Source organism: Oncorhynchus mykiss, chromosome 7 (assembly GCF_057628025.1).
Source record: "Oncorhynchus mykiss isolate SJ-2025 chromosome 7, ASM5762802v1, whole genome shotgun sequence".
Taxonomy (NCBI): domain Eukaryota; kingdom Metazoa; phylum Chordata; class Actinopteri; order Salmoniformes; family Salmonidae; genus Oncorhynchus; species Oncorhynchus mykiss.
This window is the reverse complement of record NC_143028.1, coordinates 29009435-29065839: the sequence shown is the minus strand read 5'-3', so window position 1 is coordinate 29065839 and position 56405 is coordinate 29009435. Positions and strand designations below refer to the sequence as shown.

The 56405-nt window shown below is 42.1% G+C and overlaps 2 protein-coding genes across 7 annotated transcripts; one reads left to right on the top strand and one right to left on the bottom strand.

The window, feature by feature from the left end:
* The first annotated feature begins 20589 nt into the window (after positions 1-20589).
* ywhaba (tyrosine 3-monooxygenase/tryptophan 5-monooxygenase activation protein, beta polypeptide a) lies at positions 20590-39151 on the top strand. The gene is given in 6 exon segments (NM_001124468.1): positions 20590-20648; positions 36843-37143; positions 37499-37622; positions 37956-38119; positions 38468-38563; positions 38696-39151. Coding segments are annotated over 5 exon segments (735 nt in total). The 5' UTR covers positions 20590-20648; positions 36843-36849; the 3' UTR covers positions 38753-39151.
* Positions 39152-48901: 9750 nt separating this feature from the next.
* Positions 48902-54579, bottom strand: LOC110527677 (mitochondrial import receptor subunit TOM34). 6 transcript variants are annotated; one of them, XM_021609115.3, is made up of 8 exons: positions 54479-54579; positions 53928-54067; positions 51845-51944; positions 51358-51510; positions 51067-51221; positions 50773-50920; positions 50470-50596; positions 48902-50382 (listed from the first exon to the last, which is right to left on the bottom strand). In XM_021609115.3, the coding sequence occupies exons 2-8, from the start codon at positions 54055-54057 to the stop codon at positions 50281-50283; spliced, it is 915 nt and encodes a 304-aa protein (XP_021464790.1). In that variant the 5' UTR covers positions 54058-54067; positions 54479-54579; the 3' UTR covers positions 48902-50280. The 6 variants fall into 6 exon arrangements, with proteins under 6 accessions (XP_021464790.1, XP_021464789.1, XP_090096786.1 ...); XM_021609114.2 differs by having other exon boundaries at positions 54322-54576; XM_090240660.1 differs by having other exon boundaries at positions 54466-54576.
* Positions 54580-56405: the final 1826 nt, after the last annotated feature.

Below are 56405 nucleotides of genomic sequence, written 5' to 3'. Positions count from 1 at the left end.
TCAATTAAGATGCTTTATTTTAGGGGTTTAGTGAAAGCGGGTCATTTTTTACTAGGACAAGGGGAGTATACAGAATGTTAAGACTACACAAGGGTTAACCCTAATGTTAGCGTTAGCCACCTAGCTAAAGGTAGCCACAACAAATTGGAATTCATAACATATCATATTTACATTTTGTACTAATTGTCATTTGTAGTATATCATACAAATTAGTGTAGAGGAGGGTATATGCATGTATTATAAGCTGTATACCAACCTTTTTCCTGTGGGAATTGCTTATACTCACTTCGTAATCCCCACTGATGCGTATCAAAGTAGTATAGTGGAGGTATACAACTTTTTAATTATGTAGTACAATAGAGAAATCACAACCGCAAAGTTTGAGTGGAATATAGTCTGCAAGCAGCAAGAGTGTGCAGCTCTCAATTAGTTTTAACATTGGTTTCAAATGATGATATCTAATAGTAAACGCCAACTAAGGCAACAATGGGTATGCAAATCAGGTAGTCAGAGTTTAGTCAGAAGTGTTGGCTAGTAGGTTTTTTGTGATGTGCAATTGTCATCATGTGTTGTTTGCATCAGCGGAGTAGACATGGTTGTATTTTTCGATTTTTTTTTTGTGAAAACTCATAAGAAGAACTCATAAAAACCATAGGAAAACACAGTGTGACTTTCCGTCGCTGGGCTGGCCATTTGGGAACTGTTGGACAAAATTAGAGTATACGCAGTTCTCCAGGCACCACTACACCACTACATCTGGCAAGACAGCAGTCACACACAGCATGATGTTAAAGGATAAGCAGTCCATAAACTCATAATAAGCCAGGAGGTCCCAATCATAGGAATTAAAAAACACAACTGCATTTCCCAATTGAAATGTACAAATATTACTTCCCATTGCCAAAAACATTTCACGTTTAGAACACAAAGTAACCGGTGACATAAAGTTTAGGTGCAGATATCAAACAAAGACAATCATAAATATTAAAATTCAAATTCCCAGTTTATGCTACAAAACCAACTTCATAAGAGGTTTTAAAAATAGGTTCTATATGTCTCAACGTTCTATGACATACACTTAAGCATTGTTGGCAGAATAGATGGATAAAGTTCAATGCATTATTATTATAATTCACCAATACATTTCTTGGTAGATATTGCTGTCAGGTTGTAAATCACAGCTGGCCTGGTACATTGTTTGCTGCCATTCGGGGTGCACTGTTTTAGTTTCAATGACTCAATATTTTTGGACAAAAATGGACGAATGTAACTAAGCCTGGGAATGTCAATACAATCAAACTAGGAAGGGCAATGATCACAAGTCAGTCATAATGTGGATAATAGGGAAGCAAATCTATTTATGTAACAAGCTAAAAACACAGAGCCTAACATTAGCTAGAAAGCTGCTAGGAGGATGTTATGTCATGCCATTGTAGAAGTGGGTGAGTGAGTGACTTTTTCCCCTCATATTGTTTTTAGGTGGCTATACACAGCTAGAGATGCTGGTGTCATTTGGTTAGCTAGCAAAAACTTGAATGATTGCAATACATTAGCATTTCTATTGCGTTCACAAATTCATTCTGATTACCTACTCCGATTTCAGAGCACTCTCGTCTGAGTGTGCCAGGGCGCAGAACAACTGATGAATTTACAAATGCACAACACCTGCTGAGTATGATCGGTGTCAGAAACGTAGGCAAAAAAAGAACGCTCTAGATAACATGTAAACACCCTAACCAGGTCTGCTAGGGGCAAGTCAAATGGTTGGAGTGAGGTGTTCTCTCATTTGTGTCTGGAAGTAGCTAGCAAGCTAGACAACTTTAGCCAGTTAGCTTGGATGCTTGGTTGGGACAAGCATGCCTTGGCAGTCAAGCTGCAGAAGGACGAGGACGCTACAATTAACCATCTTTTATCAATGCAATTTTGATGGCCAACTACCTGAAAACGTTTGAGAGAGTTTATCTAATGTTCCTTTGTTAGATTTTAGCTAATATTGCTCTGGATAGCATAAGTTGTTGATCTTGTTGTTGTTGATGATGTGAGAGTTGAGAAGCAAGTTCAGGGAGTGAGTGTTTTCATAAATAATATAAACAATGAACATGAAACACAAACAACGCACCGACATGAAAACACCTGAGGAAAGAACCAAGGAGAGTGACATATATACAGATATAGGGAAGATAATCAATGAGGGGATGGAGTCCAGGTGAGTTTTTATTATTATTATTTTTTATTTCACCTTTACTTAACCAGGTAGGCTAGTTGAGAACAAGTTCTCATCTACAACTGCGACCTGGCCAATATAAAGCTGTGATAAGGTGCGTCTCGGTGAGAGGTGTAGGAGTCAGGCGCAGGAGAGCAGGGATTTCTGAGAAGCGTTTTTAATATATGTATTATGTATTTATATATACATAGTCCACCAATACAAAATTGGCACAGATGAAAATCCAAAACTACACTCTCGAAGGAACAGAAACTCGTGCCAATACATGGAGGAACAACCACAGTTCCGGCACTACATACAAGTGCCTAAATAGTGAAGGCAATACAGAAACTCGTGCCAAACGCACGGAGGAACAAACTCAGTTCCGAAACTTAACTACACGTATGTAATAGTGAAAACAATAAACATCATAGATCATTAGCACGAATTAAGGCAGGTAACAGGTGCCCTATATACACACAGAAATAAACGCAATTGAAACCAGGTGTGAAAAGGAACACAGACAAAACAACCAGAAAAAAAAGGGATCGGTGGCGGCTAGTAAACCGACCCGTACAGGGAGAGGAGTTACCTTCGGTAGAAGTCGCGACAGTATGCGGTGGCGGTCGGCACGGGCCATCTGCCGCCCTTCGCCCGTTTAAGGTACCCGTGGGCGGCCTCCCAGGTTTCCCTTGAGCGTCTCACCCAATCGTCCACCACAGGAGCCTCGGTCTGGCTCTGATGCCATGGTACCAGGACCGGCTGATAGCCCATCACACATTGGAAGGGCGACAGGTTCGTAGAGGAGTGGCGGAGTGAGTTCTGGGCCATCTCTGCCCAGGGGATGTACTTCGCCCACTCCCCTGGCCGGTCCTGGCAATACAACCCCAGAAACCTACCCACATCCTAGTTCACTCTTTCCACCTGCACATTACTCTCGGGGTGAAACCCAAAGGTAAGGCTGACTGAGACCCCCAAACGTTCCATGAACTCCTTCCACACCCTGGACGTGAACTGGGGACCCCGATCAGAAACAATATCCTCAGGCACCCCATAGTGCCGGAAGACGTGAGTAAACAGGGCCTCCGCCGTCTGTAGGGCTGTAGGGAGACCGTGCAAAGGGAGGGGATGACAGGACTTAGAAAACCGATCCACAACGACCAGGATCGTGGTGTTGCCCTGTGATGGTGGCAGATCGGTCAAGAAGTCAACCGACAGGTGTGACCAAGGCTGCTGTGGAACGGGAAGGGGTTGTAACTTTCCTCTGGGCAGGTGCCTAGGAGCCTTGCACTGAGCGCACACTGAGCAGGAGGACACATAAACCCTCACGTCCTTGGCTAAAGTGGACCACCAGTACATCCCACTAAGACATCGCACCGTCCTACCGATCCCCGGGTGACCAGAGGAGGGGGACATGTAAGCCCACCAAATTAGCCTGTCTCTAACCTCCAGCGGAACATACACCCATCCCGCTGGACACTGTGGTGGAGTAGGCTCAACACGCGATGCTCGCTCAATGTCTGCGTCCACCTCCCACCTCACAGGTGCCACTAGACAAGAAGCCGGGAGGATGGGCGCAGGATCAATGGTCCGCTCCTCCGTATCATATAGTCGGGACAGTGCGTCTGCCTTAGTGTTCTGGGAGCCTGGTCTATAGGAGATGGCAAACCTAAATCGGGTGAAAAACATGGCCCACCTTGCCTGACAAGGGTTCAGTCTCCTCGCTGTCCGAATGTACTCTAGATTACGGTGGTCAGTCCAGATGAGAAAAGGGTGTTGGGCCCCCTCAAGCCAATGTCTCCACACCTTCAGGGCTGTGACAACAGCCAGCAGCTCACGATCCCCCACGTCATAGTTTCGCTCCGCCGGGCTGAGCTTCCGAGAAAAGAAAGCACAGGGGCGGAGCTTCGGTGGCGTACCCGAGCGCTGGGAGAGCACGGCTCCAACCCCAGCCTCGGATGCGTCCATCTCCACTATGAATGCCAAAGAGGGGTCCGGATAAGCCAGCACGGGAGCCGAGGTAAAAAGAGCCTTCAGATGACCAAAAGCCCTGTCCGCCTCAGCCGACCATCCCAGAGGCTCCGGCACCCCTTCAGCAGTGACGTAATGGGAGCAGCCACCTGCCCAAAACCCCGGATAAACCTCTGGTAGTAGTTGGCAAACCCTAAGAACCGCTGCACCTCCTTTACCGTGGTTGGAGTCGGCCAATTACGCACGGCTGCAATGCGGTCACCCTCCATCACCAACCCCGATGTGGAAATGCGATGCCCAAGGAAGGAGACGGCCTGTTGGAAGAACAAGCATTTCTCAGCCTTGACGTACAGGTCATGCTACAACAGTCGCCCAAGTACCTTGCGCACCAGAGACACATGCGCGGCGCGTGTAGCGGAATAGACCAGAATATCATCGATGTAAACCACCACACCCTGACCGTGCAGGTCCCTGAGAATCTCGTCTACAAAAGATTGGAAGACTGCTGGAGCATTCTTCAACCCGTACGGCATGACGAGGTACTCATAATGGCCGGATGTGGTACTAAACGCTGTCTTCCACTCATCTCCCTTCCGGATACGCACCAAGTTATATGCACTCCTGAGATCCAGTTTTGTGAAAATCCGTGCTCCGTGAAATGACTCAATCGCCATGGCATTGAGAGGTAGCGAGTAACTATACCCCACCGTGATGGAATTTAGACCTCTATAGTCAATGCACGGACGCAGACCTCCCTCCTTCTTCTTCATAAAAAAGAAACTCGAGGAGGCAGGTGAGATGGAGGACCGAATGAACCCCTGCCCCAGAGATTCAGATATGTATGTCTCCATAGCCACCGTCTCCTCCTGTGACAGGGGATACACGTGACTCCTGGGAAGTGCAGCACCTACCAGGAGATTTATCGCACAATCCCCTCGTCGATGAGGTGGTAATTGGGTCACCTTCGCCAAATCGGCATATTCTGAGGGAATGCGCACGGTGGAGACTTGGTCTGGACTCTCTACCGTTGTAGCACCGATGGAAACTCCTACACACCTGCCTCAGCACTCCTCCGACCACCCCTGGAGAGCCCTCTGTTGCCACGAAATCCTGGGGTTGTGACGGGCCAACCAGGGGATCCCCAACACCATCGGAAACGCAGGAGAATCAATGAGGAAGAGACTAATTCTCTCCTCATGACCCTCCTGCGTGACCATACCCAGTGGAGCCGTGGCCTCCCTGACTAGCCCTGACCCTAATGGTTGGCTATCTAAGGCGTGCACTGGGAAGGGTTTGTCAAGCTGAACAAGGGGAATCCCTAACCTGTGCGCTAAACCGCTGTCAATAAAATTCCCCGCCGCGCCTGAATCTACTAGCGCCTTATGCCGGGAAAGAGGGGAAAATTCAGGAAAAACAATCCATACATACATGTGACCAACAGCGGGCTCTGGGTGAGCCTGGTGCCGACTTACCTGAGGTGTCCGGGCAGTGCTCGGCCTGGCGTCTCGACTCCCTGGAGGACTCCCCCAGCACCGGTCAGCAGTGTGCCCTCTGTGACCACAGCTGGCACAGGAAAGGCCCCCTCCTCCGGTCGCCCTCGCTGCAGCACCTCCTAGCTCCATGGGTGTTGGAGTGGTGGAGCTGGGGGATGGAACTGACAGAGCCCGATCTGGACGTCCGCGGGTCGCCAGCAAGATGTCCAACCGAATGGACATGTCGATCAACTGGTCCAAGGAGAGGGTGGTGTCTCTACAGGCCAGCTCCCTACGGACGTCCTCACGCAAACTACACCTATTGTGATCGATCAAGGCCCTGTCGTTCCATCCCGCGCCAGCGGCCAAGGTCCGGAACTCTAGAGCAAAGTCCTGAGCACTCCTCTTCTCCTGCCTCAGATGGAACAGCCGTTCACCTGCCGCTCGACCCTCAGGTGGGTGATCGAACACGGCCCGAAAGCGGCGGGTGAACTCTGGGTAGTGGTCCCTCGCCGAGTCAGGATCGTTCCATACCGCGTTGGCCCACTCCAGGACTTTACCTGAGAGGCAGGAGACGAAGGCGTTCCATCTCTCACCCCCCGAAGGAGCCGGACGAACGGTCGCCAGGTATAGGTCCATCTGGAGTAAGAACCCCTGGCCGTCCCATCATACCTCTGGAGGGCGAGTCGAATCCCACTGTGCTCAGGCAATGAAGGAGAGGGTAGTGGTACTGGTTGGGGTGTGGCTGATAAAGGTGTGGGAAGGCCACCTCTCTCCCATCTCTCCATCGTTGCCATCACCTGATCCATGGCAGTCCCCAGCCGGTGTAACACTGCCGTGTGGTGTTGAACTCGCTCCTCCACGGACCCTGGGAGTGCAACTGCTCCTGCTGACTCCATAATTTATTGGTGCAGGATTCTGTGATAAGGTGCATCTCGGTGAGAGGTGTAGGAGTCAGGCGCAGGAGAGCAGGGATTTCTGAGTTGCGTTTTTTAATATATATATATATATATATATATTTATATATACGTAGTCCACCAATACAAAATTGGCACAGATGAAAATCCAAAACTACGCTCTCGAAGGAACAGGAACTCGTGCCAATACACGGAGGAACAACCACAGTTCCGAAACTTAACTACACTTAAGTAATAGCGAAAACAATAAACATCATAGATCATCGAATGCAAATACACACAAGCTTAATCCTGCACGAATTAAGACAGGCAACAGGTGCCCTATATACACACAGAAATAAACGCAATTGAAACCAGGTGTGAAAAGGAACACAGACAAAACAACCAGAAAAGGAAAAAGGGATCGGTGGCGGCTAGTAAACCGGCGACACCGAGCGCCGCCTGAACAGGGAGAGGAGTTACCTTCGGTTGAAGTTGTGACAAAAGCAAAGCAGTACGACACAAACAACAACACAGAGTTTCACATGGAATAAACAAGCGTACGTCAATAAAACAATAGAAAAAAAGAAAGTCTATATACAGTATATGCAAATGGCGTGAGGAGGTAAGGCAATAAATAGGCCATAGTAGCAAGTAATTACAATTTAGCAAATTAACACTGGAGTGATAGATGTGCAGATGATGATGTGGAAGTAGAAATACTGGTGTGCAAAAGAGCAGAATAGTAAATAAACACAATATGGGGACGAGATAGGTAGATTGGATGGGCTATTTACAGATGGGCTATGTACAGCTGCAGCGATCGGTGAGTGTCATGAGGCGCAGGTGCGCAAGACGATGGTGGCAGGTGTGCGGGATAATCAGCAGCCTGATGACCTAGAGGCCAGAGAGGGAGTATATGTGACAGAGAGGCTACCTTTTCGTGGTTGTTTGATCAACTAAAGTCGCTGTTGTAACTACTTGTAAACACACAGTCCAGTTCAAAGTGAATGATGGCAGGCCCGAATGTCAAATGGCTTGTTTGTATAAAGGTCTACTGTAGCTCTGATTGGCTATAGCGCACTTGTCTGTTTCGACTCCGGTCCTGGACAAGACAGATGGTTTTATTTGGTTTTATTTCTTGCAGTGTCTATTAATTGTCCAAACGCAGTCACTTTCCCACTCTATATTGCTATCGAATTTTCACAAATGCCTTAGTATACCTACTTCCAAAACAATCTAAGAATTTAGGAAAATTACCATATCTACTGCAAGTAGAATTGTTTCATATTCTTTCTGGGGGTGTATATGAACAGATTTGTTGCTAAAATGATTTCTGTTCCACTTTAAATGCAAGAAAAGCTTGCAATGTTTCATACACATACTGTAAGTTATTTTGCACTGCACGCTAACAACAGCAATGTAATGTAATAAAAAACAGTAGCCAATGGCTGACTTAGATAGCTAGATTTATCTCCCCAGAGACCAGCAAAAATAAATCCTGCTTGCATCTTTTTTTCTCTTCAGTGTTATTCCTTTTCTTTTCAACAAAAACTGAAGAGATTAAATCAGAACATCATTGAAAATAATAATATAATTATCATCAATTGTCTCTCCATCTCATTCTGTCTGTTATTCCATTGTATTATAATCATTATTTTATACATACTTAGTCTATCTGAAAGCATAGAAGGCCCATTGTTCCCCACTGTTTCACTAATCATTTGTAGAGTGGCTCTATTTTCCTTCAGCATGCAGTTTTTCACTATTCTGAATGTCTAAAAGCCATATGTTGTTCTGAAATATGAACACAGAAAAACTGGACATTTTGAACTCTTATTATGGTGGTGATTTGAAAAATTACTATCATGTTCTCATGTTCTTGAATTGGACTTTGAATTGAATTGGACCATTTTTCTGGTCTCGGTCTTGACTTGGTCCCCCCCCTCTCCCCAACCCCCCCCCCCCCCCCCCCCCCCCCCCCTCCCCAGGAATCAGTCCCGCTTTAGGTGGTCTCGAACACAACACTGAGAGGCAGATTGATTTACATTTACTATGTTACATCTACCCCTGATTCCAGGTTGCCTGATGTAGAGTAATTAGCACCATGCTCTCTCTCTCCCCCACTCTCTGTTTCTCATTTGAAACATGCACTGTATCAGCCTGACCTAGAAACAAGGGACGAGTTTCTTGCTGCATCAACAAGAGCTTGGGAAAATATTTATCTTGGTGCTTGGTGCTCCCAGCATTCAAACTCAGATACATGTAATATGTACATTAATTTCATGACGGTCTGCATGTGCAAGCTTTTCTTTGACAGAGTGAATCTCTACAGGCCTGTCACACCCACTACTGATAAACAATATGTCTGTGATTTCATATTCTGTATAATGTATGTCCTATGCTGAATTTAGTATATACTCTGTGTGAACAGGGCTGGATATTTCTTTGTGTATTAGAATAATAACCAACCAAACATGAGGAGAGTTTGCATTAATAGTGCAAGGGAATATAATCAGCACTATCAATTCAACATTTTCACCAGACAGTCTGACATTGCCTATGATGTGACTGAGACAAATTGTGCTGAAAATCACTGCAACCTTTCCTTGCGGGGACACAGTCATTTACAAAATAAAGTTGGTCTGTAAACAAAAAATAAAATCAAAAATGTTGTTGTGAAATGTAATTTGTTTGAACACCTGGAGTGAGTGATCTGAAAATGTTAAGATATTGCAAAACAAACATTGCACTAAACCCTTGACAATAGGGGACAGTGGGACTTGACACAGACAGAACACTTAATAGTTGATCTTGCTATGCCTCTGTTCTCCTATAATGTCATATTGCGAATCCAAGGACACAGATGTCCACTGACTGTTCAATTTACTGTAGGGATCTGGGAAAGGCTCATGGAGAAATTTTGCAGACAGCTGTTTTTCCCTCCCCAGGCTGAGTACCTGGAGAGAGAGAATCACATTTGCCAGGGAATTGCATGCTCCAGCACACTTGCCATAATGTGGTTCAGAGGCAGGGGCAGGCAATTGCCTTAGACCTTTCACAACATATTGTAAAGAGGGGGTGGAAGGGCCTGGCATTTTATTTAGGTAAGCAGTGACACTATTGCAGCAACATATTTGGTATTTATTAGGATCCCCATTAGATGCTGCAAAAGCATCAGCTGCCCTTCCTGGGATACACAGGAAGATGACATAGTAGATAGTACGGAGCATTATTAGTCAAGGACTGAAATACATACATTTAAAACGTCACACATAGCCTACATATCAGTACATACACACAATATCTAGGTCTAATACATAGTGCAGTGCAAATTACAATACAAGATATACAATATAAAATTGCTGTCTCTTCACAGTCCCCTTTGTGCAGTAAGGTGTTCTTTTATCTGTTTTAAACTGGTTTTATTGCTAGCTTGAGATACCTGGGGTGGCAGAATTCCATGTAGTCATGACTCTATTTTATACTATGCCTTTCCCAGGCTCTGTTCTGGACCTGGGAACTGTGAAGAGACCTCTGGTTGCATGTCTTATGTTGTACAGATGAGTGTCCGAACTGTGTGCCAACTGCTTGAACAGAAGGTTCGGTACCTTCAACACAAGGATTTGCAAAGGATTTGAAACCAAGATTTTTTTAAACATTTGAGCCACTAAAATTGGGGGGCTATGTATAAAAATGGTTGAAATGCCTACACGGTTCATACAATAATTTTGACAAAACCCTTAAATGAATGATGAAAGTCTACACTTAAAGCACATTTTGATTGTTTCCTTTCAAATCCATTGTGGTGGCTTACAGAGCCAAAATTATGCCAATTGTGTCACTGTCCAAATACTTATGGACCTGACCCTATACATGTTCAGCCCCCTTGACATTTTCCACATTTTGTTACATTACAGCCTTATTCAAAAATGTATTAAATCGTTTTTTTTCCTCATCCGTCTACACACAATAGCCCATAATAACAAAGCAAAAACAGATTTGTATTTATTTTTGCTCATATATAAAGAAACTAAAATATTAAATTTACATAACTATTCAGACTCAGTACTTTGTTGAAACACCTTTGGCAGCGATTATAAACCTGTTTTCTCTTTGTCATGATGGGTTATTTTGTGTAGATTGATGAGAAAACCTTTTTTTTAATAAGGCTGTAACAAAATGTTTGAAAAAAGTCAAGGGGTCTGAATAATTTCCGAATGCACTGTATATATACATATTTTTTTATTAAATGTTTTTATTTAGATATTTGTAAAGAAATTCATTAAAAATCCTACAATGTGATTTTCTGGATTTTTTTTCTCATTTTGTCTGTCATAGTTGAAGTGTACCTATGAAGAAAATTACAGGCCTCTCTCATCTTTTTAAGTGGGAGAACATGCACAATTGGTGGCTAACTAAATACTTTTTTGCCCCACTGTATTTTCAACTGTGCTATTTCACAAGAGTTCTGAACCTGTCTACATTTTACAGATAAAATATATTTTACATTAGTGGTCTCATTTTTTGTTTTACAAAAGTTCTGATCCTTTCTATTCTCATAGTTTCTAAATATTGTAAATCAAAGATAACATTTTATGCAAAGAGTATTATTATATTATTTATTGATTGACTATGACTTTTCAAATCACCCAGTAGTGCTATTTGCAGAGTTTGGTCCAGGTAAATGTTGCAATTCTTCATCCCATTCCTTAACCTGCAACCAAAAACAAGCTACATATGGACAATACCAGAACAAATGATCTAATAATTCTGTCTCTTCACAGCAAAATCTGCAGAGCTGGGATGGTTGTATCCCCCATATATATAACATTCTATTGGTTGCAAAAATTGTGTTTAATAATTTAAATTGAAAAACTCAAGTTGTGAATACAGGTATCGTTTTGTGTATCAGTCCATAAACCATGTGCCATGGAATCGGTACATCGAAAATCTCTCCAACTATTTTACAATCTATATGGCACAGCTGACAATTTTTGGGCTGTCAACTGGTTCAGTTTTTTATTTAACACAATTTTCTTTAACCAATTTTTTGTCTTTAATGCAAGTCCGAAAGACATGTTCTTTACTTTCTACCCCTTCCACTTGCCTCTTCCATTTTTGTGGTAATGCTGTAATTAGTTGCTTGTAATTTTTGGACAGAGCAGACATTTCCATATATTATTGTTAGCTGCATGTGTGACATACAGTGCCTTGCGAAAGTATTCGGCCCCCTTGAACTTTGCGACCTTTTGCCACATTTCAGGCTTCAAACATAAAGATATAAAACTGTATTTTTTTGTGAAGAATCAACAACAAGTGGGACACAATCATGAAGTGGAATGACATTTATTGGATATTTCAAACTTTTTTAACAAATCAAGAACTGAAAAATTGGGCGTGCAAAATTATTCAGCCCCTTTACTTTCAGTGCAGCAAACTCTCTCCAGAAGTTCAGTGAGGATCTCTGAATGATCCAATGTTGACCTAAATGACTAATGATGATAAATACAATCCACCTGTGTGTAATCAAGTCTCCGTATAAATACACCTGCACTGTGATAGTCTCAGAGGTCCTTCAAAAGCGCAGAGAGCATCATGAAGAACAAGGAACACACCAGGCAGGTCCGAGATACTGTTGTGAAGAAGTTTAAAGCCGGATTTGGATACAAAAAGATTTCCCAAGCTTTAAACATCCCAAGGAGCACTGTGCAAGTGATAATATTGAAATGGAAGGAGTATCAGACCAATGCAAATCTACCAAGACCTGGCCGTCCCTCTAAACTTTCAGCTCATACAAGGAGAAGACTGATCAGAGATGCAGCCAAGAGGCCCATGATCACTCTGGATGAACTGCAGAGATCTACAGCTGAGGTGGGAGACTCTGTCCATAGGACAACAATCAGTCGTATATTGCACAAATCTGGCCTTTATGGAAGAGTGGCAAGAAGAAAGCCATTTCTTAAAGATATCCATAAAAAGTGTCGTTTAAAGTTTGCCACAAGCCACCTGGGAGACACACCAAACATGTGGAAGAAGGTGCTCTGGTCAGATGAAACCAAAATTGAACTTTTTGGCAACAATGCAAAACGTTATGTTTGGCGTAAAAGCAACACAGCTGAACACACCATCCCCACTGTCAAACATGGTGGTGGCAGCATCATGGTTTGGGCCTGCTTTTCTTCAGCAGGGACAGGGAAGATGGTTAAAATTGATGGGAAGATGGATGGAGCCAAATACAGGACCATTCTGGAAGAAAACCTGATGGAGTCTGCAAAAGACCTGAGACTGGGACGGAGATTTGTCTTCCAACAAGACAATGATCCAAAACATAAAGCAAAATCTACAATGGAATGGTTCAAAAATAAACATATCCAGGTGTTAGAATGGCCAAGTCAAAGTCCAGACCTGAATCCAATCGAGAATCTGTGGAAAGAACTGAAAACTGCTGTTCACAAATGCTCTCCATCCAACCTCACTGAGCTCGAGCTGTTTTGCAAGGAGGAATGGGAAAAAATGTCAGTCTCTCGATGTGCAAAACTGATAGAGACATACCCCAAGCGACTTACAGCTGTAATCGCAGCAAAAGGTGGCGCTACAAAGTATTAACTTAAGGGGGCTGAATAATTTTGCACGCCCAATTTTTCAGTTTTTGATTTGTTAAAAAAGTTTGAAATATCCAATAAATGTCGTTCCACTTCATGATTGTGTCCCACTTGTTGTTGATTCTTCACAAAAAAATACAGTTTTATATCTTTATGTTTGAAGCCTGAAATGTGGCAAAAGGTCGCAAAGTTCAAGGGGGCCGAATACTTTCGCAAGGCACTGTAACTCCATCATTAGAAACAGTGAGCCATCGTATTCATGCATAAAATAACAAATAATTAAAGAAAAGCATTGCAAATTTGAATTTTGTAAAGTAAGTGTGGGAGAGTTGGAAAATGATTGTTATTGATCAATATTGGCAACCTCCTGGCATTGACAATTTAGATGGAAAGCTACGGAGAATGGTAGTCAATCATACAGTGGGGCAAAAAAGTATTTAATCAGACACCAATTGTGCAAGTTCTCCCACTTAAAAAGATGAGAGAGGCCTGTAATTTTCATCATAGGTACACTTCAACTATGACAGAAAATCACATTGTAGGATTTTTTATGAATTTATTTGCAAATTATGGTGTAAAATAAGTATTTGGTCAATAACAAAAGTTTATCTCAATACTTTGTTGTTTTGGGGCTGTTGTTGGGCAACACGGACTTTCAACTCCCTGCAAAGATGTTCTATGGGGTTGAGATCTGGAGACTGGCCACTCCAGGACCTTGAACTGCTTCTTACGAAGCCACTCCTTCGTTGCCCGGGCGGTGTGTTTGGGATCATTGTCATAATGACCCAGCCACGTTTAATCTTCAATGCCCTTGCTGATGGAAGGAGGTTTTCACTCAAAATCTCACGATACATGGCCCCATTCATTCTTTCCTTTACACGGATCAGTCGTCCTGGTCCCTTTGCAGAAAAACAGCCCCAAAGCATGATGTTTCCACCCAAATGCTTCACAGTAGGTATGGTGTTCTTTGGATGCAACTCAGCATTCTTTGTCCTCCAAACACGAAGAGTTGAGTTTTTACCAAAAAGTTATAGTTTGGTTTCATCTGACCATATGACATTCTCCCAATCTTCTTCTGGATCATCCAAATGCTCTCTAGCAAACTTCAGACGGGCCTGGACATGTACTGTCTTAAGCAGGGGGACACGTCTGGCACTGCAGGATTTGAGTCCTGGCGGCGTAGTGTGTTACTGATGGTAGGCTTTGTTACTTTGGTCCCAGCTCTCTGCAGGTCATTCACTAGGTCCCCCCGTGTGGTTCTGCGATTTTTGCTCACCGTTCTTGTGATCATTTTGACCCCACAGGGTGAGATCTTGCGTGGAGCCCCAGATCGAGGGAGATTATCAGTGGTCTTGTATGTCTTCCATTTCCTAATATTTGCTCCCATAGTTGATTTCTTCAAACCAAGCTGCTTACCTATTGCAGATTCAGTCTTCCCAGCCTGGTGCAGGTCTACAATTTTGTTTCTGGTGTCCTTTGACAGCTCTTTGGTCTTGGCCATAGTGGAGTTTGGAGTGTGACTGTTTGAGGTTGTGGACAGGTGTCTTTTATACTGATAACAAGTTCAAACAGGTGCCATTAATACAGGTAATGAGAGGAGGACAGAGGAGCCTCTTAAAGAAGAAGTTACAGTTCTGTGAGAGCCAGAAATCTTGCTTGTTTGTAGGTGACCAAATACGTATCTTCCACCATAATTTGCAAATAAATTCATTAAAAATCCTACAATGTGATTTTCTGGATTTTTTAAATATTTTTGTCTGTCATTGTTGAAGTGTACCTACAGGCCTCTCTCATCTTTTTAAGTGGGAGAACTTGCACAATTGGTGGCTGACTAAATACTTTTTTTTGCCCCACTCTAGGTCCATAGAGGCCATGTGTAGTGTTTTTTGTTTAGACTGTCCTGTCTTGACTGGCATTAGTTAGGGCTGACCCCGGTCAAACCTATGTCTGTCAAACCGCTCTGCCAAATTACAATATTGTGAAGTACACTCAATTGATTGCCAATAGTAGAAATGTTAGGCGACTGTAAAGACTGAGTTATTACATTATGTGCTGATTACTTATTGAAAGAATGGTAAAGACTAATCACTCTTTCAATCGATTATTGAAGATGTCGATTAAATGCAACCATAGAACAGATCAATATAAATCAAATGTTCTTACAATTTTTGGTATTTGATTTATAACTCTTCATTTAGCATATCGGAGCAGCTCACAGATTACTGCACCTGTACATAGGCCACCTATAATTTAGCCCAAACAACTACCTCTTTCTCTACTGTATTTATTTTATTTTATTTATTTATTTTGCTCCTTTGCACCCCATTATTTGCACATTCTTCCACTGCAAATCTACCATTCCAGTGTTTTACTTGCTATATTGTATTTACTTTGCCACCATGGCCTTTTTTTGCCTTTACCTCCCTTATCTCACCTCATTTGCTCACATCATATATATGTTTCTACTGTATTATTGACTATATGTTTGTTTTACTCCATGTGTAACTCTGTGTCGTTGTATGTGTCGAACTGCTTTGCTTTATCTTGGCCAGGTCGCAATTGTAAATGAGAACTTGTTCTCAACTTGCCTACCTGGTTAAATAAAGGTGAAATAAAAAATAAATAAAAATATATAATAACAGTTGACATTGATTGTGCTCATAATGCACCCAATTCTATATCAGTGATACTGATACCTTCATTATAAGGTTGGTTTTATTTTTTTAACAATATCAAAATGTGAAAATTATTGTCTTGAAAAATGATCCTATTAGCAGCAATTTGTAAGGCAGGCCAAAGTTAATCATGAAAAAAAAAACATATGTAGGACTATCCATCCAATAGCATAGTCTCCACTACACCCTGCTGGCTGCTTCAAAGCATAACTTTACCACAGTCAGGTTCACCTTTATAAAATACCTCTGAGGACTAGCCTTATGGGGATCATCCTAACCCTAATATTAACCACACTGCTAACCTTGTGCCTTGTGCCTAACCCTAACCCTAACCCTAACCTTCATCAATTTTTTCACGATATACAGTGCCATGCAAAAGTATTCATCCCCCTTGGCTTTTTCCTATTTTGTTGCATTACAACCTGTAATTTAAATTGATTTTTATTTGGATTTCATGTAATGGACATACACAAAATAGGCCAAATTGGTGAAGTGAAATTTAAAAAATAACTTGTTTAAAAAAATGCAACGGAAAAGTGGTGCGTGCATATGTATTCACCCCCTTTGCTATGAAGCCCCTAAATAAGATCTGGTGCAACCAATTACCTTCAGAAGTCACATAAATAGTTAAATAAAGTCCACCTGTGTGCAATCTAAGTGTCACATGATCTCAGTATATATACACCTGTTCCGAACGGCCCCAGAGTCTGCAACATCACTAAGCAAAGGGCACCACCAAGCAAGCGGCACCATGAAGACCAAGGAGCTCTCCAAACAGGTCAAGGACAAAGTTGTGGAGAAGTACAGATCAGGGTTGGGTTATAAAAAATAAAAAATCTGAAGTTTTGAACATTCCACAGAGCAACATTAAATCCATTATAAAAGAATGGAAAGAATATGGCACCACAACAAACCTGCCAAGAGAGGGCCGCCCACCAAAACTCATGGACCAGCAAGGAGGGCATTAATCAGAGAGGCAACAAAGAGACCAAAGATAACCCTGAAGGAGCTGCAAAGCTCCACAGCGGAGATTGGAGTATCTGTCCATAGGACCACTTTAAGCCGTACACTCCAGAGTTGGGCTTTAAGGAAGAGTGGTCATAAAAAACGTTATTGCTTAATTAGGGATAGGTGTCCTGTGAGCAGGACACAAGCCGACAACATCCGGTGAAATTGTAGGGCGCACAATTCAAATAAATATTCCTAACATTAAACATTCATGAACATACAAGTGTCTTATACCATTTAAAAACTTATCTTCTTGTTTAATCTAACTGCATTGTCAGATTTCAAAAAGGCTCTATGGTGAAAGCATACCATGCGGTTGTCTGAGAATGGCGCCACACATCAACATATTTTTCAACCAGCACAGGCTTCACAAAATCACAAATCGCGATTAAATAAATCACTAACTTTTGAACATTAGCAATCCCAAGGGTCCCAGCTACAACATGATTGGTCGTTTAGTTAGATAAAATCCTTATTTTTATCCCAAAAAGTCAGTTAAGTTGGCACCATCGATTTCAGTAATCCACTTGTTCAACATGCAGACAAAGGAGTCCAAAAAGCTACAGCAAAACTTCATCAAAACAAGTCAAACGACATTTCTATTTAATCCTCAGGTACTCTAAAATGTAAATAAACTATAATATTTCATATGGAAAGTAGTATGTTCAATAGGAAAGGAAAATCGTAAGTGCCCGACTGATTTTCTTCAGGAGGTCTCCTAATAAAAACTTGAAATACTTGTTAATTTTTTCAAAAAGAAGCCTGAAACCTTGTTTTATGACTGTTGACATCTAGTGGAAGCCATAAGAATTGCAATCTGGGAGACCGATTTACATAGAAACAATAGGTTTCCATAAAAAGAGCCTGGAAGCTAAAAAACAACAACATTTTGGTCGGATTTTCTTTGGATTTTCGCCTGCCATATTAATTCTGTTATAGTCTCAGACATAATTTTAACAGTCTTAGAAACTTCAACGTGTTATCTATCCAATGTTATCAATTATATGCATATCCTGGTTTCTGGGCCTAAGTAACAGGCAGTTTACTTTGGGCACGTCAGTCAGGCGGAAATTCAGGAAACTAGACACTATCCTAGAGAGGTTTAAAAGAAAGAAATAAGCAAACACGTTTGGTGTTCGCCAAAAGGTATGTGGGAGACTCCCCAAACATATGGAAAAAGGTACTCTGGTCAGATGAGACTAAAACTGATATTTTTGGCCATCAAAGAAAACTTTATGTGTGGCGCAAATCCAACACGTTTCATCCCCCGAGAACACCATCCCCACAGTGAAGCATGGTGGTAGCAGCATCATGATGTGGGGATGTTTTTCATCGGCAGGGACCGGGAAACTGGTCAAAATTTAAGGAATGATGGATGGCGCTAAATACAGGGAAATTCTTGAAGGAAACCTGTTTCCCTCTTCCAGAAATGTGTGATTGGGACGGAGGTTCACCTTCCAGCAGGACAATGGCCCAATGCATACTGCTAAAGTAATACTTGAGTGGTTTAAGAGGAAACATTTAAATATCTTGGAATTTGCTAGTCAAAGCCCAGACCTCAATCCAATTGAGAATCTGTGGTAAGACTTAAAGATTGCTGTACACCAGCAGAACCCATCCAACTTTAAGGAACTGGAGCATTTTCACCTTGAAGAATGGGCAAAAATCCCAGTGGCTAGATGTGCCAAGCCTATAGAGACATGCAGCTGTAATTGCTGCAAAAGGTGTCTCTACAAAGTATTGACTTTGGGGGGGGGGGGGGGGGGGGGGGGGGGGTGAATACTTACGCACGTTTTCTGATTTTTTTGTGTTGTTTCTTGTTTGTTTCACAATAAAATATATTTAGCATCTTCATAGTGATAGGCATGTTGTGTAAATCAAATGATACCCCCCCCCCCCCCCCCCAAAAAAAAAACAATCCAGGTTGTAAAGCAGCAAAATAGGAAAAATGCCAAGCCGGGTGAATACTTTCGCAAGCCACTGTAGACAATTTTGACTTGGCAGCTTGGCCATCTAGTGGGAACCCCTCATAGGTCATGGATACGAGTGCATTGCAAACACTGGTGTTAAACATTTGTACCCATGACTTGAGACGTACTATTCTTGACTCCTGTGAATGATTAAGAGAGGCCTAGAATTCCTTTTGTTTTATTTCTCAGTCTCTCTCTTATTTTTCTTATTTTATTTTATTTTTTACATAAATGCATACATTTATCCATAATTCGATAATACCAACAGTAATTTATTTGGTGTTCTTGCTTGAAGAACAAACCTGAATATGATGCAATCTGATGACACCACTTCAGGGGTGCTTAATTAAAGTTCAAGATGGGGTTCAGCTTGTTTCTGAACTTTTCTTTGGGCATTTGTGGTACTGCCTTGAGCTGCAGTGCAGACGCACTCTTCAGTTAGTGACCAAAATTCAGCAGTAATAACACCTTGGTCAAACACAATTTCTAGTGGCAGTAGTGAAAGAGCATGCTTTATGCTGGTATGTAACCTAAAACGAAACTGGGGAGCTAGGAGTTTTTCCCCTTAAAAGGGTTTTATTACAGACAGAATACTCCTCAGTTTCATCAGCCCGGGTGGTCGGTCTCAGACGATCCCGCAGGTGAAGAAGCCGGATGAGAAAGTCCTGGGCTGGCGTGATTACACAAGGTCTGTGGTTGTAAGGCCGGTTGGACGTACTGCCAAATTCTCTAAAACGACGTTGGAGGCAGCTTATGGTAGAGAAATTAACAATAAACTCTCTGGCAACAGATATGGTGGACATTCCCACAGTCAGCATGCCAATTGCACGCTCCCTCAAAACATGAGACACCTGTGGCATTGTGTTGTGTGACAAAACTGCACATTTTAGAGTGGCCTTTTATTGTCCGCAGCACAACTTACACCTGTGCAATGATCATGCTGTTTAATCAGCTTCTTGATATGCCACACCTGTCAAGTCGATGGATTAACTTGGAAAATGAGAAATGCTCACTAACAGGGATGTAAACAAATTTGTGCACACATTTTAGAGAAATATGGAACATTTCGGAGATCTTTTATTTCAGCTCATGGAACATGGTACCAACACTTTAGACATTGCCTTTGTAATTTTGTTCAGTATACATGGAACTCTTTTCATCCGAGGGGGTTCTTAGAACATTCACTATGTAAAAAAAAATGTGTGGGTGAATGGGTTATTCTACCAAGTCCCATAACGGGTTCTTCTGCCAGAATAACTTTTTCTCATAGCAGTGTTTTTTCTAAGAGCAGTGTTGTTAGTATTATGGTAGCAATATATATTTTTAATCATATGCATGCAATCATATTCATGCAAGCAGTCATTTCATAAGACATGATCAGTGCCTGACTTGGACAGGAGCTCACAGGAGCTGATTACTGGCAAATGTTCTGCTGCTTGAGCTCCTGTTCCTCTTTAATAATATTAGCTCAAAAGTATTGTGGCGCTCCTGCAACTTTACATAAACAGTACAGCCAGACTATCCTGTCTCAACATCTGTGTTCTATGATTTACACTTTACATCGGACTGTAAGCAATCGCTTGGAGACAGTAACTATGGTGACCACTTACGTCATCGCATAGTGGCTCGCATACTCTCTATGACGTCAACTACCCTGCAGAATGCTTAGGAAACCCCGGAGTGCTGTTACCATAGATACTGGCGGGGGGAGGGGTGGAGTTTAGAGGAAGCGGAAGTGTTAGCGCAGGCGGAAGTGGTACTGCCCTGAAAATCCCGAGCAGCGAACGGAGGACAGCTTGGTACTCCCATCGTTTAGAGAAAAAGCAGGATTCAAAATACAAGCTAAATGTGAGTTCACTTGCATAAAAGTTCAATTATATTATTATCTCCTGGGTAAGATTGGTAATTGTGGGTTCATAATAACCCAACAATGTCTCCAATCGCTATCTGTGGCGGAAGGTGCCTATTGTGGTTTGGGGCTGGGTACAAGGATTTAGGCCGAGACGTGTGATTGAATAGCGAGCTAGAGCTCACAAGCTAGCTAGGAATTAGGTTATTGTAAATCACGTAGGGGAGATCTCAGATCTGCCCTGGGAAATATGAATCCAAATCCAAAATGGTACCGTAATGCTGATGTATATATCCACAGAAGACAGTTTTTTTTTGCAAGGCTAATGTTCCCTTGCCTGGTCTCCAGCTAATTTTACAAGTGAATGGACTGCAATGCACAGGTTTTTGCGATGACACTGGTGCTTAATAGCTACGAATTAAATGATATTTTCGTATATCCAACTCATTGGTAGCATTCAATTACTGTTGCTAGATAACGTTAGCTGGTTTGCTAACGGCAGATTTCATATTAAAATTCCGCAAGGGAATGCGACAGAGGGCGTTACTAGCTCTCCAGCTCCATCTTCAATGCCGGACTGGAATCTAGCAAGCTAGCGCTTTAGCGATTAGGTTGGCTACCGATTTTATAGCGCAATGGTGCAGTATATCCGCCATGGACTTTACATTTGACATCCGTGATCATAACTAGTCGATCGAAAGATGGTTATGTTGAAGGAAATTGTAGCGATAGTAAAACACAGTGACATTTAAGACACAGCCTTGGTAATGTAGGATACCATACTGTCATAGTATACCAGTTGTTTAAAAAAAAAAATCATAAATAAACTGATCTCAACTGGCGCAAGTGACACAGCCATTGTGAGCAAATCTGACCTTATCACAGTCGAAATTGACTTGAGATAACATGGCCACAAGAGCCGTGTAACTAACTATACATGGCCATAATAATAATAATAATACATTGGTTAAACAATAAAGCTAAGATCACCTGCTGCGTTGTCACTACTGCACGTTATTTCTTAGGGATGTATGTCCTTTGAAAACATGCCTTGCGTCTAGAGCTGGGTTTCACGTAAAAGTTATATGGTTAATTTCCTATAATGGTTGTTTAGAAGAAGAAAGTCTGCTGATTATGGCTTAAACTTTCTAGAGCCCCAATGGGGACAAATCGACATTTCTAAGAATGTCGTGTTTTCAAGATAGATTATCAGAAAACCACAATATTGGAGTTTGTTTAGTTGTGGCCAATCATAATGGACAAGTTTGCTTAAATATAATACCCAACATTTACCAAGCTGATCTTATATTGTCCTATGTCAGCATTATTTAGACATTCCGGTGTGGACAATATTTTCTTTATACCATTAAATGTGTGTTACTGGCCCAGAGAAAGGGGTTCCTTTCCTCTCAAAAAAAATGCTGAAAGTGTTCAAAGGTACATGTATACTGTGTTTTTAAAATATTTTTAATTACCTTTATTTAGCTAGGCAAGTCAGTTAAGAACAAATTATGATTTACAATGATGGCCTGTATGTCAATATATCAAATTAATTCAATCAATGCATGCATAACAAGAATCACTTTTTTTCTATTTTTTTATGAGCATTTGTTCTCATGTTGTCGTTTTGTGTCTTGGCTCCTTGTGTGCTGTGCACCTTCCTATTTACACACATACAGCAAGCCCCCCCCCCCCCCCCCCCCTTACAACTCCCAATAACAAAGATGAGATCCCTTCTTTCTCTCCTTTTTTTAAGACAAGAACTTTGAAAGTTTCTTCAAGTACAATTGCAAAAAGCATCAAGCGCTATGATGAAACAGGCTTTCATGTGGACCGCCACAGGAAAAGAAGACCCGGAGTTACCTCTGCTGCAGAGGATAAGTTCATTGGAGTTACCAGCCTCAGGAATTGTAGCTCAAATAAATGCTTCACAGAGTTCAAGTAACAGACACATCTCAACATCAACTGTTCAGATGAGTCTGCGTGAATCAGGCCTTAATGGTCAAATTGCTGCGAAGATACCACTACTAAAGGAAACCAATAAGAAGAAGAGACTTGCTTGGGTCAAAAAAAACCGAGTAACAGACATTACACCGATGGACATCGGTCCTTTTGATCTGAGTCCAAATGTGAGATTTTTGGTTCCAACTACTGTGGCTTTGTGAGACGCAGAGTAGATGAACGGATGATCTCGGCATGTGTGGTTACCACCGTGAAGCATGGAGGTGCTGCTGCTGCTGGGGTGCTTTGCTGGTGACACTGTTGATGATTTATTTAGAATTCATCTGTAACAGATGCCATTCATATTCTATCTCTGAAACTCACTTAGATAATACATTTGATACAGTGGTAGCAATACATTGCCTGCAATGACAACAAGCTTAGTTCGATGATGCTGTGACACACCGCCCCAGACCATGACGGACCCTCCACATCCAAATCGATCCTGCTCCAGAGTACAGGCCTCTGTGTAATGCTCATTCCTTCGACGATAAACGCAAATCCGACCATCACCTCTGGTGAGACACTGCGACTCGTCAGTGAAGAGCACTTTTTGCCAGTCCTGTCTGGTCCAGCGATGGTGGGTTTGTGCCCGTAGGCGACGTTGTTGACCGTGATGTCTGGTGAGGACCTGCCTTACAATCTAGAAGAAAAATAAACGTACACCTAATTAGCCGAGGTGCTGGCTAGCGGAGTAGAAAAATTAAAGAGAACTGCAGACTCTAGGAGCCGGACACTCTAGGAGCTCAGATGCAAAAATGTAATTACCAATGTTTCGACAGCCAAGCTGTCTTCATCAGGGTTCAATCAATTGTTGTTTGTATGCTGTTCTTTGTATGCCATTTTAATATTTGATAATTAACCAATGATATTAGGCCACTCTTGGCCATGATTACAGACACCGGTGTCTTTTGACAGAATATAAACGAGTCATCCCGCAGTATTTGTGAATATACCGTGATGAAGACAGCTTGGCTGTCGAAACATTGGTAATTACATTTTTGCATCTGAGCTCCTAGAGTGTCCGGCTGTTATTATATTTTCGAGGACCTGCCTTAGAACAGGCCTACAAGCTCTCAGTCCAGCCTCTCTCACCCTATTGTGGACAGTCTGAGCACCGATGGAGGGATTGCGCGTTCCTGGTGTAACTCGGGCAGTTGTTGCCATCCTGTACCTGTCCCGCAGGTGTGATGTTTGGATGTACCAATCCTGTGCAGGTGTTGTTACACGTGGTCTGTCTCCCTGTAGCGATGTCTTAGGCGTCTCACAGTACGGACATTGCAATTTATTGCCCTGGCCACATTTGCAGTCCTCATGCCTCCTTGCAGCATGTCTAAGGCACGTTCACAAAGGTAAGCAGGGACCCTAGGCATCTTTCTTTTGGTGTTTTTCAGAGTCAGTAGAAAGGCCTCTTTAGTGTCCTAAGATTTCATAACTGTGACCTTAATTGCCTATCGTCTGTAACCTCTTAACCTCTCTGGGATATGTGGGACGCTAGCGTCACACCTGGCCAAAAGCCAGGGAAAATGCAGAGCACCAAATTCAAATAAATTACTATAAAATCAAACTTTCATTTAATCACACATGCCATATAGCAAATTAAAGCTACACTTGTTGTGAATCCAGCCAACATGTCAGATTTCAAAAAGGCTTTTCGGCGAAAGCAACCAATGCTATTACCTAAACAAAGAGAGAAACCATATTTCAACCCTGCAGGCGCGACACAAAACGCAGAAATAAAAATATAATTCATGCCTTACCTTTGACAAGCTTATTTTGTTGGCACTCCAATATGTCCCATAAACATCACAAATGGTCCTTTTGTTCGATTAATTCCGTCGATATATATCCAAAATGTCAATTTATTTGGCGCATTTGATCCAGAAAAACACCGGTTCCAACTTGCTCAACGTGTCTACAAAATATCTCAAAAGTTACCTGAAACTTTGCCAAAACATTTCAATCTACTTTTGTAATACAACTTTAGGTATTTTTTAACATAAATAATCAATCAAATTGAAGACGGGATGATCTGTGTTCAATACAGGAAGAAAACAAACTGAAGCATGCTTTCTGGTCACGCGCCTCTATCTAACAGTACACTTCAAGTGACCCTCGTTCAAGATGACCGTACTTCATTACACAAAGGAATGACCTAAACCAATTTCTAAAGACTGTTGACATCCAGTGGAAGTGATAGGAATTGCAAGAAGGTTCCTTTAGAAATCTGGATTCCCAATGAAAACCCATTGAAAGAGAGTGAACTCAGGAAAAAAAATCGGAATGGTTTGTCCTCGGGGTTTCGCCTGCTAAATAAGTTCTCTTATACTCACAGACATGATTCAAACAGTTTTAGACACTTCGGAGTGTTTTCTATCCAAATCTACTAATAATATGCATATCTTATCTTCTGGTGATGAGTAGCAGGCAGTTGAATTTGGGGATGCATTTCATCTGGACGTGAAAATACTGCCCCCAAGAAGTTAAATGAAATTTGGGGGGGGGGGGGGGGGGCAACTCAGCTCCATTTATTGAATTGCGAAGCCCACTGATATTGCAAACTGCTTTAATGACTTTCATTGGCAAGATAAGCAAACTTAGGGATGACATGCCAGCAACAAACGCTGATACTACACATCCAAGTATATCGGACCATATTATGAAAGACAAGAATTGTACTTTTGAATTCCGTAAAGTCAGAGTGGAAGAGGTGAGAATTATTGTTGTCTATCAACAATGACAAGCCACCAGGGTCTGACAATCTAGATGGAAAATTACTGACGATAATGCCACTCCTATTTGCCACATCTTCAATTTAAGCCTACTAGAGAGTGTGTGCCCTCAGGCCTGGAGGGAAGCTGAAGTCATTCCGCTACCCTAGGATAGTAAAAGCCCCTTTTTACTGGCTCAAATAGCCAACCAATCAGCCAGTTACCAACCCGTAGTAAACCTCTGGATTTTGTTTTTGACCCGATACAATGCTATTTTACAGTAAACAAATTGACAACAGAATTTCAGCATGGTTATAGGGAAGGACACTCAACAAGCACAGCACTTACACAAATGACTGATTTGACTGAGAAATCTATGATAAAATGATTGTTGGGGCTGTCTTGCTAGACTTCAGTGCAGCGTTTGACATTATTGATCACTGTCTACTCCTGGAAAAACGTATGTGTTATGGCTTTACACCCCCTGCTATAATGTGGACAAAGAGTTACTTGTCTAACAAAACACAGAGGGTGTTCTTTAATGGAAGCCTATCAAATATAATCCAGTTTGAATCAGGAATTCCTCACGGTAGCTGTTTTTAGGCCCCTTGGTTTTTTACATTTTTACTAATGACATGCCACTGACTACGGCCAGAGTTTCTATGTATGCGGATGACTCAACATGATACATGTCAGCTACTACAGCGACTGATATGACTGCAACACTCAACAAAGAGCTGCAGTTAGAGTGGGTGGCGAGGAATAAATGAGCCCTAAATATTTCTAAAACTAAAAGCATTGTATTTGGGTCAAATCATTCACTAAACCTCAACTAAATCTTGTAATAAATCATGTGGAAATTTAGCAAGTTGAGGTGACTAAACCCTGTTTCTAGTCTGCATCGAAATAGCGGTCCTTGTGTACATAGCATCGAGCATGGTGGCGACACAGTTGAGAGAGTGCCACCAAATGGCTTGAACACAGCCTGTAGGCTGTTTTGTTGAGCAGTGGTTCAATGCCATGACAGAGGGTATCACGTCGCTGCAGGTGCAGTTGATGAGCTTATTTCTCGAGTCAGTTGTTCGAAAGGAGCTAGCTAGTGTGTTCATATGCCTTTGAAATGGCAGCAGCGGTATGACAACCAGCACATTCATGAGCATGAAATACGACTTTCCTCAGTACGACATCCTTGACGACCCACTGTGCTATCAGACTCCGCATGCTCATCGCTGGTTCAAATGTCAGTTGTGAAGCTAATAGCAGTGATGCTATTAGCAGTGACGCTATTACATCTAAAAAATAGTGCACTTGGTAGTGTGTACCGGTGCTCGACCAGTCGGCGGAAGCCAACATCTCCCACGACAGAGAGCGGTTGATTGTCAAGGGCAATGTATTCCATTATCTTGGCGTTAATGGATTTCTCCTCCGAGCTGTCTCGCTGAAATGTTCTTACTCTTTCAAATGACTGCTCGATCCACACAGCACACTTGCTAGGTTAGGAATGCTGTGTAGCTCTAAATTTTACTTGCACGTCAGCTTTGACATCGGTTTTGCACATCGGCGTTAAACTAGACATTGAGCCATTGTTGATGGTGGCATTTTTTCGTCCGATTCTGATATTTCGTGCATCCCTAGTTACTACATGATTTTGTGTTATTTTATAGTTTTGATGTCTTCACTATTCTACAATGAAGAAAGTAGTAAAGTGATTGAGTAGCTGTGTCCAAACTTTTGACTGTATATCGTAAATTGCCCTTAAGTTAATAAAATGTAGATTGTTTTTTGGCTATTGCCAGCCCTACTTAAAATATAGAAATTATGTAACTAGTATTGTATTTTTGTATCATCTTTAAAATGAACAAGATAAAACAAACATTCAGATAGGATGATGGGGACAATTTCAGTGAAAAATATAAGAGGGCAACAGTACTTGTGCAAGGTTTCAGAATGATAACTTCCAAAATGAGTGTGCTTACATGACATTTATCATGAAGTCACCCAGGTGTCCCACACAAGTAGCCCAAATGTAAATTTGGCCCAAGTGGCCAAATTGGTGAAGGTATACATTTTGAAACAAATAACTATATACAAAATACCAAAATGGTATTCTAACACCCCACCCCAAAATAAATTGAGGGAAATAAATGAAAACAAATAATTATTTATTTAAAAAATATATGAACAAATAAATATATATAGATTTACAAAATTAATATGGGTAACTATTTACACACTTTCAATATTTTGAAGACCCTCAGTCCTCTATCAAATCAATTTATATAGCCCCAGCCTAAAACCCCAAACAGCAAGCAATGCAGGTGTAGAAGCACGGTGGCTAGGAAAAACACCCTAGAGAGGCAAAAACCTAGGAAGAAACCTAGAGGAACCAGGCTATGAGGGGTGGCCAGTCCTCTTCTGGCTGTGCCGGGTGGAGATCACAGTGGTTGTAGAGGGTGTAACAGGACAACACCTCAAGAGTAAAAATGAACAGTTTAGGGTTCCATAGCCGCAGGCAGAACAGTTGAAAGGCCAGGTGGACTGGGGACAGCAAGGAGTCGTCATGCCAGGTATTCCTGACGCATGGTCCTAGGGCTCAGGTCCTCCGAAAGAGAGAATTAGAGAGAGCATACTTAAATTCACACAGGACACCGGATAAGACTCCCATTCGGAGTCAGTGTCACTGTGAAAGAAAATGTTCAGTTAGAATAGTTTCACATATGAGCCCTGTACCAACAGGTATGATAAACATATATATATATATATATATATATATATATATATATATATATATATATATATATATATATATATATATATATATATATATATATAGAGAGAGAGAGTTGAAGGTTGAATATCCCTTCAACAAGCTTCCCACAATAAGTTGGGTGAATTTTTGCATGTTCCTCCTGACAGAACTGGTGTCAGGTTTGTAGGCCTCCTTGCTCGCATATGCTTTTTCACTTCTGCCCACACATTTTCTATAGGATTGAGGTCAGGGATTTGTGATGGCCACTCCAATACCTTGACTTTGGAAGTATGCTTGGGGTCATTGTAAATTTGGAAGACCCATTTGCGACCCAGCTTTAACTTCCTGACTGATGTCTTGAGATGTTGCTTCCAATATATCCACATAATTTTCCTCCCTCATGATGCCATCTATTTTGTGAGGCGCACCAGTCCCTCCTGCAGCAAAGCACCCCCACAAGATGATGCTGCCACCCCCTGTGCATCACGGTTGGGATGGTGTTCTTCGGCTTGCATGCCTTCCACTTTTTCCCTCAAACATAACGATGGTCATTATGGCCACGCATTTCTATTTTTGTTTCATCAGACCAGAGGACATTTCTCCAAAAAGTACGATCTTTGTCCCCATGTGCAATTGCAAATCGTAGTCTGGCTTTTTTATGGCGGTTTTGGAGCTGTGGCTTCTTCCTTGCTGAGCGACCTTTCAGGTTATGTTGATATAGGACTCGTTTTACTGTGGATATAGATACTTTTGTACCTGTTTCCTCCAGCATCTTCACAAGGTCCTTTTGCTGTAGTTCTGGGATTGATTTGCACTTTTCGCATTAAAGTAAGTTCATCTTTTGGAGCCTTCCTGAGTGGTATGACGGCTGCGTGGTACCATGGTGTTTATACTTGCGTACTATTATTTGTACAGATGAGCGTGGTACCTTCAGGCATTTGGAAGGTCAGACTTGTGGAGGTGTACAATTTTTCTTGGCTGATTTCTTTTGATTTTCCCATGATGTCAAGCAAAGAGGCACCGAGTTTGAAGATAGGCCTTGAAATACATCCACTGGTACACCTCCAATTGACTCAAATTATGTAAATTAGCCTATCAGAAGCTTCTAAAGCCATGACTTCATTTTCTGGAATTTTCCAAGCTAAAAAATATTTTTCCAAGGTAAAAATCTGTCATTCTGTCCCTGAGCAAGGCAGTTAACCCACTGTTCCCTGGGCGCCGAAGACGTGGATGCCGATGAAGGCAGCCCTCCGCACAACTGATTCAGAGGGGTTGGGTTAAATGCGGAAGACACATTTCAGTTGAATGCATTCAGACATTCAACTGACTAGGTAACAGTCACACTGTAAATTAAAGGAATGGGTGGATTTTTCCTTTAAGTTGTTTGGCAAATGCACATGTTTTAGAAACTTTAACCTGCTCTTTTCTGGTTAGGAAATCAAAGTTCGCCTGCATGAAGAATTATTTGAAAAGATTGCTTTTTGGTAAGCTGAAGCTCCTTTCCCTTTGTCAATTACCCACACTGCGCTGTAGTCTCTTCAATCACAAGGCAGTTAATACTATTGTCACCCATCAGAATATTATCACCCATCAGAATATTGTAACTCTAATCTGGTCTTTAAGCTACATCTATTATTACTACATCTATGTGTAAAATTAGTTTTGATATAGTTTAGGTCAGGTGTCACTAGCCTTCTCAAGATCACTTTCTGAGTCAAAATGCAACCCGAGATCTACTGCTCAGATTTTCTTTTAACGTGTCTTAAAACATTTAAGTCTATGCAACACTAACCTATTAAAAACAGTACTGTAGCAATGAGATTTGTGCAATGGGCTATAGGCCCAATACGTTATCACCGCACATTGGCTGCGTGAATTGCCCTCCCAATGCATTGTCCCCCGTCCCCAAAAAAGTTAATTTAAAACTGTGAGTTATATGATCACAGCGGTAATAGATAAGTCATTGTATTACTTTTGAGTCACAGCTGATTGAGCATACATTTAAATAATTTGCTTATTTTTTACTTTACTGGGCTGATGGTGCCTGCATCTGATGGTCAGTCTCAGCGGAGGGAGAGAGCAGCTGACTGAGGGTCTGTCTTCCCTTTCCTCTGCTGACACTGACCAAAAAGGGACACCGTTTTCTAGCTGATGACAACTCACGCACCACAAATTCATGCTGTGAACAGAGAAAGTGAAATATCAAATCAAATTTTATTTGTCACGGTTAGCAGATGTTAATGAGAGTGTAGCGAAATGCTTGTGCTTCTAGTTCCGACAATGCAGTAATAACCAACAAGTAATCTAGCTAACAATTCCAAAACTACTACCTTACACAAGTGTAAGGGGATATGTACAAGTGTAAGGGGATATGTACATAAAGATATATGAATGAGTGATAGTATAGAGCGGAATAGGCAAGATACAGTAGATGGTATTGAGTGCAGTATAGACATATGAGATGAGTATGTAAACAAAGTGGCATAGTTAAAGTAGCTAGTGATACATGTATTACATAAAGATGCAGTAGATGATATAGAGTACAGTATATACGTATACATATGAGATGAATAATGTAGGGTATGTAAACATTATATTAGGTAGCATTGTTTAAAGTGGCTAGTGATATATTTTACATCATTTCCCATCGATTCCCATTATTAAAGTGGCTGGAGTTGAGTCAGTGTGTTGGCAGCAGCCACTCAATGTTAGTGGTGGCTGTTTAACAGTCTGATGGCCTTGAGATAGAAGCTGTTTTTCAGTCTCTCGGTCCCAGCTTTGATGCACCTGTACTGACCTCGCCTTCTGGATGATAGCGGGGTGAACAGGCAGTGGCTCGGGTGGTTGTTGTCCTTGATGGTCTTTATGGCCTTCCTGTGACATCGGGTGGTGTAGGTGTCCTGGAGGGCAGGTAGTTTGCCCCCGGTGATGCGTTGTGCAGACCTCACTACCCTCTGGAGAGCCTTACGGTTGTGGGCGGAGCAGTTGCCATACCAGGCGGTGATACAGCCCGACAGGATACTCTCGATTGTGCATCTGTAGAAGTTTGTGTGCTTTTGGTGACAAGCCAAATTTCTTCAGCCTCCTGAGGTTGAAGAGGCGCTGCTGCGCCTTCTTCACGATGCTGTCTGTGTGGGTGGACCAATTCAGTTTGTCTGTGATGTGTACGCCGAGGAATTTAACTTACTACCCTCTCCGCTACTGTTCCATCGATGTGGATAGGGGGGTGTTCCCTCTGCTGTTTCCTGAAGTCCACAATCATCTCCTTAGTTTTGTTGACGTTGAGTGTGAGGTTATTTTCCTGACACCACACTCCGAGGGCCCTCACCCTGTAGGCCGTCTCGTCGTTGTTGGTAATCAAGCCTACCACTGTTGTGTCGTCCACAAACTTGATGATTGAGTTGGAGGCGTGCGTGGCCACGCAGTCGTGGGTGAACAGGGAGTACAGGAGAGGGCCCCAGTGTTGAGGATCAGCAGGGTGGAGATGTTGTTGCCTACCCTCACCACCTGGGGGCGGCCCATCAGGAAGTCCAGTACCCAGTTGCACAGGGCGGGGTCGAGACCCAGGGTCTCGAGCTTGATGACCAGCTTGGAGGGCACTATGGTGTTAAATGCCGAGCTGTAGTCGATGAACAGCATTCTCACATAGGTATTCCTCTTGTCCAGATGTGTTAGGGCAATGTGCAGTGTGGTTGAGATTGCATCGTCTGTGGACCTATTTGGGCGGTAAGCAAATTGGAGTGGGTCTAGGGTGTCGGGTAGGGTGGAGGTGATATGGCCCTAGTCTCTCAAAGCACTTCATGATGACGGAAGTGAGTGCTACGGGGTAGTCGTTTAGCTCAGTTACCTTAGCTTTCTTGGGAACAGGAACAATGGTGGCCCTCTTGAAGCATGTGGGAACAACAGACTGGGATAGGGATTGATTGAATGAATATGTCTGTAAACACACCAGCCATCTGGTCTGCGCATGCTCTGAGGGCGCGTCTGGGCCTGCAGCCTTGCGAGGGTTGACACGTTTAAATGTTTTCCTCACGTCGGCTGCTGTGAAGGAGAGTCCGCATGTTTTAGTTGCGGGCCGTGTCAGTGGCACTGTATTGTCCTCAAAGCGAGCAAAAAAGTTATTTAGTCTGCCTGGGAGCAAGACATCCTGGTCCGTGACGGGGCTGGTTTTCTTTTTGTAGTCCGTGATTGACTGTAGACCCTGCCACATACCTCTTGTGTCTGAGCCGTTGAATTGAGATTCTACTTTGTCTCTATACTGACGCTTAGCTTGTTTGATTGCCTTGCGGAGGGAATAGTTACACTGTTTGTATTCGGTCATGTTTCCGGTCACCTTGCCCTGATTAAAAGCAGTGGTTCGCGCTTTCAGTTTCACGCCAATGCTGCCATCAATCCACGGTTTCTGGTTTGGGAATGTTTTAATCGTTGCTATGGGAACGACATCTTCAACGCACGTTCTAATGAACTTGCTCACCGAATCAGCGTATTCGTCAATGTTGTTGTCTGACGCAATACGAAACATATCCCAGTCCACGTGATGGAAGCAGTCTTGGTGGAATCAGATTGGTCGGACTAGCGTTGAACAGACCTCAGCGCGGGAGCTTCTTGTTTTAGTTTCTGTCTGTAAGCAGGGATCAACAAAATGGAGTCGTGGTCAGCTTTTTACGAAAGGAGAGCGGGGCAGGGCCTTATATGCGTCGCAGAAGTTAGAATAGCAATGATCCAAGGTTTTTCCAGCCCTGGTTGCGCAATCGATATGCTGATACAATTTAGGGAGTCTTGTTTTCAGATTAGCCTTGTTAAAATCCCCAGCTACAATGAATGCAGCCTCCGGATATATGGATTCCAGTTTGCAAAGAGTCAAATAAAGTTCGTTCAGAGCCATCGATGTGTCTGCTTGGGGGGGAATATATACGGCTGTGATTATAATCGAAGAGAATTCCCTTGGTAGATAATGCGGTCGACATTTGATTGTGAGGAATTCTAAATCAGGTGAACAGAAGGACTTGAGTTCCTGTATGTTGTTGTGGCCACACCACGTCACGTTAACCATCTTCTTACCAGAAAGATGTTTATTTCTGTCCGCGCGATGTGTGGAGAAACCAGCTGGATATTAAAAAATAACCAAGACGCTAATAAAAACGCAAGCCTATCGATACACTTTCCTACTCATTCGTTACAGCTGCAGCGCTGGTTGTAGCACGAGTGGAAGTGGGAAGAATATGCATTTTATGGCTTATAAAGGTGTTGAATAAAAAGAGTTGACAGTGCTGAGTAAGGACTTACATGAACTCACTCATAAAAACAGCAGCTCTCGTCATGGTTTAAAAAAAAAAATCTTGCAGTATCAGTTTTAATGTAGCTTTTTTTTAAATTCCTGCTACATTACTGCAGACACGGTAAACTGAGCCACACGATTGGCCAGCGGTAGGCCTTTAGTGCACTTGATTTACTCTCCGGGCCAGCCTGGAAGGCAGGGTCCGTAACTTCAGACACATGTTTCAAAATGCAAACTCTTTGCCTGCTCAGCGCTCAGGCCAGCTAAACCTTTTTTACAGAAATGTTTGTCGATCGACTGAAAGCGATTGGTTGGTGACCACTGGTTAGGGTGTAGTTTCAACCTATTTTAATAGTATTTTTGTTCAACTAGGCAAGTCCGTTAAGAACAAATTCTTATTTTACAATGATGGCCTAACCCGGACGACACTAGGCCAATTGTGCCCGCCCTATGGGACTCCTGATCACGTCTGGTTGTGATACAGCCCGGGATCGAACCAGAGTCTGTAGTGATGCCTCTAGCACTGAGATGCAGTGTTTTAGACCGCTGTGCCACTCGGGAGCCCATGGGCCATTGTCAGATGGCAGCCAAGTGCAAGGGGGGAAAATTACATGTCCTCAGTGTTTTGAATAGGCTTATTTAAGAAAAGTCAAGGATGGGGGGGGCATGACTTTGAAAATGGCAGAATAATTCAAATGTTAAATTCATATATGATCTCAATGATGCTCTCTGAGTTTAGTTGTCTATGATTAGTCTCTCCTCGGTCATCTTTCAAATACCCACGTGATGTTGTATGCTCCTGAAAACCAATGAGTAGATGGGAGAGGTGGGACTTCCAGCATGTCAAGTGTCTCAAAAATAGACATGTTATATTTTATCGTTTGACTACGCATACTCTCGTTCAGGCCTGTGAGCGCCGTGGGTGAAATGGTTGAATAACATGTACACTACCAGTCAAAAGTTTGGACACACATACTCATTCAAGGGTTTGTTATTCTTTTTTTTATTGTTATTATTTTCTACATTGTAGAATAATAGTGAAGACATCAACTATGAAATAACACATTAAATCCTGTAGTAACCAAGAAAGTGTTAAACAAATCCAAATATATTTTAGATAATTCAAAGTAGCTACCCTTTGCCTTGATGACAGTTTTGCACAGTCTTGGCATTCTCTCAACCAGCTTCCCCTGGAATACTTTTCCAACAGTCTTGAAGGAGTTCCCACATATGCTGAGCACTTGTTGGCTGCTTTTCCTTCACTCTGCGGTCCAACTTATCCCAAACCATCTCAATTGGGTTGAGGTTGGGTGATTGTGGAGGCCAGGTCATCTGATGCAGCACTCCGTCACTCTCTTTCTCGGTCAAATAGCCCTTATACAGCCTGGAGGTGTGTTCGGTCATTGTCCTGTTGAAAAACAAATGATAGTCCCACTAAGCGCAAACCAGATGCGATGGCATATCGCTGCAGAATGCTGTGGTTGCCATGCTGGTTAATTGTGCCTTGAATTCTAAATAAATTAAGAATATTGTCACCAGCAAAGCACCATAACACCACCTCCTCCATGCTTCATGGTGGGAACCACGCATGTGCCGATCATCCGTTCACCTACTCTGCATCTCAGAAAGACACGGTGGTTAGAACCGAAAATGTATAATTTGGACTCTTCAGACCAAAGGAGATTTTCACCTGTCTATTGTCCATTGCTCTCTTATTATTGGTGTCCGTTAGTAGTGGTTTCTTTGCAGCAATTTAACCATGAAGGCCTGATTCACGCAGTCTCCTCTGAACAGTTGATTTTGAGATGTCTGTTACTTGAACTCTGTGAAGCATTTATTTGGGCTACAATTTCTGAAGCTGGTAACTCTAATGAACTTATCCTCTGCAGCAGAGGTAACTCTGGGTCTTGATGGATGATGGGTTTTTGCGACTGTACTTGAAGAAATGTTCCGTATTAACTGACCTTTGTCTTAAAGTAATGATGGACTGTCATTTCTCTTTGCTTTTATGAGCTGTTCTTACCATAACATGGACTTGGTCTTTAACCAAATAGAGCTATCTTCTGTATATCACCCCTACCTTGTCACAACATAAATGCTTGGCTCAAATGTATTAAGGAGGAAAGAAATTCCACAAATTGACTTTTAACAAGGCACACCTGCTAATTGAAATGCATTCCAGGTGAATACCTCGTGAAGCTGGTTGAGAGAATGCCAAGAGTGTGCAAAGCTGTCATCAAGACAAAGGGTGGCTACTTTGAAAAATCTTAAGTAAAAATGTATATTTTGGATTTATTAAACACGTGTTATTTCATAGTTTTGATATCTTCACTATTATTCTACAATTGTAGAAAATAGTACAAATGTGGCCTCCCGAGTGGCGCAGTGGTCGAAGGCACTGCATCGCAGTTGCTAGCTGTGCCACTAGAGATCCTGGTTCGAGTCCAGGCTCTGTTACAGCCGGCCGCGAACAGGAGACTTATGGGGTGGCGCACAATTGGCCCAGCGTCATCCGGGTTAGGCGAGGGTTTGGCTGGCAGGGATGTCCTTGTTCCATCGTGCTCTAGCGACTCCTGTGGCTGGCCGGGTGCATGCACGCTGACACGGTCGCCAGGTGTAGTGTTTCCTCCGAACACGTTGGTGTCGTACGGGAGTTGCAGCGATGAGACAAGACTGTAACTACCAATTGGACACCATGAAATTTGGGAGAAAATGGGTTAAAAGTAAAAACAAAAAATCAAGATAAACCCGCGAATGAGTAGGTGTCCAAACCTTTGACTGGTACATTTATTTTGCAACGCTCGTGCACGGAATGTAGCCGCTGTGGTTTGCATGTAAGGGAGTAGTTCCTGACGGGTATCTGAAAGGTTTTTTGATGTTTATTAATCAATTTGATCGTGTAGCCTATTGAATACTCAATAATTTTCCATTTGAAGAACACTTGCAGGTTTTGGGTCAGTTCCATTTAAATTCAGTCAAGTAAACTTGCTTTTCAGTTTACTTCCAGAATTAACTGAATTAAAATGAAATTGACCCGGACATGTCTGGACATGCTATTGGGTTGTCTTTATATCCGTATATTAATGCATATTTAAAAATCCTAATCATTATCAGTCAGAGAGACGTCTGTGCTAATAGGCTATTGGTTTGTTGGGCATTTTATTACGCCTAATAACTGAGTATTCAGTAGGCTACATGATAAAACTGATTAATAAAATCAGAACATTCTAAAACTTTTCAGGACCCACAGAGGTGCACATTAATGTTCTAGCCCAGTACAAGCACACCAGATGCATCTAATCAGGTCTGTTAGTATACGACTATATAAAAACATGTCATCCCCTTGGGTCCACAGTACTAGGATTGTAGAATGGGTAACCTCATACTTTCTAACACTACTAATAACTGTTGCTTGGTGTGACTATGACCACAATAACTCTGTGCCATTTCACAGCCCCGACATGGACAAGAACGACCTGGTACAGAAGGCTAAGCTGGCCGAGCAGGCCGAACGCTATGACGACATGGCGGCGGCGATGAAAGCGGTGACGGAGCAGGGCGGCGAGCTCTCCAACGAGGAGCGCAACCTGCTGTCGGTGGCCTACAAGAATGTCGTGGGGGCGCGTCGCTCCTCCTGGCGCGTCATCTCCAGCATCGAGCAGAAGACCGAAGGCAACGAGAAGAAGCAGCAGATGGCCCGTGAATACCGCGAGAAGATTGAGGCCGAGCTGCAGGACATCTGCAAGGATGTGCTGGTGAGAGAGCTTGCTAGTCTATGCAAGCGGGGGCTTGCTAGTCTATGTGCCCTACATCGCTTTTAAAGGAGTCCCTTGATGCTATGGGGACGGGGTGATATAACGTGACACTGGGGAGTTACATTCATTTAGAGTCCAGGCAATTTGGGAATGTGGTTGGAAGTGGAAATTGTACAGGGAAAATGCCCTATTTACACAACAAGCATTTTTCATTTAGCGTGAATGTGAGCTGGAATGAATTTGACACCAAAGCAAGGTTGCAGAGCATCTATTTTTGGTTAATCTTTTGTGTGGTCCTGTGTGTTGAAAGAGTGGAGTTGACTGACACCCAATCAACCCCTTTTCTTGGTTTTAGGCACTCCTCGACAATTACCTCATTGCCAATGCGACTCAGGCAGAAAGCAAGGTGTTCTACCTTAAAATGAAAGGTGACTACTACAGATATCTGTCCGAGGTGGCATCTGGAGACTCAAAAAAGAGTAAGTAGATCTCTGTTCTGTGAGGAAGCTTCCGAGTCACACTGTTGCCAAGAACCCATAATTGTTAATTGGCCACTTTTCCTCAGCCTCTGATTATCATGGAAATAAGCAAAACCTACATTTTTATAATCTGCTGCTTGCAGTGCTTTTTAAGGCTTAAGTGGTATCATCACTGGCCTGATTTGATGTCCACAGTACATAATATCTAGACAATGTTCAATCAGTATCCATTATACAGGAGATGCTCTGTGAAATGAAACATTAATTCTCTTCAACAAAAGCATGATGAGTGAATGGTGTTAATTCATTGGGCCCCTTCGCTCCCCATCACAGCCACAGTGGAGAACTCCCAGCAGGCCTACCAGGAGGCATTTGACATCAGCAAGAAGGACATGCAGCCGACACACCCCATCAGGCTGGGCCTCGCTCTCAACTTTTCCGTCTTCTATTACGAGATCCTCAACTCCCCCGAGCAAGCCTGCAGTTTGGCGAAGGCGGTGGGGCACCGTTATACTCTCACACACGTTACACCATCACACTGCAGTGACTGCGTGATACAGAAGGAGCCTTTTTTGGCCTCCGAATCAATACGGAGTGCAAACACGCCCCTCCTGCTCAGCTTTTTTACACAAACCTGCTCGTTAACACCGGTGCTTGTGCTGTTGGCATTTGCCAAATATTTAAATGAAAAATAGACTGTTGACTGTTGTGATGGTGCTTTGTCATCTGGAGTACCAAGCTTTGTCAATTGGTAAAGTGTTTTGGAGGCATTTTATGCTGTGGTATTCTGAGCCTTATAAAACATGTTTTTTTTACCCCCTTCCATATACCTATTTTCCCTATAGGCTTTCGATGAAGCGATCGCCGAACTTGACACCTTGAACGAGGACTCTTACAAAGACAGCACCTTGATCATGCAGCTACTAAGGGACAATCTCACTGTAAGTGCTTACTGCCAATATGTGCCTTGCCAATGTCATGCCATTCAAATGCATTATCGTTCGATAGACTTGGAACTGAATGCCTCGAGTGTATGAATCCAATGTTTTTTTGTTTTTTCCCCCTCTCTACAGCTGTGGACATCAGAAAACCAGGGTGACGAGGGGGATGCCGGCGAAGGGGAGAACTAAAGGCGTTGCACATCACTGTTAATCCACCCACACTCTTCTTTCTCTTATTTTACACATATACAGCCCATACATCCCTGCTCCATCCAGCCCCCTCCCTTTCTGTATGACAAGCAGCATGAATTGTACCTGACCTACCAGTTGTGCCCTTTCTCAGATATGCTCAGTTGTTAACAAGCAGAGTATTGTTTTGTGAGGATAAAAGAAAAAGAAATTTACCCGGTTGAGTGGCAAGGCCATTCACCCCCCCTTCCCCTTTTGATTCTCTCCTAACATTTCATAAAGATATGTTCTTTCACCTAGCAAGATATGCATTTTAGTATCCTTTTTTGCTTTGCTAGTGTACTGGCGATTGCTGGTTTTTATTCAAAAAGGTCATTAAACTGTCCGTTTATTTTCAACAAACACTGTGATGCTTAGTTTTTCTCCACATAATCACAAGTTCTGGTCGCTAAAATTCAGTACTGTATGTAGCAGTGCAATTCTGCTGTGGCCTCATAGAGAATGGTAGAAGAGGTTGTATTGTGACACTGACTAACATGCATATTGCTGTGTATTGTACATTTTATTTTGGATCTGAAACTAAAATGAATACAAGGGACCCTAGGTTTTGCCATTCAATGTATGTCCAGCTGAAAAGAAAAAAAACATTCCATTAGAACCTAACATTAAAGATAGACTCAGCGAAATAACGTTGCAGCACTGCAGATATTGAGATGAGCAAGACTTTGGTCTTACACGGTCACACAGTATCTGTGCATGCGCACAGGTTTGCTTCACATTGTTAGTGTGGTAGGTACGAGACCAAGACAGAGTGAAAGTTGAGCTCCCACTTCAGCGCTCTTAGTTGCGGAAATAGACCCACTATGCTGTTTACTTTCTGCATTGACGTCATTTCAGAGTCTACCTTCAAGATGTTATATATTTTTTGAACAAACCGGAGCATTCTCCTAATGGTATGTACTAGAACAGTTGACAAAAAGGTGCTGTTTGACATTAGTATAATAATACTATTTTGTTCTTAAATGTTACTTTTTTGCTTTGCGTAATAGTGACTTGCACATTGGTTCAAAACTGTAAATTGTAAACCCTTTTAAAATACATTTTAAATCTGTCTTAAATTTTGTTAACCTGCTTGCAAAGAAACACCTTAAAGCTGTTTTACGTTGAACTTTTACATATTGGTTATTAAAGCCTTTCTTGAAGGCCTTATGCTGACAGTCCAAACTGACCAGTCAAAAGTTAGATTTCATAAAGGAAACAATAAGAGAATGCATGCTCTTGCCCACGAAGAGTGTGTAAGCAAGTCCCCTTATGTAAATTGTGTCAGTCAGAGATGGCATTGATGCTTTTGTTTTGTGTATCTCCAGACTTAAGGGTCTATCAGAGACCATATTGTAGTGGAATGCGGTCAGTGGATGGGTTAGATTCTGGAGTAGTGCAAGGAACTTGAAGAAGTAGCTGAATTCACTCAGTGTCACAATACTTTGTCATCACCATAACATTCCACTTAGGTGTTGAATTCATCTGGTTCAGTCTTGCTGAAGACAATATTTCATGCACTGAAAAAAATCTCCCCGTTAGCTGATTAAATGGCAGTTATTCTACGCTTAATTAAAAAAATGCAGTAGTGAATGTGGAACCGAGCCTGTCTGTATATCTGGTATCTCCAATTGCTTTGTTTTTACTGACCAGTATTCTGCCTAAAGTTTGCTTCTGTGATGGTTTATATTGCTTAGCGCGCACGTGGTTGTGAAAATTTAGAATAGCATTAAAACAAAAATACACAAAAAAAACAGCCCCTGGTTATTGATGTAATACTAGATTTGTATGTCTTTTAAAACAGTTCTAGTTTCACCCTACATGTTATCAGGAAAATGTAAAAGACAATTTAAAGTGAAATAAAAGTTTTATCAGTTCCAAATTGTCCTGTTTTGTTTTTGTAACGAGTGGTTTGTCTGACAGAGTTAAACACTCTCGCATACATTTTTACTTAGTCTGATAAGCATTATTTAATGTTAAATTAAAACAGGCTAATTATTTAGTTGACCTCAAAGGCTGCATTTACAGCCCAATTCTGATTTTTTTTTCACTAATTGGTTTTTCAACCAATCAGATCAGCGATTGGTCAAAAGAACAATTAGTGGGAAAAATGTCTGAAATGGGCTGCCTGTGTACATGCAGCCAAAGAAGATTCAATCAGATCAAGTATTAACCGGATAGCCAACACCCGCATAGCTAATGTTTTGGCAGTGTAGATGCATTGGAGCTGTCAAATTGGTGAGAAGCTGCTCTTGATCATTGTCATTAAAGCCACACCTTCCTGCTTGCATTAGATGTTCAGAATAAGAAAGTGTAGGCTATATAGAAATGACGCTTAAATTTGAAATAATGAATGAGGATTTCTATCAACCTAATTGAGTAGATTAGGCCTGCAAGTCACATTCCACTGTTCGAACGTGTGAACAAGGCTGCATGGGATTGCTCTTAATGCAGCTCCGTGCAGCCAATGGCAATGTCCACTTTAGGTATAACGCCAGGAGCTGCTTTTGGATTTGACAGCTCTAGCGCAGCTCACCTTTGACACTGCCAAAACAACCGCTATGCTGATGTCTGAAAGCGGATCTGATTGAATAGAGCACTTAATATATTCCTCAGGCGTCCTATTTTTATTTGGTCCTTTCTACTATGGGCTCTTGAATTAGGCTACATACTATTGCACACAACCTAGAAATTGAAATGAAGTATCAGGGCACTAGATACATCCTGAAGTGCAGTCATTGACCACAATGAAGATAAATGGGGAAAATTATTATTTTGCTACATCAACAAAAGATTGCCAAATATCAAAATTGATTGAATAGCCCCAGGAATTGACCAGCAGTTCTGAAAATCTGAGGATAGTCATTTCTGTGGGGCTCCCTCTTTGAAGTCTGGTTACTCATGGATTTTTCCTATTTAGGGAGTTTTTCCTTTAAACTCCCCAACACTGCTTATTTCCTATGGGATCATCATGGCACTTGTTTTGTCTTTAAAATTAAATGTTGTGATCGGCCAACCACGAACCCAGTATAGTATGTACCTTGCATTATTTAACAGCATTTAAAAAATAAAAAATAAAGGTTAGTTGCGGAAAACAGGGTTGTGGGTCATGAGATATACAGTTGAAGATAAAATAAACAAAAATACAAAACACAGCTGAAAATAATTTAGTCAGCGAACCTAAAATTAAGAAACTCTGCATAGTTTCCCTGCAGTCAAGTGGCTTACAGTATTATTATAGATTTTCAACTTCCTAGAACAAGAACCTACCAGCATACAGTGGCTTGGCTGACCACTCTTGACAGTTACACTATCAAGCAACTTCAAATGGATAGCTTCAAATAAAAATGGGATTTTCTCTCAATTGAATCCCTACTACTACATAGCCTATATGATACATCTCATACATTATACACATTAGCATGCATGTAGAAATGTTATGGCGTATACCCTTAGTGACCTGGAATTGGGTGAAATAGCCATCCTATGATTAAACCTTAAAGTGTAACTCCACAACTTTTCAACCTTATATTAGTTATCTCAAGCATCTACATACACCCTATATACAACAGTATGTGGACACCCCTTCAAATGAGTGAATTCAGCTATTTCAGCCACCTTCGTTGCTGACATGTGTATAAAATCGAGCACACAGCCATGCAATCTTCATTGTTTTAATTCACCTTAGAGCCCTCAGTCCCGCTCAAAATGCCTTAAATGGCTCTTTTGTCCCACCCCACACTCATGCGGAAACCTCACCTAGGATAACTGACGCCTCCAGAGACAACCTCTCTCATCGTCACCCAACGCATAGGTTTACCTCCACTGTACTCACATCCTACCATACCCTTGTCCGTACAGTACATTATGTCTTGAATCTATTCTACCATGCCCAGAAATCTGCTCCTTTAAATCTCTGTTCCGAAAGCACTAGACGACCAGTTCTTATAGCCTTTAGCCGTACCCTTATCCGACTCCTCTGTTCCTCTGGTGATGTAGAGGTTAACCCAGGCCCTGTAGCCCCCAGTACACCTACTCCCCAGGCGCTATCATTTGTTGACTTTGGTAACCGTAAAAGCCTTGGTTTCATGCATGTTAACATCAGAAGCCTCATCCCTAAGTTCGTTTTAGTCACTGCTTTAGCAAACTCCGCCAACCCTGATGTCCTAGCTGTGTCTGAATCCTGGCTTAGGAAGGCCATTAAAAATTCTTACATTTCCATCCCCAACTACAACATTTTCCGCCAAGATAGAACTGCCAAAGGGGGTGGAGTTGCAATCTACTGCAGAGCCTGCAGAGGTCTGTGCCCAAAAAGTATGAGCTTCTACTTTTAAAAATCCACCTTTCCAGAAATAAGTCTCTCACTGTTGCCGCTTGTTATAGACCCCCCTCAACCCCCAGCTGCACCCTGCACACCATATGTGAATTAATCGTCCCTCATTTATCTTCAGAGTTTGTACTGTTAGGTGACCTAAACTGGGATATGCTTAACACCCCAGCCGTCCTACAATCTAAACTAGATGCCCTCAATCTCACACAAATTATCATGGAATCTACCAGGTACAACCCTAAATCCGTAAACATGGGCACCCTCATCGATATCATCCTGACCAACCTGCCCTCTAAATACACCTCTGCTGTCTTCAACCAGGATCTCAGCGATCACTCCCTGCGTCCATAACGGGTCCGCGGTCAAACGACCACCCGTCATCACTGTCAAACGCTCCCTAAAACACTTCAGCGAGCAGACCCTTCTAATCGACCTGGCCCGGGTATCCTGGAAGGATATTGACTTCATTCCGTCAGTAGAGAATGCCTGGTTATTCTTTAAAAGTGCTTTCCTCACCATCTTAAATAAGCATGCCCCATTAAAAAAAAGGTATAGCCTTTGGTTCACTCCAGACCTGACTGCCCTTGACCAGCACAAAAACATCCTGTGGCGTACTGCATTAGCATCAAATAGCCTCCGCGATATGCAACTTTTCAGGGAAGTTATGAACCAATACACACAGGCAGTTAGGAAAGCAAAGGCTAGCTTTTTCAAACAGAAATGTGCATCCTGTAGCATAAACTACAATAAATTCTGGGACACTGAAAACTCAATTGAGAATAAGAGCACCTCCTCCCAGCTGCCCATTGCACTGAGGCTAGGAAACACTGTCACCACAGAATAATCTACAATAATCAAGAATTTTTCTACAGGCTGGCCATTCTTTTCACCTGTCTACTCCTACCCCGGTCAACAGCTCTGCACCCCCCACAGCAACTTGCCCAAGCCTCCCCCATTTCTCCTTCACCCAAATCCAGATAGCTGATGTTCTGAAAGAGCTGCAAAATCTGGACCCTTACAAATCAGCTGGGCTAGACAATCTGGACCCTCTCTTTCTAAAATTATCCACCGCAATTGTTAAAACCCCTATTACTAACCTCTTCAATCTCTCTTTCGTATCGTCTGAGATCCCTAAATATTGGAAAGCTGCCACGGTAATCCCCCTCTTCAAAGGGGGAGACACCCTAGACCCAAACTGTTACAGACTATCTATCCTACCCTGCCTTTCTAAAGTCTTCGAAAGCCAAGTTAACAAACAGATCACCGACAATTCCGAATCCCACCATACCTTCTCCGCTATGCAATCTCGTTTCCGAGCTGGTCGGAAATGGGTGCACCTCAGCCAAGCTCAAGGTCCAAATCAATATCATAACCACCATCGATAAAAGACTACTGTGCAGCCGTCTTCATCGACCTGGCCAAGGCTTTCGACTCTGTCAATCACCACATTCTTATCGGCAGACTCGGTTTCTTAAATGACTGCCTCGCCTGGTTCAGACTGAGTTCAGTGTGTCAAATCGGAGGGCGTGTTGTCCGGACCTCTGGCAGTCTCTATGGGGGTGCCACAGGGTTCAATTCTCGATCCCAAATGTTTCTCTGTATACATCAATGATGTCGCTCTTGCTGCTGGTGATTCTCTGATCCACCTCTATGCAGACGACGCCATTCTGTATACTTCTGTATTCTTCTTTGGACACTGTGTTAACAAACCTCCAGACATGCTTCAATGCCATACACCTCTACTTCCGTGGCCTCCAACTGCTCTTAAATGCAAGTAAAACTAAATGCATGCTTTTCAACACACTGCTTCCTGCATCCTCCCACCCGACTAGCATCACTACTCTGGACGTTTCTGACTTAGAATATGTGGACAACTACAAATACCTAGGTGTCTGGTTAGACTGCAAACTCTCCTTCCAGACTCACATCAAGCATCTCCAATCCAAAATTAAATCTAGAATCGGCTTCCAATTTTGCAACAAATAATCCTTCACTCATGTTGCCAAACATACCCTCGTAAAACGGACTATCCTAACGATCCTTGACTTTGGCGATGTCGTTTACAAAATAGCCTCCAACACTCTACTCAGCAAATTGGATGCAGTCTATCAAAGTGCCATCCATTTTGTCACCAAAGCCCCATATACTACCCACCACTGCGACCTGTATGCTCCCGTTGGCTGGCCCTCGCTTCATATTCGTCGCCAAACCCTCTGGCTACAGATCATCTATAAGTCTTTGCTAGGTAAAGCCCTGTCTTATCTCAGCTCACTGGTCACCATAGCAACACACACCCGTAGCACGCGCTCCAGCAGGTATATCTCATTGATCACCCCCAAAGCCAACTCCCAAAGCCTTTCCTTCCAATTCTCTGCTGCCAATGACTGGAACGAATTGCAAAAATCACTGAAGCTGGAGACTCATATTGCTAGGTAAAGCCCCGTCTTATCTCAGCTCACTGGTCACCATAGCAGCACCCACCTGTAGCACGCGCTCCAGCAGGTATATTTCACTGGACACCCCCAAAGCCAACTCCCAAAGCCTTTCCTTCCAATTCTCTGCTGCCAATGACAGGAAAAAATTGCAAAAATCACTGAAGCTGGACTCATATCTCCCTCACTAACTTTAAGCATCAGCTGTCAGAGCAGCTTACAGATCACTGCATCTGTAAATAGCCCACCCAACTACCTCATCCCCATATTTTGTTGTTGTTGTTGTTGCTCCTTTGCACCCCAGTATCTATACTTGCACATTCATCTTCTGCTCATCTATCACTCCAGTGTTTAATTGCTAAATTGTAATTATTTCACCACTATGGCCTATTTATTGCCTTACCTCCCTAATCTTACTTCATTTGCACACACTGTATATAGACTTTTCTATTGTGTTATTGACTGTACGTTTGTTTATTCCATGTGTTACTCTGTGTTGTTTGTGTCGCACTGCTTTGCTTTATCTTGGCCAGTTCGCAGTTGTAAATGAGAACTTGTTCTCAACTGGCCTACCTGGTTAAATAAAGGTGAAATAAAAAATACACTGCTCAAAAAAATAAAGGGAACACTAAAATAACACATCCTAGATCTGAATGAATGAAATATTCTTATTAAATACTTTTTTCTTTACATAGTTGAATGTGCTGATAACAAAATCACATAAAAATGATCAATGGAAATCAAATTTATCAACCCATGGAGGTCTGGATTTGGAGTCACACTCAAAATTAAAGTGGAAAACCACATTACAGGCTGATCCAACTTTGATGTAATGTCCTTAAAACAAGTCAAAATGAGGCTCGGTAGTGTGTGTGACTCCACGTGCCTGTATGACCTCCCTACAACGCCTGGGCATGCTCCTGATGATGTGGCGGATGGTCTCCTGAGGGATCTCCTCCCAGACCTGGACTAAAGCATCCGCCAACTCCTGGACAGTCTGTGGTGCAACGTGGCGTTGGTGGATGGAGCGAGACATGATGTCCCAGATGTGCTCAATTGGATTCAGGTCTGGGGAACCGGCGGGCCAGTCCATAGCATCAATGCCTTCCTCTTGCAGGAACTGCTGACACACTCCAGCCACATGAGGTCTAGCATTGTCTTGCATTAGGAGGAACCCAGGGCCAACCGCACCAGCATATGGTCTCACAAGGGGTCTGAGGATCTCATCTCGGTACCTAATGGCAGTCAGGCTACCTCTGGCGAGCACATGGAGGGCTGTGCGGCCCCCCAAAGAAATGCCACCCCACACCATGACTGACCCACCGCCAAACTGGTCATACTGGAGGATGTTGCAGGCAGCAGAACGTTCTCCACGGCGTCTCCAGACTCTGTCACGTCTGTCACGTGCTCAGCGTGAACCTGCTTTCATCTGTGAAGAGCACAGGGCGCCAGTGGCGAATTCGTGGTGTTCTCTGGCAAATGCCAAACGTCCTGCACGGTGTTGGGCTGTAAGCACAACAACCACCTGTGGACATCGGGCCCTCTTACCACCCCCATGGAGTCTGTTTCTGACTGTTTGAGCAGACACATGCACATTTGTGGCCTGCTGGAGGTCATTTTGCAGGGCTCTGGCAGTGCTCCTCCTGCTCCTCCTTGCACAAAGGCGGAGGTAGCGGTCCTGCTGCTGGGTTGTTGCCCTCCTACGGCCTCCTCCACGTCTCCTGATGTACTGACCTGTCTCCTGGTAGCGCCTCCATGCTCTGGACACTACGCTGACAGACACAGCAAACATTCTTGCCACAGCTCGCATTGATATGCCATCCTGGATGAGCTGCACTACCTGAGCCACTTGTGTGGGTTGTAGACTCCGTCTCATGCTACCACTAGAGTGAAAGCACCGGCAGCATTCAAAAGTGACCAAAACATCAGCCAGAAAGCATAGGAACTGAGAAGTGGTCTGTGGTCACCACCTGCAGAACCACTCTTTTATTGGGGTTGTCTTGCTAATTGCCTATAATTTCCACCTGTGTTCTATTCCATTTGCACAACAGCATGTGAAATGTATTGTCAATCAGTGTTGCTTCCTAAGTGGACAGTTTGATTTCACAGAAGTGTGATTGACTTGGAGTTACATTGTGTTGTTTAAGTGTTCCCTTTATTTTTTTGAGCAGTGTATAAAAATATACATTGGTAGTAGAATGGCTTGTATTGAAGAACTCTGTGACCAACGTGGCACCGCCATAGGATGCCAACTGTCAAACAAGTCAGTTCCTCAAATGTCTACCTTGCTAGAGCTGCCCTGGTCAACTGTAAGTGCTGTTATTGTAAAGTGGAAATATTTAGGTGCAACGACGGCACAGCCGCGAAGTGGTAGGCCTCACAAGCTCACAGAACAGGACAGCCGAATGCTAAAGCACGTAAAAATCACATGTTCTCGGTTGCAACACTCACTACAGAGTTCCAAACTGCCTCTGGAAGCAAAATCAAGAAGAACTGTTCACCGGGAGCTTCATGAAATGGGTTTCCATGGCCGAGCAGGCACACACAAGCCTATGATCACCATGCGCAATGTCAAGCGTCGGCTGGAGTGGTGTAACGCTCGCCACCATTGGACTCTGGAGAAGTGGAAACGCTTTCTATGGAATGATTAATCTTGCTTTACCATCTGGTAGTCGGATGAAAGAATCTGGGTTTGGTGGATGCCAGGTGAACACTACCTGCCCGAATGCATAGTGCCAACTGTAACGTTTGGTGGAGGAGGAATAATGGTCTGGGGCTGTTTTTCAGGGTTCGGGCTAGCCCCCTTAATTCCAGTGAAGGGAAATCTTAACGCTACAGAATACAATGACATTCAAGACAAATCTGTGCTTTCAACTTTGTGACAACAGTTTGGGGAAGGCTCTTTCCTGTTTCAGTATGACAATGCCCCTGAGTACAATGCGATGTCCACACAGAAATGGTTTGTCAAGATCAGTGTGGAAGAACTTGACTGGCCTACACAGAGCACTGAGGTCAACCCCATCGATCACCTTTGGAATGGATTGCAACACCAACAGTGAGCCAGGCCTAATCGCCCAACATCATTGCCCGACCTCACTAGTGCTCTTGTGGATGAATGGAAGCAAGTCCCTGCAGCAATGTTCCAACATCTAGTGGAGAGCCTTCCCAGAAGAGTAATGGCTGTTATAGAAGCAAAGGGGGACTAAATTCATATTAATGCCTATGATTTTGGAAAGAGATGTTAGACGAGCAGGTGTCCACATACCTTTGACCATGTAGGATACGTGCATTTGGGAAATATTGCTGAGCCTTAATTGACATATTGAAATGCCATGATTACACAGTGTATAAAGTCATATCTTTATTATTTTGCACCATGAGGTAAGCGTTCCAACATTTCACAGAATTGAAAAAAAAGTGCTGCAATCACCAATATACCCAGATGACATTGCTGAAATGTAAAACACCCACACTAACTTGTGTCACCACTGCAAAAGCATTGATATTCCAAAGATAAATTTAACAAAAAAGATGTTCAAACATTCCGTAATTGAAGCAACAACTGGACAATGGAAAACAACTAGTATCATCCAATTCAGCCCCCATCAGGGAGGATGAAAGTTTGATTTGTCCCATTTGTTTCCTGAATCCTAATTAGTGAAAAAAAATTACATTAAAGATTATGCATTACTGATAGAATTGTCAACATGTTAGGTGATACAGGTGGTAATGATGTTTCAATATTCTCTTAAATTCACAATAATACGGTAACCATCTGTTTCTCTGGTATAGTGTTACTTTCCTCGACTCAATGAAAATACCCATAAAATGTTCATTTATTTAACCTTTATTTAAACTAGGCAAGTCAGAAGAACAAATTCTTAATTACAATGACGGCCAACACCGGCCAAACCCGGACGACGCTGGGCCAATTGTGCGCCGCCCTATGGGACTCCCAATCATGGCCGTGTCTGTAGTGAGTGACGCCTCTAGCACTAAGATGCAGTACCTTAGACCTCTGTGCCACTCGGAAGCCCAAGATAACTACGATCTTAAAGGGATAGTTTACCTATAGATGTATTAAAGATAATATAAATAGGTGCTTATATTAGAATGTCATGCTTCATGTCCAAATCATCCTAAAGTATCTAAATATTGATTGCGTAACTCATAAGTTACTTAAAATGATTTGGACATTAAGTGCGGGAATGCTAATATAGGTACGATTGACTTGCATTGGATTTGTGCCATGAATGCTAAAAAGTTAGCATTTGAAACAGTGACCAGGTAAACAAAAACAATGCATGGATTGCTGTCCTACCTCGTCCATAGAATGCTTACAGAGTAAGTCTGTAAGTAAAACCAATGTAATTTTGTAATTTGGGTGTACTATATCTTCAACTACAACAGTAGTTGATCGTGAAAATCTCTTATGCTAGTGGAAATACATACAAATGCATAGTCCTTGTAAAACAATGGTTGAATGCTATATTTTCAGTTTCATGCAGTGATTGCATGATGTATATGAAGGCTAAATATGCACTGCATTGACTGTGCTTCCCCTGTAGTAGTCAAAGCAATACTCCATCTTGAGTGGATTTAAGTTAAACAGGGCAGGAAATAGATTGGAAAACCTGCTTCTGTGAGTGAATACAGGCACTTCAGGCATGTACACCAGGTCAGCGTAGGGTCGTTCACATCCACAGGCAACCATCCGAATCACAAGCTCATTTCTTCTTTTGCACTTCCAGCAGTAAATTCTGTCCGGCTGTGTTCTTTGGCTCAACTTTCAGCAAGCTGTTTAGATCTTCAATGCAAGCTTTGTAGTCCTGAACGGCAAAATGAACACATCAAACAAAATGTAAAAACTCCATACAATGTACTAACAATTTTTTGTTCATCAGAAAGGCTCTCACATTCAGCTCCTTGTGTGCCTGTGCTCGTCTGTACAGTGCCTTGATATTAGCGGAGTCGAGTCGCAGGGCCTCTCCACAATCTTGCACTGCCTCCTTGTACATCTTCAAAGAGAGGTAGCAAAGTGCCCTATTTAGTACAAAAGGCACAAATTAGTCCCATATAGGAATTATGCACATCCCTTGTACAACAGGAGCTGGGCAATAATATTTCACAGAACTATATAACAATGCAGAGTTGTGAATACCACTCCCAAGGGTTTGCTGGCATTTGTCTACACACCAGATAGACATTATTAGTCTCACCTATTTGTGTAGGTTGTGATTTCTGAGGAATTGTGTTTGAGGCTCTGAGTGTATTTCTCTATGGCTTTCTTGTACTCTCCTTTTTTCACCTGCGCATTGCCTTCCTTTTTCAGGGTTAGGGCTTTTTTAATGGAATCCTCTCCTGGGACTGAAATAAAAAATGATACATCTTATTATTTACAGTACATCTGTTACAGGTTGTACAAAGATGAGAATCCAATAGTAATAGCCAAATTATTAACATCATTTTGTGTTTCTACTCATATTTGAGACTGATTCCTATGAAAGACCAACCAGATTTCTCATTTTCTCTGGTGCCATTGTGTTGCTTTGTTTGTTGGCTTGTTGCCAGAGACAATTTTTCTTTGATGGCCATCGGAACAGTGGGAATAAGTGGGAGCTTCTCTCGCCATGAGAGTCCATCCACCTCTGTCAGACACTTCGTCATTCTAGAAAGAAAGAGGGTTAACAAGTTGTACATTCCACTATCTTGATTATGTCCCCTATATATGACAGAAGTTCTTAGAAGTTGAAGGACTTGAAAGGCTTTTTGTAAGTGAAATGGATTTGTGCAACATGTAATACCTGCTGGTACCATCATGGGCTGCAGGTATGTTACAGTCGATCTGTAAGGCTGTCTTGTAGTCCACATAGGCTAATCTGTATCTCTCCAAAGCTTCATACGCTGCAGCCCGGCGAAGGAGAGGCTTGATGCCAAATGGAACTAGGTCAAGAGATCTATAAAATAAAACATTTTTAGGTAGCAGTGTTGTTGCAGTAGTATGGACAAAGAAAGCCGGAGAACCTATACAACAGACAAAGTAATGTTCTACTTGAGTATATTGGAAAAAGATTATCATGATATGTTTTAGGTATAAGTGTTTCTGCAGTAGTATGGACAAGGAAAGACAGAACAGAACCTAAGCAACACTGGACAAAGTAATGAGTTACAGTAAATTGGGAAAAGCTAATGTTGAAATATAAATACACAGTATGAACCGACTGTAGAGCCGAAGAAAAAGGCCTTCATGGCCTAACACAAAACATAATGTCCACAATGTAGGCTACTTACACTGTACAGTCCTTCACACACTCCCAACAATTTCCATCCTTCAGATAACTGGCTGCACGGTTAGAATACAGGATACTAAGATCCTCTGGATTCTTCTTTCCTGTAAATTAATTTACAGTGGTAACAATGTATCAGAACATGGAAAGCTTGTTCTGGTTTTAGAAGACTTCAATGACGCACAATATAAAACACATGTATATGACGCGGCAAACAATGGACGCTATGCGAGAATTGTACCAAAAGAAAAGCAATAAACACATCTGTTCAATAATGTGGTCGTCAAAATACAAAATAAATAACTTGAAAATGTCCATGTGACAGTTTTTACCCATGTCTAAAAATCCCAATACTGTGCGTTATCATATTTACACGATATGAGCCAAAATGTAAAGTCCCGTGCTAAGAACCTTTTTGTGAAACCCACGAATTCTGTGTATTTATATTTGCGATGATTATTCCTCAACACATCAGAGCAAGATCAATAGTGGAAAGTAAGGGGTGTTTCACTGTCATCAGACGTCTTTTGTCTGAAATAGATGGTGAAATGTTTTTCCTTCGCTTCTGTCATTGATGTTTTCAGAGACACGAAAAAAAAACTGCATTTTACAATGTAGAGTTTCGTAGCTACAGTGGGGCAAAAAAGTATTTAGTCAGCCACCAATTGTGCAAGTTCTCCCACTTAAAAAGATGAGAGAGCTCTGTAATTTTAATCATAGGTACACTTCAACTATGACAGACAAAATTAGAAAAAAAATCCAGAAAATCACATTGTAGGATTTTTAATGAATTTATTTGCAAATTATGTTATTAATTATTATTATTATTATGTTATTAATTATTATATGTATTCATCAAAAATGTCTATTGAAGCCGAAAAGGCTATTAGACCATCTTGAATGTCCTTTTCTATTCAAAACTTTGAAAGCTTTCAACTTTCCAACTGAAATAATAAATGTGCTGATGCAAAAATATACACAAATAATACATTATCTGATTAAATTGCTTAAGAAAGGGGCAAAAAAAAGGAATGTCTTCTCTCTCTCCCTCCTGTTTGCACTGACAAGTGAATCTCTTGCAGAAAGAATTAGACAGGACCCAAGCGTAACAAGTATCAGTCTTGGCAAACATTAATATAAACTAAATGCATTTGCAGATTATGTCCTGCTATACCTAACCAATATTGAAAACAATGCCCCCCTTGCTAAAATGATTTTCAAAATACTAATACAATTCACCTGGGGGAAAAACAAAATAATATCATTAGGAAGATTAATGATCTACAGCAATCTATTAAGTTGACCACAAACAATATCAAATACTTAGGATGCTTATTAGTGACCACAAACAACAAATATACGCTGAGTGTAAAAAACATTAAACAAGTGCTCTTTCCATGACAGACTGACCAGGAGAGGAGACAGTTTAAACTTCTTTTTTTTTACCTTGAGACATGGATTGTGTGTGTGCCATTCAGAAGATGAATGGGCAAGACAAAAGATTTAAGTACTTTTGACAGGGTATATTAGTTGGTTCCAGGCACACCGGTTTGAGCGTATCAAGAACTGCAACGCTGTTGGATTTTTTACGCTCAACCGTTTCCCAAGTGTATCAAGAATGACCCACCATGCAAAGGACATCCAGCCAACTTGACACAACTGTGGGAAGCATTGGGAGTGAACATGGGCCAGCATCTCTATGTAACGCTTTTGACACCTTGCAGAGCACATGCCCTGACGAATTGAGGCTGTTCCGAGGGCAAAAGGGGGTGCAACTCAATATTAGTAAGGTGTTTCCAAGGTTTTGTACACAGTGTATAAAGATAACTTTATCCCATTACTCAACAATATGAAAGCAGATCTAATTAAATGGAACAATCTTCCCATAAAATAAGATTTTAGCAATGGTAAATCCTATCCTCATGAAATAGTGATGTGTGTTCCCCAGAAGATTCTCTATAACATGCAATACAAAGTATAACACCAGAACCAACGTTTAATGTAACCCCCTACCATGTAGCCTGGTCACAGAAAACACTACTAGAACATTAAGCCATTGTTGTGACTGGCTTTAGCTAGCTGCCTACCTGACTTCTCCACTTCTTTGATAGCCTGGCTGTAAATAGAAGCAGCCTCCCCATACTGTCCAGTTTTAAAGAATTCGTTGCCTGCTTGTTTCAACTCTGTCCAAGACTGGGAACGACGCTTCTGTGACATCTTTGTTTTTCTGTAACACATGACAGAAACAGTTGCAAGATAACGTTAGTTGGCTAACGTTAGCTTGCTTGCTGCCAAACGTAAAGCTAACTTTTACAGTAAACAAAAGTTATTGTTAATAGCTACTAAATTTAGCCAGCCAACTAACGTTAGCTTCTACATACTTCCCTTGAATAATCTGGCCAGCATAATTTGAGCTAATTCCTTAAAAATACAGTAGCTAACTAGCATAGTATTAGTGTATCCAGCTAGGTCTCAATTTACCAGTGACTGAATTAATATTGATATCTGGGCAAGCCGGTTGTGTAACTAGCTATAATCTACTGTACTCGTCCGCAAATCGTCTAACTAATAATGTTAGCTAGTAAACTCAATATCTTAAACAAGTTAGCTATAGAGGTGTAATACGTGTCTCGTTTACTAGCTAATCACGAGCATCGATCAGTGGGTTTTCAGAATCACGTTAACTCCCGTTATTGGCAAAACCGCTGTGATTGAAAAAGGCAAGAACAAATAAGTACTTCCGGGTCACGGATTTGTGGAATCATTCAGAGTAAAAGTTCCGTCCTGTGTACTTTGTAAATTAATCATGAAAATGTACACAACTTCGACATATATATACTAATTTATACTAATTATCATACAAATAATAAATACGAGTATTTCCATATGTTATGTAATTTCATTTTTTATGTATATTTTTTCCAAGCCTATATGGTCAACAATGTTTGTGTGTGTGTACTTCTATCACTTATTGCATCATACAAAATTATCTGTATGTTGTGTTGCAGTAAAAGGGCGGTCCATACTACTCAGAGCACTTCTAGTGTCCAAATCCAGAGTTTACACCCAGAGGAGCATCTCTGCTCATTTGGCAGCCCTTATAGAGTGGGCCATCAACTTAAATCCAATGTTTTTTTCGTATTGCACTACAAAATGATCTGTACGTTGTGTCACAGTAAAAGGGGGTCAATTCTACTCAGGAGCACTTGAGGTTTTAAAATCCATAGAGTTTACAACCAGAGGAGTGTTGCTGCTCATTTTAGCGGCCCTTATAGAGTGGCCCATCAACTTAAATTAAAAATAATATTCATATTGGACATACCTGTTGCACTGTACAAAATGATCTATACTTTGTGCCACTGTAAAAATGGGGGGGAGGGGGGGTCCATTCTACTCAAGAGCACTTTTAAATTCCAAATCCACAGAGTTTACACCCCCAGTCGTTTCGCTGCTCATTTTGAGGCCATATTTCATGTCGGACATACATTTTGCACCATTTCTGTACATTGTGTTGCAGCAAAAGGGGGTCCATTTTACTCAGGAGCACCTGTAGCTTCCAAGTAAACAGAGTTTACAAGATTTATAGGAAATTAACATGATTAATAAAAGAGAAAAATATTTATTAAAACATTTCACTTTGAACAACTACCCCATCTAGTGTCCTTTTAAAATTCTGACTAATGACGGAAAATATCATTTTTTTGTAGCGTTCAGTGTTATATTGAACATATCAGAGGAGGCTGGTGTCAGGAGCTCATTTTAATGGCTGGGATGTAATCAATCGAACGGGGTTAAACACATTGTTTCCATATGTTTGGTGTGTTTCAAGTCAAATCAAATTTTATTGGTCACATTCACACACATATTTAGCAGATGTTATTGCGGGTAGAGCGAAATGCTTGTGTTCCTAGCTCCAACAGTACAGTACGATCTAACAATTCACAAAAATACACACAAATCTAAAGTAAAAGAAAGTAATTAAGAAATATATCATTATTAGGACAAGCAATGTTGGTGTGGCATTGACTAAAATACAGTAGAATAGAATACAGTATATACATATTAAGTAAGTTAAGAAATATGTAAACATTATTAATAAAGTGACTAGTGTGCCATATAGGGCACCAGCCTCTAAGGTGCAGGGTTGAGTAACCAGGTGGTAGCCAGCTAGTGATGCCTATTTAACAGTCTGATGGCCTTGAGATAGAAGCTGTTTTTCAGTCTCTCGGTCCCAGCTTTGATGCACCTGTACTGACCTTGCCTTCTGGATGGTAGCGGGGTGAACAGGCCGTGGCTCGCCTGGTTGATGTCCTTGATGATCCGTTTGGCCCTCCAGTGGCATAGAGTGCTGTAGGTATCCTGGAGGGAAGGCAGTGTGCCCCAGTTGATGCATTGGGCAGACCGCACCACCCTCTCTGGAGAGCCCTGCGGTGGTGGGCAGTGCAGTTTCCTTACCAGGCGGTGATACAGCCCAACAGGATGCTCTCAATTGTGCATCTGTAAAGGTTTGTGAGGGTCTTAGGGGCCAAGCCAAATTTCTTCAGCCTCCTGAGGCTGGGTATCAT

What these genes read in the sequence shown, in the direction of transcription:
- LOC110527677 (XM_021609115.3), bottom strand. Translation starts at nt 54,057, where the DNA reads ATGTCACAGAAGCGTCGTTCCCAGTCTTGGACAGAGTTGAAACAAGCA. An exon ending in TGTGTGAAGGACTGTACAGT is followed by an intron (nt 51,511 to 51,844) that starts GTAAGTAGCCTA and finishes TTTATTTTATAG; the next exon opens with ATCTCTTGACCTAGTTCCAT. An exon ending in CAGAGAAAATGAGAAATCTG is followed by an intron (nt 50,921 to 51,066) that starts GTTGGTCTTTCA and finishes TTTTTATTTCAG; the next exon opens with TCCCAGGAGAGGATTCCATT.